Source organism: Nansenia antarctica (genome assembly GCF_963989245.1).
Source record: "Nansenia antarctica genome assembly, chromosome: 10".
In the NCBI taxonomy this organism is placed as follows: Eukaryota; Metazoa; Chordata; class Actinopteri; order Argentiniformes; family Microstomatidae; genus Nansenia; species Nansenia antarctica.
In genome coordinates this window covers 32138285-32208804 of record NC_137680.1, presented here as the reverse complement: position 1 = coordinate 32208804, position 70520 = coordinate 32138285, and the positions used below count along the sequence as shown (strand labels likewise).

General features: G+C 44.3%; 2 protein-coding genes across 2 annotated transcripts in view; one reads left to right on the top strand and one right to left on the bottom strand.

The window, feature by feature from the left end:
- Nucleotides 1-5656, top strand: part of LOC308166881 (dynein axonemal heavy chain 11) — a gene marked incomplete at both ends in the record, with an annotated part of 92959 nt that extends 87303 nt beyond the window's left edge. The window contains 8 exons of the mRNA XM_080541205.1: nucleotides 560-751; nucleotides 1817-1936; nucleotides 3247-3489; nucleotides 3744-3926; nucleotides 4083-4198; nucleotides 4541-4653; nucleotides 5099-5239; nucleotides 5409-5656. Of these exons, the coding sequence (XP_080397331.1) occupies nucleotides 560-751; nucleotides 1817-1936; nucleotides 3247-3489; nucleotides 3744-3926; nucleotides 4083-4198; nucleotides 4541-4653; nucleotides 5099-5239; nucleotides 5409-5656 (1356 nt within the window). The remainder of the gene's footprint in view (nucleotides 1-559; nucleotides 752-1816; nucleotides 1937-3246; nucleotides 3490-3743; nucleotides 3927-4082; nucleotides 4199-4540; nucleotides 4654-5098; nucleotides 5240-5408) is intronic.
- A 5818-nt stretch (nucleotides 5657-11474) lies between these two features.
- On the bottom strand, nucleotides 11475-50451 carry rapgef5b (Rap guanine nucleotide exchange factor (GEF) 5b; the record flags this gene model as incomplete). The annotated part of the gene is given in 19 exon segments (XM_080540312.1): nucleotides 11475-11593; nucleotides 12114-12168; nucleotides 13069-13133; nucleotides 13295-13382; nucleotides 13636-13686; nucleotides 13834-13924; nucleotides 14254-14432; nucleotides 14609-14731; nucleotides 17664-17761; nucleotides 20801-20950; nucleotides 21797-21875; nucleotides 22108-22138; nucleotides 24336-24433; nucleotides 24530-24652; nucleotides 24654-24682; nucleotides 25125-25214; nucleotides 41477-41583; nucleotides 42539-42675; nucleotides 50263-50451. Coding segments are annotated over 19 exon segments (1902 nt in total).
- Nucleotides 50452-70520: the final 20069 nt, after the last annotated feature.

The following is a 70520-nucleotide window of genomic DNA, read 5'->3' as shown; positions in this document are numbered from 1 at the left end:
GATATAACATGATTCTTGACTCACAGGCTCATGGCTGTTCTAGTGTTAACACAGAGGATCGTTGGATAAAAAGAGGAGAACTGCTCTGAACTCTGTTTGGAGTTGACCTCCTGACTGTCTCTTGTTTCCCTTTTAAAACATTTGTGACGTTAGAATTATACGGTTCTATCTCCATTTTTGTCAAAATTGAGTTTTTTACATAATCTGATTCATTAGGTGTTTATTAATGCCTGTGTGGTGTTATTTTTAAAATGTTGGATATTTTGAGTTAATAATTCATAAAATACAAAGGTTCCATCTCACAAAACATAATGGAATGTAAAAACTTTGACGCTCAATATCTCTGAACTGCCCTAAACGGAGATAGAACCTTATAATTCTAAGCTCACGATTTATCTTTATTGTATTTTATCTTTACCTTTTCTTTTTACTGTTCCCCTGCTTTTATATTCATTATAAGCTTGTATATGTTTTTATGTTTGAGCTGCATTTCTTGTATGAAAGGTGCTCTATGAATAAAGCTTTACTTACTTACTTACTTCCTCTTGTGTCTGGTCAGGACACTCTGGAGATGAGCTGCCGGGAGCAGGAGTTCAACGGCCTGTTCTTCTCTCTGTGTTACTTCCACGCCTGCGTCACCGAGCGCCGCAAGTTCGGTCCACAAGGCTGGAACGGCAGCTACCCCTTCAACACGGGAGATCTCACCATCTCCGTCAACGTGCTCTACAACTACTTGGAGGCCAACACCAAAGTATGTCCTATTCACGTTCATCTCCACCGTCTTCATTCTAGATGTGAAGCCTTTGAATGATGGCTTTGGTCAACTTAAATCAGTCAACGGTATTAACAACACTGTAAGCTTTCAAACTCTCAGTTGTCAAGGGAAGTCTAGTAGAAGTTTAGTAGAAGCAGATCCTACGTCTACGCCCTCCTGCGCTGAAGTCCTTTGTTCCGCACATAATCATGAAACATGTTCATTCCTATCGTATTTCCACATCTCCACTCCTATGACCACTAACACCACAACCTATAATTTAGCTTTATCTCCCAAACACAAAGGATCCATTCTTATCCTGGTTATGTGCCGCTCAGAACTAAGGTAGGTTGTTTCTCTTAGCGCTCCTATTACGCCGGTCTATTACGCCGGTCGCAACCAATTATATCCGCCTGAGTATTCTGCCCACCCAAAAAAACGAATGTCCTTCATTATGTTAACCAAACAGTAACCTGTATGTGCGTATACAGAGGATTCATTAGGAGGGCAATGAAGCGTTTTGCTAAATGTAATTACATGCAGCCAATGTGACAGTTCACAACACTGCATAAGTGATCACTGCAATTAGAGCTGATGAAGGAAGCAATTTGCAAAACAATACAGGTACAAATGATTGTGAACCCTCCATCTTTTGTCATTTGTTATGAATCCCAGGTTCTTTTCTTCCTCCCTCACCCTCACGGATCACCGATAATCCCCTAGTGAGGGAGAGACCGTTGTGTCATAGACAGTGTGAACGTGCGTTACGAAACATCACTTTGTTCAGTTAAGATTGTGATTGCTATCCCGCTGAGAATAGATGATTCCAATCCATTGAAAATAATATTGTTATTGTGTGAAGTGTCACTACCTATCTATTGATGCACTGCATATTAAATGATTATGACTATTTTAAAGCAAGCCCAGTTATCTAATGGCGTTCTATTGTTGAGAGTAGGGAGGGTCAACTTGACTCGTGTCATGAGATATTACCAGAGGTCTGGTGTTGTAAGACGGTGTAAGTGTCTACATACCTACAGTTATACGCTGCCTCCCCTCTAGGTGCCGTGGGAGGACCTGTGCTACCTCTTTGGGGAGATCATGTACGGGGGCCACATCACTGATGACTGGGATAGACGGCTGTGCAGGACCTACCTGCAGGAGTACCTGCATCCCAACATGGTAAAGCCTTTTTAAAATGTGATGTGCTGCCACCAACAGTGGTGAGGTAATGACCATTTAGAGAAAAAAATGCAGTCTGTAGAAAATGATGTTAAAACTGTGATGATATAAAAATAGTGAAAATACCACCGCTCATCCGTTATCAGACTTAGCTGAGGTGCTGGAGCTGAAGAGTATCAAATAGAGTGGGAAAAAGCAGCATCCGCACACTCAACTCTGTGCAAAAATCATTCTTTTATTGCAAGCTTTCGGTCATAGACTAAGGTCATCATCATAGACTAAGGTCATCATCATAGACTAAGGTCATCATCATAGACTAAGGTCTATGACCGAAAGCTTCGTCTATGACCAAAAGCTCGCGATAAAATAATGATTTTTGCACAGATCTGAGTGTGCGGATGCTGCTTTTTTCCCTCTATAACACTGTGATGATGACCATAAATTCGAAAGCTCCATTACTGAAAAATCCCAAAGGAGACACAGTACCGTACCAAAGGTATAGGGTGCCCTCTTGGGATGTATGGATTCATTGTAATCATATCTTTCTTTGTCAATCATAATCCTCATTTGAAAGTTCCATTGTCACAGAAAAAAGTACAATGTGTAAAAGACATACTTGTTAATGGCTTTTTTTATTAATCAGTAACTAGTAACCTTTTTCCCCCCAAGATGAACAATCCTTGCAGTCTGCTGGTAAGACTACATCAAACTGTTGAATGATGAGTCAGGGACGTTGTCTGGTAGTCTGGTTGGGCATTCTGCAATGAGAGAGACAAAATGTCTCTGGTTTGGAATTCCTCTCCACTCACACGGTGTGATTACACCTCTGCACATTTACCTTTAACAGTCAGGTGTGCAGCCAGGCTGCCCTCCCAGCGCTATTAGGCCCCAGGACTAGCAGCCATCAATCAATGTGTTTGGCTGTATGCTCCGCAGCATTCGTCTCACCCAGCACCTGCTGTCCCTCATATTGATTACCACCCAAGTACATGGCTTTAACAACACAGCAGTGTGAGAGCAGCTAGAGCTTCATTCATGGGACGATGGTGAGATAGATCACAACAACATGCATCAGGACTTGTTTTCAACACCGGAAATAATAGTGTTCCAAATTCTGTGTCTGCAATCAAATCGAATCCCACCTGTATTTAAATTGCAAATCGTTTGAAGGATAAAATAATGTCCTGTTTTGTTCAACTTCTTTGTGAGGCACTGTTACATGACACACTGTTCTATGACATGTGTCCAGTTTAGATCAACCAGCTATGTGCTAAGCTATGTGCTATGTGCTTCTTGGTGTTTCTCTCCAGTTTGAAGGAGAGCTGTCTCTGTGCCCGGGGTTCCTGGCTCCTCCGTTCCTGGACTACAGTGGTTACCACGGTTACGTCCAGGACAAGCTCCCCTCAGAGAACCCCACGCTGTATGGCCTGCATGCCAACGCTGAGCTGGAGGTCCTCACTGCTACCTCAGACTCCCTCTTCAGGACACTACTGGAACTGCAACCCCAAAACTCCTCAGTGGGAGAGGGAGCGTCCCAGAGCACAGAGGAGAAGGTATATATACTGTAGTATTACTATAGTGCTTCATTATTACAGAGGAGAAGGTATATATACTGTAGTATTACTATAGTACTTCATTATTACAGAGGAGAAGGTATAGAGAAATAAAGTAGGCACAATAGTAATACTTCATTTTGTTGTGACATCCAGGATATTTTTTCCAACCAAAATTCAACAAGTGTAAATATTTGAGAACTGTCTATATTGCAGAGGCTGGTTTTCTAAGCGAGGTTTTCAACGTTCCCCAGGTCAAAGGTGTACTTGATGACATGTTGGAGCAGCTTCCTGAGGCATACAGCATGGCAGAGGTGATGGCTGTGAGCGACCAGCGCAGCCCCTTCGTCCTGGTGTGTCTGCAGGAGTGTGAGCAGATGAACCTGCTGCTAGCAGAGATAAGACGCTCCCTGAAAGAGCTGGACCTTGGCCTGAAGGTAGGGTAAAACGTGTTTGAAAAAGGTATATACTTTTTATCAATAAAGCACATTGTAAACGGTTGTTGTTATTAACATATTAGATAGATAAAAGCACAGCGAGGGTGAGGGCAGACATGTGGAGATGTTATGGTGTTGATGCCTGTGTCGTCTCAGGGAGAGCTGACCATCTCCTCAGACATGGAGACGCTGCAGTCAGCGCTGTTCTTCCAAACTGTTCCAGACTCCTGGACCAGACTGGCTTATCCCTCTACCTACACACTCTCACAATGGTAACTAAAACAACACAAAATGAGGGGCATATTATGTTAAAACATCATCTTTATTGTGTTAAAAAATAAAGGATGCTGGTGGCCTGGGGTGGTCCAGCGGTCTAGCACCGCGGCCTACAGTGCACACATATGCCCATGTCGGCATGGGTTTGAATCCGGACCATGCCCTGCTGACATGCCCTCTCTCTTTACTTTCCTGTCTGTCTTCACTACATCTGTCCAATAAAATGAAAAATATGAGCGTGACTGCCCCACTCAGAAAAATAACTAAAACTAAAGTTTGCTGAGAAGTATTTATCTGAACAGCATATGAACGATGTGGTTCCTCCCTCCGCCTGGCAGGTTCACAGACCTCCTGTGTCGCTGTTGTGAGCTGGACACCTGGACACAGGACCTGGTTCTCCCTGCCGTGGTCTGGCTCCCTGGGCTCTTCAACCCCCAGGCCTTCCTCACCGGTGAGCCTCTCTCCCCCTCTCAGAGATCACGTACAACGCATCATTAAACTGTGTTTACAAAAATGTGACACAGTCTGATCATTTGGTCCGCATGTCGGCAATCAATCAAAATTCCTTTTGAAACAATGTTTCAAAATTCCTTTTGAAACAATGTCTCAACGTTGTTGAGAATCACAACACAGACTCACTAGTTAAGCCAAAATACTGCAACAAAATGGATTCGGTGAGTAATCCTCACTGCTACCTAGTTCACTAGAACACTACTTTACATTGTTAGCAGGCTCACAAAACAAGCTGTGTTCGTTGACTAGCGAGGTGTCATTGATTTTCAACAACGTGGAAATGTATTCACATTTTTCAAAAGAAAAGTCTGATCATTACATCAGATCCCGACATGAGGACCTAAGCTTTAGAACGTGTCACAAATATCCATTATTTTTGTCAGCTGTCATGCAGAGCATCGCACGGAAGAACCAGTGGCCCTTGGACAAGGTGACTCTGACGGTGGACGTGACCAAGAAGACTAGAGACGACTACGGCCATCCGCCTCGGGAGGGAGCCTACATCCACGGACTCTACATGGAGGGTAAAGAGTGGTCACTGGTTTTCTCACAATGCACTGCGCTCAGAGGAATCCCCTGTGACGTTGTCAAGTGAAAGACAAAGAGACTATGCTTTTATATAAGGGGAAGGGGAAGGGGTCTGAGGGGAGGTCCGTCTGACACGTTTCTGTCTGCCCTCCTCCCTCTGCCCAGGCGCCCGCTGGGACGTCCAGAGCGGCGTGGTCTCCGAGTCCGTCCTGAGGGAGCTGAGCCCGGCCATGCCGGTCCTGTACGTGCGGGCGGTGCCGGCGGAGCAGCAGGAGCTGAAGGACACCTACGAGTGTCCGCTGTACCGGACCAAGCAGCGCGGGCCCACCTACGTCTGGACCCTCCACCTGAAGGCCAAGCAGCCCCCCGCCAAGTGGGTCCTGGCCGGGGTGGCGCTGCTGCTGTCTGTGTGAGAGAGACGCCAGGGTGCGGAGCGGCTGTGGCACAGGAGGTAGAGATTGGCGGTTCGAGCCCCGGCTGGCAACATGTCGAAGTGTCCTTGGGCAAGACCCCCAAACCGCCAAACCCCACATCGCTCCCAGTGAGCGGGCCGGCGCCTTGCATGGTAGCTTGCCTACATTCGTGTGTGAATGTGTGTGTGAATGGGTGAATGAGAGGCCGTTGTAAAGCGCTTTTGATAAAGGCGCTATATAAGTGCAGTCCATTGGTAGGAAGTGTAATTATGTCCAATTCGATCGCCCATACAGTGTACAAGAAATGCATTTTTTTGCAACAGATTACAAGAGATGTTTCGGATCTCTGCAACTCCTTTTTAAACCTCTCGTTTTGGGCCTGGATGGTTAATGTATTGTTTGTAAAAGAATATGATCTAAATCACTTTCTTCTTACCTCATTCAGCCACAGAATCCCTAGTTTATCCGTGCCAATATTTTGAAGCAGAAGAACTTTCACTTTCACTTTCCCATTGTCGTTTGGCTTGTGGAGCCCATGGCTTGGAATCCCCCCCCACACACACCAATTGCACAGACTGCAGGAACCCATTATCGCTCGTAAGCACTGCTTTTCCAACTGTAGGTTGAAATTATCAAAACGGATCACATCTCTTTAAGTGTATCAGGGAACAGAATGCATACAGTATTCCAGAGTTTATTTGTTGAATCATGGATCATACATGTTTCTATTAGAACATTCATGTGCTCTATGATTAGACTTTTTATAGCTTGTATAACAGGTTTATATGGAGATATTTAAATATTGCTGTGCCATATATCATCCAGTATTTTGAAAGAGATTCTACATCACACATACTGTATTTTTCTCTCAGCTTGAATTGTAATTGCTCTCAGTATTACACAATTAAAATGGCAGTGTTCATATCATGAATTAAATAAATTATGTTAACAAGTCTTAATTCCCTTGGTGAACTTATGTGTGTGACTGTGTAGAACTTGTCTCCTGAGACTGTTTACTGTTTACAGAGGTTGGTGTGTGTGTGTATGTGTGTGTGTGTGTGTGTGTGTGCGTGTGTGTGTGTGTGTGTGTGTGTGTAGAACTTGTCCCCTGAGACTGTTTACTGTTTACAGAGGTTGGTGTGTGTATATGTGTGTGTGTGTGTGTGTGTGTGTGTGTGTGTGTGTGTGTGTGTGTGTGTGTGTAGAACTTGTCCCCTGAGACTGTTTACTGTTTACAGAGGTTGGTGTGTGTGTGTGTGTGTGTGTGTGTGTGTGTGTGTGTGTGTGTGTGTGTGTGTGTGTGTGTGTGTGTGTGACTGTGTAGAACTTGTCCCCTGAGACTGTTTACTCGTGGAATGATTTGTCGGGAGCTTATGTCTCCATTTTGACCATGTAATTCTGGATGGGGAGCATATTTTATTGGAAGGTCAAGATTAAAAAAGCTCTCTGGTTGCCCTCTACTAACTGAATGATACACAATGCCGTCTGGAAGAGTCCCAGCCGGAATTCCCAGGAGATGATGTGCATGGTGATGTGCATGGCTGCTATTGACTTTTAAATGAGGTGCATTTGACATTGACCTTTTGTATGGCAGAGACAGAATACTAACAGACTGGTGTAATTCATTCTGCCCTGGGAGAGGAACCCATTCAGCTGCTCCTGATAGCTCTGTGTGAGGAGCGCATTAGACCACCCATGCTTTATCTCTCTATGCACTGTCCATGTTAGTGTCTGAATAACTTGTATGGACAAAATAAAAACATACACATCTTAAGCCTAACCCAAAATAGTCACACAATTATGCAGAGAGTATATCTGAAGTTGACTGCTGTAAAACGGTAGATTAATTTGATAGCTAAAAATCTGATTAACCAAATATGCTAAGTCCAGGGTAGTATGTGTTTAGAATGAGATGTATTCCTGTGGTATAATGTGAGTGGTGGTGATTGATATCTTTGGAGCTCTCCTGTCAAAGTTATGATTAAATATTGCAGAGGGTTCAGAGTCAAGGTTGTGATAGTCTACTAACAGGAATATACTCTTTAATCTACACTGAGAAGCCTATAGCTCCACAAAGATTAAATTGGTATGCAATAATGATAATTAACTTTGTCTATGCTGATCTAATTAGGTTCTGTACTGATTACCTGTATAGATTCTCCATAGTGTTGTTCACACTTTTTCTATTCAATTTTCTATCATTTAAATGTCACATCCTCTGGGTATTTAGTCATTGCTTGCCTGCGACATTACAGTGACTATGGTGCCATCTGTTGGTTCGTTTTCATAGTGACAAAGTGACAAAGACAGGAACTCCTATTTTTAAATCATACACCTGTGTAAATAGTACTTTGTGAAATGCGTGCCTTTCATGAGATGACATGCTTATCCAAAATCGCTACAGTGTTCTCCAGTTCCTTTAAGAATAAGAGTCACAGTCTCTCACCAGCAAATAGCATGTTGTGTTGTTCTTAATGTTCTTAATTTCTTCCTGGAGCCAAAGTGGCGTCTCCATTGTCAGTGACAGCAGCAGATGGGAGAGTGATTCTGTGGTATTGTACCTCCAGCAGGATAAGTGAAGCCCCTCCGCTAGCTTGGTCCTCCTCTGCCGGCTCTTCCTCTCATTAGCACGCCACAGCAGCTAGCCAGTGATTAGCTGACAGGGAAATGATACAGTGCTGTGTGTGTTTGGGAGGAAATGGCAGGGTGACAGAGGCACACAGCAGGAGGTGCTGCCACAGAGAGGCATGGTAAAGGCCAACCAGAGCACCTGGTTAACAAGACCAACGAGGGCATCTAGCGCACCCCTCATTTGGGGAACTGAATAAAGAATTTGTTTACTTTTTAAAAATGATTCTAAGAAAATAAGATGGTACAATTTCAGTGATCATTTGTATTTGCTAAATTTGATATACGGTATACCTAATGTAGTTTTGATAGCTTTGATGGCTTCAAAGTAAGTCCCATGGCGTGACACTACAGTAGGTGACAGTGGAAGTTATTGTCTAAAGTAGCCGTATTGTAAACAATATGTAGAGGACAGAGGCAGAAGGGAAAATAGAGGAAAGCAGTCATATTCTAACTAGATTAGATCCCACCCTCTGGAACTCTCTCCCCACAGCGATCCGCAACGCCCCTACCCTGGACACCTTTAAATCAGCCCTCAAAACCCACCTGTTCTCTAAGGCCTTTGGCCTCTAGTCTAGTTTTGTCACTCTCGTTGTCTTTGCTTCTTTGTTTTGTTTTTCTGTTCTGTCTGTCTATGAAATCTGTAAAGCGTCCTTGGGTCTGAGAAAGGCGCTTTATAAATCCAAGATATTATTATTAGATTAACCCCAATGACAAGAACAATCCCAGTTGTGGTGAGAGGGGTAGAAGTGTAGAACATCATAACGGTGCATTTAGATGGTGGCAGGATAGAGGTAGTGCAATCTAAATAAACTCAACACACATGTTCATTCTCTAAAAGAAAACATTTTCAGTTTATTATTTGCTTTACACGTTCTGAAATAATTCCCAAAATGAATATATAAAGGAGGGAGTGTGAAGAGCATTGTGTTTGTGGCTTTGTATTGCTTTGTTGGACTTTTTGAAATGTGTTTTCTTTCCTTTTCTAGAAGGTCAGTTGGACATGAACAAGATTCTACAGAGAAACAGGTATTTACATGCACATCTGACTCGGTCGGCAGTCAATCCATGGTTGTGCCATGTCATGCAGACCCCCTAACCTGGCAGAGACCCCCTAACCTGGCAGATACCCCAGAACCTGTATAACCCCAGAACCTGGCAGATACCCCAGAACCTGTATAACCCCATAACCTGGCAGAGACCCCCACAGCATTCATAACCTGGCAGAGACCCCCACAGCATTCATGGATCTGAATTATCTTCAGCCAAAGAGTAAATAAATTAGTGTGTAATAAATAAGTCTCCATGTCCAACCAGCAAATGCACAACATCTACAGTATACAGTATATACCTACATGATCTGCCTCAGTCAACCAGACTACTGTCATTCACAGATCAACTGAATCCACTGAATACAAACTAGTGTTTCCTTTTAAAGCAGAGATTGGATGATGGAGGTGGTTCTAAATAATCTACATCTTTGTCATGGTCTACTGTCAAAACCAAAACAACAGTTCACAAATGCAGTAGTATTCCTACAGTAAGAATACAGTATTCCTAAGGATACAGCCTGATGCAATGAGTACTGCACACGTCACTAAGGCCCATGTAGGAAGTCAAACCTGATGGTAAATACACATGTAAATACAATGTAAATGCATATGTATATAACATGTAAATACACATGTAAATACAACATGTAAATAACATGTAAATACAACATGTAAATAACATGTAAATACACATGTAAATACAACATGTAAATACACATGTAAATACACATGTAAATACACATGTAAATAACATATAAATACACATGTAAATACAACATGTAAATACACATGTAAATACACATGTAAATACACATGTAAATAACATGTAAATACACATGTAAATAACATATAAATACACATGTAAATACAACATGTAAATACACATGTAAATACACATGTAAATACACATGTAAATACACATGTAAATAACATGTAAATACACATGTAAATAACATGTAAATACACATGTAAATAACATGTAAATAACATGTAAATACACATGTAAATACACATGTAAATAACATGTAAATACACTTGTTAATACAACATGTAAATAACATATAAATACAACATGTAAATACACATGTAAATACACATGTAAATAACATGTAAATACACATGTTAATACAACATGTAAATACACATGTAAATAACGTGTAAATACAACATGTAAATAACATGTAAATAACATGTAAATAACATGTAAATACGGAGCTTCAGTGTTGGACAGCCATCTCTATTAGAAAATACATTTCTAAATTTCTAAACTAGAAAATAAATAGGCTTTTCAACTTGACAGTCATCTATTTCTCTACATGTTGAAAGCCAAACGTTATACGGAACTATTGCTCTCTTAAAATGACAAATACAGACATGTACACACAATGTTCTCCTTGTTTTACTTGTTTGATTGTCCATAGCTAAAACAACCTAGGTGGCTACACTACTCCCATCCAGAAGTCTGGAAGAGACAGAATAGCAGTAATAGTGCCTCATTTCAATGCTCTTTCTACAGTATTTGGCACTGGTGTGCAATAATAATTATGTCACTAAAACTCTCTCTCTCACACACACTCACACACACACACACACCCACACACACACACACACACACACACACACACACACACACACACACACACACACACACACACACACACACACACACACACACACACACACACACACTATAGTAAAACGATCCAGGAATAGAAAGTATAAGTAGCAAACATAATAAGGGTAAATACATGGTTTTTCCATGACATTGTTCACTATTCAACCAACAAGAGAATAGCACTATTCATTGATGCATTACGGAAAAGTCAGATCCAACAGTAACGTCTGTTAATACTAAAAGGTAAACAGTAACACAATATGTGACACGCAGTGATGCTGTAGCTTTGGGAATCTCTTCTCAACAGTTTTTCTTTGCACTTAATAACACACATAACTTCTCAACTTGTCCTGGAATATTTGGATTGGGTCTGTGTGTTTGTCATAGTCCTACTGTATCCATAAAGAATTGAAGTGGACTGATTTGTTTTTAGCGGAGATGCTCTTTGGTTATCTCTGATCTAGCATCACTTTCCCTTGTGGTGATGGACGTCCCGCTGCTCCTCGGGCATCTGAACATCTCTCTACACACGTGGCTCCAGCCTGTGTGAAAGCTCAAACAGACTCTGCTGATTGTCAATGACGTGCAGGTAATCCACACAGGCCCGCAACTGTGGGCTGCTTTTCTGGGTAATGCCGTTTCCTGGAAGAAACAGAGAACACGCTTGTTTACCTGAATAAGCACTATCCATAACAGGCCATAACGATTAGGCCTACTGCAGTGTCTTCATTACCGGTTAGTGGATGACTGCCCCCTGCAGGAGAGGGGGGCGGGGGGGTGGGGGGCAACGTGTATGTCGTAACAGAAATGTAGATTATTACATCTAATAGAATATTGTTATACTGTACAGCACACAGTGTGTAGAACCGTAACATTGTTTGATACAGCACAGTAACTGGAGAGAAAACCCCCCTGGGGTGCTGGTCAGTGAGCTGTATGTGCAGTACATCATGGTGGCCAAAGACATTATGAGCCAGTTTCACAGACAAGGCTTAAGCTTAATCCTAGACAAAAAAGCATCTTCAATGGAGATTTTAGATTGAAAGTGTGATTTAGGCCAGGACTAGGCTTAAGCCTTGTCTGTGAAACCACCCCTAAAAGGTACAGGAGCAACACGTTCTAGTGAACCTGTTGTTCAATCAGAGAGACTGTAGCCACCCACCCATCGGATCTTCCTGACAGTGTCGGATGAGACGCACCGTGTCTGCTATCATGTGCTGAGAGAGAAGAGAGAACATTTGGACTCAGGAACAGAGATTACAAATGACAAATGTGACACATTCTAATGCTCTGGTCCTCATGTCGGGATCCGATGTAATGATCTGACTTTTCTTTCGAAATACATTTCTGCTTTGTTGAAAATCAATGACAACTAACACAGCTTGTTGTGTGAGCCTTCTAACAAGGTAAAGTAGTGTTGTAGTTAACTAGGTAACAATGTAAAGTAGTGTTGTAGTTAACTAGGTAACAATGTAAAGTAGTGTTGTAGTTAACTAGGTAACAATGTAAAGTACTGTTGTAGTTAACTAGGTAACAATGTAAAGTAGTGTTGTAGTTAATTAGGTAACAATGTAAAGTAGTGTTGTAGTTTACTAGGTAACAATGTAAAGTAGTGTTGTAGTTAACTAGGTAACAATGTAAAGTAGTGTTGTAGTTAACTAGGTAACAATGTAAAGTAGTGTTGTAGTTAATTAGGTAACAATGTAAAGTAGTGTTGTAGTTAACTAGGTAACAATGTCAAGTAGTGTTGTAGTTAACTAGGTAACAATGTAAAGTAGTGTTCTAGTTAACTAGGTAACAATGTAAAGTAGTGTTCTAGTTAACTAGGTAACAATGTAAAGTAGTGTTCTAGTTAACTAGGTAACAATGTAAAGTAGTGTTCTAGTTAACTAGGTGGCAGTGGGGATTACTCACCCAATCCATTGCGTTGCAGTATTTTGGCTTGACTAGCAGGTTTGTGTTAAAAGAAAAGTCTGAACATTTTGATTGGTTGCCGACATGTGGACTAAATGATCCGACTGACTCACAAATGATCACATATCCACTGGAGGCCACCGTGTGGAAACAGAAGGTACTGCACATTAATGTGTTCATCACAGTCCATTGTGTATACTTACAAGCTTTTCAAAATTGACCAGGTTATCGTGAAATGTTCTGTTGCCCTCGTGAATGAACGTGATATCTAGGAAAAAGGAGCCATATATTAGCATTACAACAACATTTTGCCATTTTAACTTACTACATTATTGTTGTATTCCTCCGTGACAAGGTGCTTTAGGATTCATTACAGGGGCAGAGGGAGAGGTGATGATGATAGACTGTAGCCTTTTTCTCTGAGCCAACCTTTCAATAGCAGAGGGAGAAAAGGGATCTTAGGCGGTTTCATCTTCTTGAAAGCGTCTCTGTAGGCTTTGTGGTTATAAGAAGGATCCTGTGAATACATGTTAAGACTTGAGTGTGACGTGGGTCTACAGGGAGAAGTGTGCAGAGCAGGTCGCCTAAAAAAAACACAACCATCTGTAACCATCCCCAGAGACCCAAGGCTAGCAATGCTAATCAAGCCTGATGCTTTTATTAGCTCACCTGAGGAAACACATTTAGAATGGCGCCAACCAAAGCAATATTCAAAGTGTATTCAACAATTAACTGGTCCAACACACGGACAACAAGGAAAACATACTTACTGTCATCATCTCCAGCTCTGAAAAGAGTTTCTTGAATTTCCCTGGAACCTTCTGTTTGAAAGAAAAACAGTTTCCTGATCTGACGCAATAAGAAGCACAGCTGCTTTGATGAGCTATAGCCTTTACCGCTCCATCAGACACACACACACACACACACACACACACACACACACACACACACACAGAGACTCTCCTTACCTCCCATGTCTGGTTGAGTCGACTGACTGCTGCGGTGTTCAGGCCCATAATGATGGCGAAGAAGGAGTTGAGGTCCCTCTGTGCTTTACAGCTATGGGAGGGAAACGATGGACACATGCTGTGACCTCAAGCTGCATACAAAGATACTTGTACAGTACAACACACACAGTCATAGGTGTTATTCCTTCGTCCACCACAAGAGGGGGCAGCACGCCAATGTAAAGTTGATGGTTTCATAAAGGTTTCATCTCTAGTGCAGAGGGTCAGGTACAGGGCAGCTACCGTATAGTGAAATGGATCAGCTGGCTCTGTAACAGAAACTTGGACAACAGCACCATCCTCTTTCGTCTATATGTTCACAGTACTCATACTGTCATGGTGATTGCTGCTTTGTGGTCAAAGAGGAGAGGGACATCTTACTGTGCAGCAGTCTTGATGAACTTCTTGATGAGTTGGACACGTTTGCAGAGAGTGGGGCACAGCAGCACCTCGGTCATCACCCACAGCTGGACCTCGTTGCAGCGCTGCAGCAGCAACTCCAGCGCCACCGTGTGGCCGCTGCCGGCATGGCGGCTGAATGTGAAATACACCAGCTCTTGCTGTGAAGAGCAAAGAGACATCTGTTTGTGTTATTTGGAAGTTAAATCCCCTCACAGATGTTATCTAGAACTAATTAGTAGTAATTAATTAGAAGTAACTAAGAACTAATAAGTAAATCAAGCTCAGAGATTATACAAATCAGTGATAGCGAAAATATGCAAAACCCGAGGCCCACCTCGTGTATTGAGTTGAATATACTCCAGTCAAAGTTGGTGAGAGCGACTGCCACATCCCACGTGTTCATGCTTAAAATGTGAGCCGACCTCTGTTGTTTCTCTGCATTGTCTGTGAAAGGGTTCTGGTGAGAGAAACATTATAGAATAAGATAATGATAAGATCTTTATGGGTATGTATTTACTTATATCAATCTCAGATAAGATAATTAAAATGGGACTTCCTTTTTCCGAACTATGAAGTTACATTGTGGTTTAGGAGCTGCAGCAGTACTCTTTAATTGTATATTCTAAGGGCACATGGTTGTATTTTCTATATATAAACTCCTCAAAAAATGTTGGAAACGTTATTTCGGTCGATTGTTCCTCCCCTTTAACTCATTGACTGCCAAAGACGCCAATTGGCGTCTTATAGAATAGTAACGTTGACTGCCAAAGACGCCAATTGGCGTCTTATAGATTTTTTTTTTCTTTTTTCGCGGGGATCGCGTTATTGACATGTTCTACACCTAGTGAGTGAATTTCAGACTTGGGTGTCATGTATTTCGGTCCCAGATGGGGGCAGTAGTTCGATAAAAGCCTGGAGAAGGAAGTGGCTTGCTGTGGGTTGTAGTAATGGCGAAACGGATCAGGGTATGTGCCAAACGCGGCGCGGAGCATTGCGGTGCGGAGCATTGCGGCCATCGCGCTACTCTTCAAACAGTTCAGAGTCGGATGATACAGAAAAAGTGCAGAAAAAAATAAAAATAAAATAAGTTCTGCAGAAAAAGCTCGTTTTCTCTGTTTATTGGTCAAAATCAGGTGTTTTTGCTGAAACCACCCTATGTTCTACGGCCGATTTCTAAACACTCAAAGAGGCTAGAAACAAACTTTCTTTTTCTGATGAAAGAAGAGAGTCTAAAGTTTTGGTAGATATGTTCAATGTTTATGTAGTCCGAAAAGTCAATATTTGGTGGGTCTTCAAAGTTCAGCGAAAATGCCCCAAAAGTCTGGCAGTGTGGAGCTCTCCGCTCTGAACATGGCTGGCAGTCAATAATACCAATTGGTGTTGTATTTTATATGGTTGGAAAGCCTGATTATTCACCTTTACACCGAGGTACAACTTGTAAGGATCATGAATTTGTGGAATGAGCAACACAGCTAACCGTGTGGGTAGTGGCCCAAAAGAATGTGCTAAAATCCCCTTCAATATTCTTCTGTTGGGCTCCCCGCTCCGCCATCAGACCTCTGCAGCTCATCCAGAACGCTGCTTCCCGTCTGGTGTTTTAACTCCCCAAATGTTCTCATGACACCCCCCTCCTTCGCACCCTTCACTGGCTCCCAATAGCAGCTCGCATCAGATTCAAGACCATGGGCGTCACCACCATATATTTGGGGGGGGACGTGTCCCCCCCACCTTTGAAACAAGGTCGTTTGGACCCCCCACATTTGCCATCAAAAATATGTTGCATGACTGGTCAGCGTTATTTTCATTGCTTCACAATCAAATCCGTTCCACTTTATGAGTAGGGGATTGCCCATATCCAGAAATCCACTCCTTGTTTTACTTCTGTTTTTAACACGGCAGCAGCAGTATCAGACACGCACGCAGATTCAAAACATTCAGACTGAGGCAAGACGATATTTAGATCATCCACCAAGATGGATATAATGTGGGGGGGACCCGTGGACATGTCTGCACCCTACAGACAAACAGTTCTCTTACTCAAATCACTAAGTCTCATATCCATCACTCCTACACACTCCTACATCACTAAGTCTCATATCCATCACTCCTACATAGATAGACGCATAGATGAGTTTTTCTTTGATAAGGCCCTATTACCTTCTCTGACCTCAGCCGAGTACTCTGATACAACCATTTCAGATCATTTCAGATCATTTCAGATCTTTTCAGATAATTTCAGATCTTTTCAGATAATTTCAGATCATGCCCCTATAGACTATGAAATTACTTTAAAATCTAAGCCCAAAGAAGCTTGCTCCTGGAGACGAAACACTACTTTGAAAACCTAACCCTACACTCTCTGAGGCTCTGGAGACTATTTTACCTTGCCCTCATTTTTGGGATCCCTGAGGAGGATGTGGTCTTAACCAAAAAAACGAATTCATGTTGTGTCCTTTGCCTCGATGATTGCCCGCAGGAGGATAGTTTTGCACAGGAAGGCAGAGTGACAGAGTCTCCCCCATCCACCACGTCATGGCTGGGATGGTCTGTCCTTTTTACATTTGGAGAAAATTAAATGTAAGGATCCTCTAATACATTTTTCACACACTGGCCAACATTAACTATATGCAGATGGACTGCGGTCATCATTGTCCCTTGAGTGAGGTTACATAGTATGGGAGTCAGTTTCCTGTAGGTGTGGTACTGTAGGTGTGGTACTGTAGGTGTGGTACTCTGTGGTACTGTGGTACTCTTGTTGGTACTCTTGTTGGTTGGTACTCTTGTTGGTTGGTACTCCTGTTGGTTGGTACTCTTGTTGGTTGCAGGGATCTTTTCATTTGTGTAGGTGACATGGAACTCATCGGTCTGGTTATGGAAAACTTGGTGTTTTGTCAGCCCCATCTTATCAACACACTTCAGCGGTCCCTGGCTGCATCATTTTTATTTATTTATTTTCTGTACTGTCTGGGTTCCTTTCAAGAGTGTTGTTTGTCATTATTATTCTTATTATTATTTATTGAATTTTTAAATTATATATATTTTTTATTTTTGTTTTATTTAAACAAACAAAAACAAATATTATTTGAATTCATTTATTATGTATTTACTTTTGCTTTTTAAATTGTTTTTATTGTTCAAAGGGGCGGGTGAAGGAGAGCGGATTGTGTGTAATAAACAATTTTAAAAAGGATTAAAACCTCAGGTTCATGTCAGAATATACATGAAGTATTAGGACAACAACATCTTGATAAGCTTAATGATTAGATAGGTATGCTTTTATAGTGTTATAACCTTCAACGGTCTGAGAACAGTATATCATCTATTACATTCTTAATTTTCTGTACATACATTGGAACATTGGGATTCATTCAACTCATTGTGATTCCTACCGTGATTTCACTCAGGTCCTTCCTGCACACATGCAGTCTCCCCACTGCTGTCAGCGAGTCAGAGTAGACCTTGTCCTGGGGCTGGAGGACCAGCTTCTCTGAAGAGAGAAACATCACACACAGAGATTAAAGCCATTAGAAATATGTCAGCCAGCCTGTCACCTGCTATCTACTGGAGATAAGCCCTCTGTGCTGCGTTCTGCTCTACCCCAGTGACTCATTTCTGTTGCTGATAATAGAGAACGTTTGACTTTGACATGCAGGACTGCAGTGTTCCTTTTCACTCACTTTCCCAATCTGCAGAATTTCACTTATTCATATAACCCCCGAGAATAGAATGTTTGGTCATTGGGAAAACATTCAGGTCAATGGATGACTGGTATCAGTAGAAGCACTAGCTCAGCCAGTCATGTGCTTTCAGAGCTGTATGTACTGTGTGTACTGTGTGTACTGTGTGTACTGTGTGTACTGTATGTACTGTGTGTACTGTATGTACTGTATGTACTGTATGTACTGTATGTACTGTGTGTACTGTATGTACTGTGTGTACTGTATGTACTGTATGTACTGTATGTACTGTGTGTACTGTATGTACTGTATGTACTGTGTGTACTGTGTGTACTGTGTGTACTGTGTGTACTGTGTGTACTGTGTGTACTGTATGTACTGTATGTACTGTATGTACTGTGTGTACTGTATGTACTGTATGTACTGTGTGTACTGTATGTACTGTGTGTACTGTGTGTACTGTGTGTACTGTGTGTACTGTATGTACTGTATGTACTGTATGTACTGTATGTACTGTGTGTACTGTGTGTACTGTATGTACTGTATGTACTGTGTGTACTGTGTGTACTGTATGTACTGTATGTACTGTGTGTACTGTGTGTACTGTATGTACTGTATGTACTGTGTGTACTGTATGTACTGTGTGTACTGTATGTACTGTGTGTACTGTGTGTACTGTGTGTACTGTATGTACTGTGTGTACTGTATGTACTGTGTGTACTGTATGTACTGTATGTACTGTATGTACTGTATGTACTGTGTGTACTGTATGTACTGTATGTACTGTGTGTACTGTGTGTACTGTGTACTGTATGTACTGTATGTACTGTATGTACTGTATGTACTGTGTGTACTGTATGTACTGTGTGTACTGTATGTACTGTATGTACTGTGTGTACTGTATGTACTGTATGTACTGTATGTACTGTATGTACTGTATGTACTGTATGTACTGTGTGTACTGTATGTACTGTATGTACTGTATGTACTGTATGTACTGTATGTACTGTATGTACTGTATGTACTGTGTGTACTGTATGTACTGTGTGTACTGTATGTACTGTATGTACTGTATGTACTGTATGTACTGTGGAGGAAGACAAGAAGACAGCAGAGTGAATGACCAGACCCCTCTGTGCTCTGGTGTAACAGAGTTAGAAATGCTGTGTATGAATTTCTACAACATAGTTCTGTTTTATTGTTTTAGAGCCACCTGGTGGGTTGAGCATCTAACTGCAGATTTTCTCTTCCCGTTCTTGCCTCAGCAGAACATATATCATGTTCTGAGGTGGGTGCGTGAGAAATTGTCAGAACGAATAATTATATGGTTAATGGTTTAGAATGGATTTGTAAATTAAGCAATATCACAGGAGAGGGAGTGCTGTTATACTGAATATCAGCACGGCTGTGATTGGGTCGTAGGTACGAGGCGGCAGGCCGAGTAGAAGACAATCACAGCCGTGCTGATATTCAGTATAACAGCACGACCTCGAGTGTGATATTGCTTTTATACAACAGTTCTACAGCGCAATTTATTAGTTAACAGTAATAAGTGACAACAGATTATGATTTGTTTGTTTATTTAATCATTTATTTTGTCTCCGTCAACAAAAAGTAGTTCCGCAACTGGACTGTTGCCTAGTTACCTGAACACAAACATCTGCAGGCTAGCTACTTTGTATTAACGGTCATTTCGGAGAGATACATATAGTTAAAAGTCCCAGTGCACTCATGGAATGCCTCTTGTCCAATCAAATTACTTGGTCGGAACTAACTGTTGTATAATAAGAGATAATATGTATTAACGCACAATTACTATATTATTTGAAAGTTAGCAGCAGTATTTGTTCCGTTTGAGTGATATTTTTGTGATAAACCTAAGCTAGCTACCGTACAGAGCTGCCAAGTCTCACACAATCGCCGTGAGACTCACGCATTTCAACCAGTTCTCACACTCTCACTCCGCACCTCAATTTCTCACGGCGAGAAATAACAATTGTTTTACGGGACTTTTATTTTTTTAATTCCTTGAAAGAAAGCTACCGGACATGAGTTTCGTGGCATCTTTCTGCACGCGCGTTAACTTGAGTCTGCAATCGAAGCGGCAGGCGAGCGCTGATGGAAGAACCTGTGTTCACGCGAGCTGCAAGAACATAGCAAGCAGTGTTGCCAGATTAGGCTACTTTTGGTCACACTGGACGGGTGGATTCGGCAGCTTTTAGACCGGTTGGGCTGGACATTGTCAATTCCGTCTGGCAACCGTGGTAGCAAAATATGTGCATACATTACAACATCGTATCTGGTAGCCTACTGGACTGGGTTGCACCAATTTGGCATAAGGCATTGCTAAATGCAGGCATTTAGTAGTTACTAAACCCCTAGTAAGCTGTTACTAGCTAGTTTCAAACTAGTTGTTTACTAATTTCAGTTGCACCACGCCAATCTTTTGCCAATCTTAGCTAGTAAATACTCAGTTTTGGTAACTGTTTTTTGTTTCTCTACTGTAACATAACCAGGTACATTAATAATAATAATAATAATTCATAATAATTACAATTTACAATACCAATACAACAATTGGGGGTCCCTCAAAAAAAATGTGTTAAGATTTCATAAATATAATATATTGTCTAGTTTGCGTCCTTTGGATGCCGTAGCGAGACCTAGCCCTCTGCACTCACTTTCTTTATTTCTCTTCTGTATTTTATGGCAATTATATCACAGTTACATGAACCCTCATGACTGTTTAGTGATTCTCATACCAGTAAAAAGACAGAGAAGAGCAAAGTCCTGTGTGGCCATGGCATTCTTCCTACAACATCCACCATAAGGATACACTTGGTGTTTACCTCCAGGGTAGGTGACAGCCACCAGGACCAGGCTCTCCTGAGGGACCTCCATCCTCTCTGCCACGGTCTGCAGCAGCTCCCCTGCCACCACCCCAGACTGGGTCCTCACACTCAGGTACGAGTCCATGGTCACATATACATGGCACAGCACTGAGAGACAAAGACATGTCGGAATCACTGGCATCTGCATTAGCATTAGGGGTAGAGATGTCATTATCATTAGCATTAGGGGTAGAGATGTCATTATCATTAGGGGTAGAGATGTCATTAGCATTAGGGGTAGAGATGTCATTAGCATTAGCATTAGGGGTAGAGATGTCATTATCTGGATCTGGATCTGTTCAACCTACAAAATGATCTGTCTGTATCTGTATTTGGATAGAAGACCTGAAGTGGCCGTGGTTTATACCAGAAGTCAGGTTAAATCCTTACATTAATTCTAATACAACATTATATTGGCATTATCATTAATTATGAAATATATTTCCACATTCTCATACTGGGCATTTTTATCTGAACCGGTTTGAAGAAACATAATGGCTGACACACAGACATGTCAATCATGGCTTTTTTTTCGGAATAATAACTTCAGGTAGCATCTGCATCTCATTATTTGTGCTTTTCTGAATAATGTATTTGCATTTGGGTACATCCCTAATAGGCATCATATCTGTTTTATGATTTCACCAGTCAGAGAAGCAACAGAAACAACAGATTGTACCACAGTGGAAAGGTTCAGTCGTCATACTGTCTGAGGAGCATCTGGGGATGATTGTTTTATGGACAACGTAGTTCGAGCTGTTCTATTAGAACATGCAAATGCTTCTGGGAAGTATTGGGAATTCATTGTTCAAAAACTCTATTCTATTGTTGAGTGTTTACTGCGTTACCTTAAATGGCTTGAAATGTACTGTACCGTATGTAAATGCTCACAGACTCTAGAAACAACGTAGGGTATGAAGAATGTGTGAAGGAAGAGATGTTTTTACGACTCACCTTCCTGGGTCTCCCTTTGTGTTCCTCTGGGCTGGAGCCCGTTTTCTTTAAAGCTCAATTGGTGGAAAAGGGCTTTGCTCTAAATGGAGGAAATACATGGAATTCAGAGCCCATTCATATAGAATGAGAACATGCTACCTTTGGAACAGGACTGAAGCTCTGACTTACACAGGAAATGAGAGAACAATTGTCTTAAAGCCACATTAGGCACATTCAAATAATTCCTTAAAAAAAAAGACCTTGTCAAAAGGTCTAAGTACATAATTTACTGGACAATAGCCCTTTGTGTAGGGCAGGGTTGTGTTTCTTACCTTTCTGTGAGGAGAATACTCATCCACCGTACTGGGGAGAGAGACACAAATCAAACAATGAAAAACACCACCAGTGAAACAAGCAAAAAGCCATACACTGTACCTTTAATAAGTTCCAGAGCTAGTTCATTTGCCATTAGGCCTCCAATACGATTATGGACTGTACTGTAACTGTATCCAAACAATAACACCGTTCACACCCTTCATTGTCAAGGTGAAATGAAAACATTTTTGTTCCTCTGTACCGTCATGTTCATGATTAAATGTGTGTGTCACGGCGAGATTAGAGTGCCCTGTTAGACATTAGATCGTCCCATTTGATCCCTTCAATTAATCACACTGTTTCTCATCAGCTTGGACGGCTTTATGTGATGGATAGCTAGGACCGCATCCCCCTCCCTCAGCCCTCACTGAGCTCTGCATCTTAATCGACCCCCCGGGTAAAGAGCCTTCCCTGAGGGAGCCCCTCTCTGGCCAGACAGATATTCATTTGCTAATAAAAAGCCTGATTTCCACTGTCACCTTAAAGCAGAAGTGATGATCTAATCCATTCTCTCCCCAAAACACTGTGAATGACAATGAGTGGTAGACAATAGTGCTGCACGAGAGAGGGGGAGGGAGGGAGAGAGAGACAGAGAGACAGAGAGAGAGAGAGAGAGAGAGAGAGAGAGAGAGAGAGAGAGAGAGAGAGAGAGAGAGAGAGTACATTTCTGGTCCCCTTTGTTATATAAAAAGGTTTTTAAAAAAAAGTATGACCGTTCGGTCACTAAGGGTTTGTGGGGGTTGATGGGAGCAAAAAGGCTACTGTAGGTTAATAGCCTCTGAGTCTTCTTGCTGTATAAAAAAAGCTACATTCAGCTTCCCCTGCCAGCAGACTTCCTGCTACGGAGCAGTCAGTCTGGGCCTCCTTCAACACGACTGAGGGGCTCATCAATAGCAGGGCCCGTCTGGTTCTGACACCCACGCAGAGCCTACTCTGCAGAGGGAGTGGGTTAGGGTTAGGGGGTGTAGTGGAAGTGTCTGCTGCCATGGGTGTGAACATGAATAAAGCAGACACAGATAATGGCAGCAGTGTCAGGTGGAATTATCTGCAATGGTCCTTAACGGGGGCGGCAGGTCGAAACCCCCCCCACCCCGGGAGCTGCCTCTGACTGGAGGGTGTGAGTCAAGAGGGAGGGGGGAGGAGTGCAGAGGAGGGGAGAGGAGGGGATGATGAAGGCGGAAGTGTTTGAGGCTGATTTCACAGAAGGTAGTGAGATGTTTACACTCTGAGGTCTAAATGGTATGCAGTGCTTATCTTTATTAACCCATTATTATTAATAATAATATTATTATTATCATCATTGGTATTATTATTATCATTGGTATTATTATCATCATTGTTATTATTATTATTATTATTATTATCATTGTTGTTATTATTATTATTATTATTATTATTATTATTATCATCATCATCATTGTTATTATTATTATTATTATTATTGTTATTATTATTATTATTATTATTATTATTATTATTATTATTATTATTATTATTATAGCAACCACATCTAGTTGACAGCAGAATCTCTTTCACCAGAGAGAACTAGCCAAGATGGTAGGCATGCTAACTCAGTACTTTATGATAGAGCTGAGAGGAGCATTAACATGTGTGCAATGAACAATACATCCTGTATGCTGGGTATTCTTAGACTGTGTGTATTGGTCAGCCAGCAGAGAATTCTCAATGTCTTTAGCCATAACAGAATGGTAGATGTCAGACAGGCCTCTGTCAAAACTAGTCAACAGATTCTGCCCTTCTGTCTCTAAACCATAATATACAGTTGTTGATGAATCCAGTGACCTTCACAATTCACCACAATCCATCCCAGAACACAGCAATTACTATGACTTACTACTATTCATGTATGAATGGATCCATTTATTTCTAACGCAACAGAAAAAAACTGCTCATCTACAGTACAAGATGTTCCCATTAGAAGAATGTTGGGAATCATGGCACAGAAAAGGTCTCTGTGCGCCCGTAGGCTAGTTATAGTAATCTATATTCAGCCCTACATTTAAAGTCGCTCTTTGAATACATGATCATGTTTCCTGTTTACCCCATGCTCAAAATCCAGACAAGATAAATAACATTATATATAGAAACTCTTCATATCTTATACATTATTCTACATCCTATTTCTCATTTAACACAATGGAATTAAGTCACAGAAGTCACCCACTGTCTGCAGTGTAGCCGTAAGAGTTTCTGTAACTCTTCCAGATCCTTCTCCAGGGCTGGATACTCATAGAGGTCATCCAATACGTAGCGATACAGCGTCTGAAAGAGAACCATCTAGATTATCTCTCTGTCCTTTATCAGGACATCATTGCTACATGTGTCCGCCATGCTATCCCCCCCCCTGCCTCATTTTACCTTCATGAAGAGTTTAACTTGCTCGTCTTCCCGCAGGAAGTCTCTGTAGTGCGTGGTCCACTGTGACACCAGGTGCAGGACTTTGCGCTTCCTGTCTAGCCGCACCTCCTTCCCTTCCTCTTTTGCCCGGTATCTTCTTGGACAATAGGTGGACTTCAGGAGTTAAGGAAACAACACAACCACACAGAGAGAGAGAGAGAGAGAGAGAGAGAGAGAGAGAGAGAGAGAGAGAGAGAGAGAGAGAGAGAGAGAGAGAGAGAGAGAGAAAGAAAGAGAGAGCGAGAGAGAAAGAGAGAGAGAGAGGTCTCCAACCCATGGTTTGGATATGTTGACATAAGGCAAAGCTGTGCAGCTGCTGAGGGCTGCAGGATGAACTGAGCCTCGGGGTGAGGCAGAGGATGAGAAGTGCAGAAGGACTGTTTTAGCTCAAAACCACTGATAAAAACAGACAGAAAAAGTCTATCAAAACAGACATGTCAATTCATAGAATAAACTGTCCCTAACGCTAGCCTCTGTGGTCTCCCCCTTAGTGCTGCTCTGCTCCTCTGTAAGTGGGTTGTGCGGTGTGGTTGTACTGTAGGTCAAGAGGTGACACAGGAAGGATATTGTCCCAGTAGAGCCTGACACAGGTCACCGGTTGACATGAACACCAGATAGGTCAGCAGGAAGTCATCCAGGAGCGTCTCTGTAAAACAAGAAACACAACGTTTAGAGTAGAAGAAGAAATAATGTACTACATCAGCAGAATTGAACACACACACTTGGAATATAATTGCGCAGAATATCATTGATTCATGTGTTTGCGCTCTTAATGATGCATGGGACCGTTCATAAGAATGCCCTATATATACACTATCAAGTAGAAATCAGAGGATTCAATAGACCAAACCAGAGACCATACAAAGAATCGTACGTCTGAAAAGCAATTTCCACCTTCTCGATTACATTGTTTTAGAATGCTTCTCTTATCATATCTAGCCCCTCCCACAGCCTGCTACCATGGCAACCACATTCATCATACCACATACTGTAGCTTCTTTATGGTGCCAGTGGAAGAAACACTTGTTTAATGGTGACCTTCCTCGAAGGATATGGTGGTCGCTTTTAATTTCTTAGTCTGTATTTTAAGTGATTAAGTAATATCACTGTGTAAAACATACTACCAACTCTGACTGTCAGAATGAGCATTAGCCTGGCAGGCCTGTGGATGGTGTTGTTTGAAACACATTAGGAGAAACTCTGTTGCCTTCATGAAGACGCCTGCTAGACTGTTTCACTTTGATGATATCAATAATGCAAAGCACATTTGCTTAAGAATATTATCATTAAGGCAAAAGGATTTTAATTAGATAAGGCCTCGCCTGATAAATGTAAGAAGTTCCATCAATTACCGAAATATCCTGCTTGTGCAATTTGAACATGACTCCACGCCTGCCCATGCATTATACAATGTGCACGTCTTGGTCTAGCACATCTAACAACATGAATCACAAGAGCAGCACGCTGGTTTATCCACAACATTTGCTGTTTCCCAACCAAACATTGTAAGTGTCAGTTTGATTGGGATTTCTGTCTTTTTATATGATTGGGGTTGTTTTAGTACCATTTTATGAGTGCAGGTACTGAATCTTTTAGTCCAGTTTAATTAACTGCAAGACATCTTTAACACACAGAAGACATCTTTCTGTGCTGAAGGATGCCCGTGAACAAAGACGCACAGAGGAAGTGCGATGCTGTCATTAGGAGGCTCAGTATGAGTGACCTCCTTCCTGATGGGCCTGACCCCAGTTTGACTCACCATCATTCCAAGTCGCTCAGGTAATGACTCACGAGGTACCAATGATGATGGTTCATGTGTTATTCTCTTCCTGTGCTCTTTAGTTCACATGTAATGTATCCTTAAGTGTTCTCTGCTGCAGGTCGTATAGATAAGGCCATATGCTGTCAACATGCCAGTTGACTCTCTCTAACCTTCAGTGCAGTCAATGTTTCCAATCTAATTATTTTTCAAACACAGAGGCAATCTGCCATTGCCGTAATGTGTTTATAAGCATCATAGTCGGTCAGTGTGTCCTTGCAGGCAAAATCTCAAGGTGACAGGAAATCTCACTCCTAGATATGCTTTGATTTCATTACAGTAGAGTAATGAGTATGAGTTTCTCTTTACAGCGGCTTGACAATGATCTAATAAACAAGCAATTCCAGACAATGTAGAAGTAGCATCTCAGTTCAGTGCATTTTGCATGTCGCTGTATTACAGAGCAGTGAAGGTAAACAGTTCAACCATGAAAACACCGTTTGCAATTGAGTGGAACTTTAGGACGCATCTTGAGAGGACTGAACTGGCTTTGATCTATACAATCTATCAACTATTTGTGACAGGGTCTGGTTGAAGGTCCTCAAGTAGGACATGATATTTCCAGATTATGAAGTTTGCAGTTTATTTTGTGTTTACTGCTATGTCTCTAGAGCACCGCTGAAAAGATGATTAAATCGAAATGCCTTCCAGAGACTTTGGGCAGGTTGACATTTTTCTGTCATGCTGAGCCTCTCCTGATCATGCCATTTATGTAAGTCACTGAGATAGTGAGAGAGAGAGAGAGAGAGAGAGAGAGAGAGAGAGAGAGAGAGAGAGAGAGAGAGAGAGAGAGAGAGAGAGAGAGAGAGAGAGAGTGAGAGAGAGAGAGAGAGAGAGAGAGAGAGAGAGACAGAGAGAGAGAGAGAGAGAGAGAGAGAGAGAGACAGAGAGACAGAGAGAGAGAGAGAGAGAGAGAGAGAGAGAGACAGAGAGAGAGAGAGAGAGAGAGAGAGAGACAGAGAGACAGAGAGAGAGAGAGAGAGAGAGAGATAGTGAGAGAGAGAGAGAGAGAGAGAGACAGAGAGAGAGAGAGAGAGAGAGAGAGAGAGAGAGATAGTGAGAGAGAGAGAGAGAGAGAGAGAGAGAGAGAAAGAGAGAGAGAGAGAGAAAGAGAAGGAGAAAGAGAGAAAGAGTGGTTCAAGAGAAGACGCCGGGCCAGAGTAAAGCCCGACAAATCCTATTAGTGACAACCTCTTCCCCAGCTCTATGTAAGTGTGTCTCACACCCAGCATTGTAAATTCCCCCCTTTAATTTCACACTTACTTCCCAGGGCTTTGTATGCGTTCTGCTCCACAGAGCCTCATATCATTATGTTAATCCACAGTGTGCAGCTGGAGACACATCACTCACTGCTTTATGAGTAGCAAGTTAGCAACAGACATTCAACATACACATACAAGTATGGTACAACACAGACTGACAGTGACAACCCCATGAATGTAACACTAATATGCACATATACCGGTACACACACACTCGCGCACACTTGAACACACATACACGCACGCAAATGCACATGCACACACACGCACACGCACACACAAACACACACACACACACACACACACACACACACACACACACAGCACCATCCCCTTGCTCCACTGCAACTATATTAAATCTCTAGTGTCTGTTCTTTTCAGATAACCCTGACCAAGACCCGTCTTAGGGTTACCATACATTAGCCTCTGAGCTGAAGTAGTTTGTGAGTTAAAAAACAGAATTCATATTTTATTATCAGAAGACCTTGAGGCTTACTCACCTAGCAATTTCCGCTTTTCAATACAGTAACATTTTGAATTTACTGTATGAACAATTCTTCACTGGCAAGGATTACATCCAAAGAGTTTTGCCATTTTTGCACAAACTGCACTGTGGCAAACTCATATTTGGCACCAGCTCATACAGCTCATACAGCAATATCTAGAACTGGAAATAGAAATTCAAGTCATATACCGTATGTATCTCAAAGTCTTCCTGTTCATCCCTGTACAAATCCAAGGACATAAGGACAGGTATATACTGTATACACTGAAGATTGTAGTTGGAAACCACCTCAACAGTACACAGAGGAACATAGCATAGTACAGAGCTGAGATCATTCACTAGTAAATCCAATTTCCTGTTTTCTGTAGAAAGACTACTGTACCCACACTGCCTGAGGTAATGGCTCTGGGCATATTATTATTATTATTATTTTTTTTTTTAATACAGTACAGTAGATACAGTAGAGATTTAGAAAGGTAGGATGGGTGAGAGAGAGAGGAGGGATGACATGCAGGATATGTCCCCGGCCGGAATCAAACCGGGGACCCTGCGGTTACATGGTCAACGCTTAACCCGCTACGCCACCTAAGCGCCCTGGCTCTGGGCATATTCTAATGGGTTTAATGAATGAACCCCAGCCAGTTAGTCTCCTTGTCATTGATCTGTCCTTTCTTACTCAGCACAACACCAAGTACACTACAAAACACCCCTGTTACTGGGCCTGGACCAGAGGTGTGGGACATGGTCCATGTCTTTCACTTCATAAAGGTGGGATATAGAGGTAGAACAAGGTGGATATAGAGGTAGAACAAGATGGATATAGAGATAGAATGAATGAATGAATGAATGAATGAATGGTCTTTATTGTCATTGCTACAGTACAGGTACCAAACAACGAAATTTAGGAGGGGTGGCTCCCCTGGTGTTAGGAAAGAAAAAAAAACACTTTAAAAAAAAAAAACAAGAAGGGAAGGAGCTGGTTTACATAAATAAAGGCTATGTACACTATCCACTATACTATACTGTACAGATAGACGACTAGGGTTGTCATATTGCACATAGTGTTATTGCACATTTATTTAAAGTGTCGCAGTTTGCAGGCTTGAAATGTACATATTTGTGCCTCAGCACTACACCTGATTTTTTCAGTCCAGCAGCTGCCATCAATCCGTCCAGACTGTCCAGGGCCCAGAACCTAGGTCTTTGCTGTGTTCAAGGCCTGGACGGCCCTGTGGTAGAAGCTGTTCTTCAGTCTGTTTGTCCTTGCGGCCATGGTCCTGAACCGCCTTTTCGAGGGCAGCCGGGTAAAGTGTTCGTACCCAGGGTAGGTTGGGTCCCTGGAGATCTTGGAGGCCTTCCTGAGACAGTGTGTGTTGTACAGCTCTTCCAGAGAGGGGAGGGGGGCGCCGGTGATCTTCTGGGCTGTTCTCACGACTCTCTGTAGCGCATTTCTCTCCGCGGTTGTGCAGCTGGAGAACCAGTTGCAGATGCCGTAGGTGAGGATGCTCTCCACTGCGCCGCGGTAGAAGGTCACCAGTATCTCCTGCTTGCTGTGTTCCTTCCTGAGGACTCTCAGGATGTATAGTCGCTGTTGTGCCTTCTTGATGGTGGCTTTTGTGTTGTCCTTCCAGGTCAGGTCATCCTGCATGTGCACCCCCAGGAATCGGAGGGTTGAGACTCTCTCCACGCTCTCTCCGTCGATGAGCAGGGGCTGGATCTCGGACTTTTTCCTCCTGAAGTCTACGATGATTTCCTGGGTCTTTGACTTGTTCAGCAGCAGGTTGTTAACCTTGCACAGCTTGCTCAGTTGCTCTACCTCATCCCTGTACGCCGTCTCGCCCCCCCCCGAGATGCATCCCACGGTGGTGTCGTCTGCAAACTTTACGATGGAGTTGCTGGGGTGGACGGGGGTGAAGTCGTAGGTGTAGAGGTTGTAGAGGATGGGGCTTAGCACGCAGCCCTGGGGGGACCCAGTGCTGAGTCTGAGGGCTGTGGAGGTGTGGGGGCCCACCCGCACCCTCTGGGGGCGGTCGGTCAGGAAGTCCTTGATCCATGCACATATAGAGTGTGATAGACCCAGGTCTAGTAGTTTGGTCACTAGCCTATCTGGAAGGATGGTGTTGAAGGCGGAGCTGAAGTCCACAAAGAGCAGTCTCGCGTAGCTGTTTCCCCTCTCCAGGTGGGATAGAGTGGCGTGGAGAGTCGTCGCGATGGCGTCCTCTGTGGACCTGTGGGCTCTGTAGGCGAACTGGAATGGATCCAGGTTGGGCGGGAGGCGTGTGAGTATGTGGGCCCGGACTAGTTTCTCGAAGCACTTCATGATGATTGGTGTGAGTGCCACCGGGCGGTAGTCGTTTAGGCAGCTCACCGTGCTTTTCTTCGGGACTGGGATGATAGTTGAGGTTTTCAGGCAGGGTGGGATGGTGGCCTGGGACAGGGACTGGTTGAAGATGTTGGTGAAAACCCCGGCCAGCTGGTCGGCGCAGTCCCTCAGCACCCGTCCCAGGATGCCATCCGGCCCCGAGGCTTTCCTGGGGTCCACCGCCTTCAGCACGCGTCTCACTTCATGCTCTGTGAGGGTGAGGCTGCTGAGAGCTGGAGAGAGTGGTGTTTGTGTTGTGGTTACCTCCGTTCGCCCCTTGTCGAACCGGGCGTAGAAGGTGTTCAGCTTTCCCGCCAGCAGGGGGTCGTCCTCTGCGGCTGTGAGCCTGTTGGCTCTGAAGTTTGTCATGTGCTGAACCCCCTGCCACATCTGCCTGGAGTCGTTGCTCAGGAAGCATTCCTCAATCTTCTCTCTGTGGTCTGCCTTGGCCTCTTTGATGCCGCGCTTTAGGTTAGCCCTGGTGGTGCTGTACAGCGGTGTGCTCTTCCCTGCGAAGAAGGCGTTGTCCCTCTCGTTGATCAGTTTTTGGACCTTCCCAGTCATCCATGGCTTCGTGTTGGGGTAGACCCGGACCCGTTTGTCCACGGTGACTGAGTTGGTGCAGTTCACTATGTGGTTCAGAACCGACGACGTGAACTGTTCCAGGTCCTCATGCTCATATTCCTGCCATGGGGTGTCATTTAGGCAGATCTGCAGTGGAGCGGACCCTTCTGGCCAGGTTCTGACAGTCTTAGTGGTGATGGGAGCACTTTTCCCCATGGTAGTGTATGCTGGGATCAGGAGGATTGACACATGGTCAGACATGCCTAGATGAGCTAGCGGTCTAGCCTTGTAAGTACGTTTGATGTTGGTGTATACCTTGTCCAGTGTTTTTTCTCCTCTTGTTGCACATTTAACATGCTGATAGAACTTGGGTAGTACTGCCTTCAGGTCGACATGATTGAAGTCTCCTGCCACAATGTGAATTGCCTGTGGATCTGTGCTTTGTTGACCACTGATGACGTCATATAGCCGCGCCAATGCTAAGCTACCGTCTGCATTTGGTGCAATATAAACGCTTGTAATATACACTGCATTGAATTCTCTCGGTAGGTAAGTGGGTCGGCATTTAACAGTCAAGTATTCCAGGTTTGGGGAACAGTGGCTACTTACAGTTTTCGTGTTTAAGCACCAGCTATCCTTCGTAGATATTATGATGCCGCCTCCGCGAGTCTTACCGCTGAGTAGCGTGCGGTCTGCGCGGTGTAAGGTCCGTCCTTCCAAGCTAATCGCGGAGTCCAAGATAGTTTCATTTAGCCAGAACAAGATGGATATAGAGATAGAACAAGATGGATATAGAGATAGAACAAGATGGATATAGAGGTAGAACAAGATGGATATAGAGATAGAAGAAGGTGGGAGAGGTAGAAGAAGGTGGGAGAGGGGCTTTGCCGTTGTTCACGTACTGTAAATGAAAACCTGTACATGGAAATCATATGAGACTGAACCTCAATTCTATTAATAAACTCTTCCTACACAGTTTGATGCATCTGGACAGAGAGAGAGCTACAGTATATAGTATGGGTTTGTCATTGTATGAATGTGGTATTCCTATTACTCTGGATTACGTCAAGAACACAATAGCCCATCAAAGCTCATCTGACAACATTTACTTTCCAATTACAAGGGATCCCAGAATGGAACGAATTGATTCAGTCAATACATTGATTGAACACAACATCAACTCATCAATCAAGCATTCTTGAAATGGATCAATTCAGCTTCCCGAAACCAGCATGTTCATTTTGCCAGGCATGTGCAGTAGTCAGCACTGACTACCCTGCCGAGAGCAACGACATTAAATCTTCATGATGACTTCCTATCATATACAGCAACGTATGCATAATGCAATAATCTAGGCTACTATAATGCAATAAAGTATCACCAGTGCATGCCTTACTAATGGAGAATCAGGGAGCCTGTTCACTTCCAGACCTCAAACCATAATATGAATCCGGCCAAATACTGTGTCTCTGGCAGAATTCAAATCCAATCAGATTAGTTATAAATGTCATCTCTGTAAACACATGCTCTTGTAGGGTTTTGTAGCGAGAATACTGGGGCCTCATTTATAAAAAAAGTACTTGAACGTCATCTTTGACTTTCACGTAAGCACATTTTTCTAAACGGACGTAAGCATTATTTATAAAACGGGCTGAGATGGTTTAAAATTGCGTACGTGCTTCCTTCTATAAATACCAACGCAGGTAAAATGAATGCAGGTGAATGAGGCTTGTATTAACGCCCTGTGATAGCGCCTCAATTATAGCGGCTGAATTAAGCCAAGTGCTATAATATAGGGTAGTCTGGAAGCGGGAGAGGGCAGAGAAGGGTGGCTTCTCGGTAAGTTGCATTTGTAACGTTTGATCATGACAACTAACCAGGCAAATGCTTATACTCTACTCAAGTTGTAAAAGAAAATCAGGGGAGGTGGTGGATTTTATCATATGAGGCCAATTTTAGCATCCCCTCAGCGTCAATGACTTCAGTGTCAGTAACTTGGTAAAAATGTCATTGCATGTGTGCGCACCTTGAAATAGCAGTAATACCACGTTCATTGATAAAAACATACAGTATGGAAAGAGGGGATGGCCGTTTTAGAAGAGGGACGATTTTGACTGTTTTTATTTCAGTCATCACCCCTCAACTCATGGCTGCTCACTCCCTTTGCTCACTCCCAGACACCGGAGAAAATCCAGTATAATTGAGCGCGTGGCCGGGCAAGGTCCGTTGTGGAACACACTAGGCATGTTGAAGGGGAGATAGACAGCTCCGGAGGGATATAAAGAAATACTGAAATACAATCATAAACATCAGTTCCTTTTAAATCTTGAATTATACTCATTTTCTCGGCTGATAACAACATCGTTAATTTTATTACGAGTCACGTTCACCTCGCATTAATTACAGTAGGCAGTGCGGCTCACATGCCTGTAATAACTCCGCATAACCAGTAGGTAATGTGCGTACGCAAGGTGAATACACGAGCTACGATCGTTTCCATGGTCAAATTGACTCACGTTGAAATTGTATAAATCACTACGTTGACGTGGTTTTCTACGTACAACACGGGTAAGATCAACATTTGATCTAAGCACTTTCTATAAATGAGGCCCCTGTACTTGTAAAAAATTGCTTGTTTATAAAGCTCTCACTGGCACAGCACCAGAATATCTGAAATACCTTTTGCTAGCATATCAGCCCAATAGAGCTCTCAGGTCTTCTGCTAGCATATCAGCCCAATAGAGTGTTATGTATGTGGGACTGCGCCTTTAAGAGGCACATGAAGTTAGTGGGGTAACCCCGGTTGAAACGTGTTGTTGGAGGGCAAGCAGAGCGATGTGTGAAGAGAATAAAGTGTTGACTGTTATCCAAGGTGCGGACAGTTATTGATCATAACATTGGCGACGAGGATTATGGATTCTCTACTCTCACCTCTTCCCCCGTTCCTCGCCCTGCCTGTCGATCCACCGGTCCCGTGGATTCGCTGGTGTGAGTCCTTCGAGACATTCATAGTAGCCGCCGGGTTGGCCGGTGCTAGTGACCAACGAAGAAAAGCCCTGCTGATTCACTCACTGGGCAGCGAGGGACAGCGGATTTTTCGGACTCTCGGACCCGCTCCGAGATACGCGGACTGTGTGACACTGCTCAATGGACATTTTGCTGCTCCACAGAATGTAATGCTCCGGCGGATAATGTTTCGCCAACGTCGGCAGCAGACGGGTGAGTCTATCCACCATTACGTGGCTGATCTGAGGGGACTAGCCAGCCTCTGTAAATTCAGGGTGCTGGAAGACGAGCTGATACGGGATCAGCTGGCTGAACACACTAATAACTCAAAGCTCAGAGACAAGTTGTTAATGATGCCAGACGACCTAACTTTAGCTAAAGCTGTGGATTTAGCATTCCAACTCGAGTCAGCAGCAGCCTTGAAGTCACAGCTAGCGCCCACCTCCAGCTCTTTTCCCCCCAGACCCATGCTACTAACTCAAATGGTGGCGCCCACGGAGCCTTCCGAGTCCGGTTTCCGAGAGGACGGCCTCGATGTGAACTTTGCTGCACGCCAGGGTACGACAACACGCCGGGCCTGTGGTAATTGTGGCTCATCATCACACCAAAGCCGAGCCCCAAACGGCCCTGCCAAGGGGCAGCAGTGTCAGCGCTGTGGCAGGCAGAACCATTTTGCCCGGGTCTGCCCTCTACCCCCACAACAGACTGTCCACGGCCACAAGGTACACCGGGACGGCCCACACAGACGACCATCCATTCAGTGACTGCCACCCCCCGACCGGCTAAGTGGTGCACTGTTGAGCTGGATGGGGTTCGCCTCCCACTGCTGGTGGATACGGGGGCCTCCAGGTCGCTCATGAACGCTGCCACGGTACGGCGGCTCTTTCCACTCCGAACGCTCACTGCCAACGCTGAGGACCTATATGACTATGGGCACTCCAAAATAGACATGGTGGGCACAATCGCCTTCACTGTGCGTTACGGGACTAAGGCCCTCCCCTCATTCACCTTTCAGGTGTCTCACCAGGGCTCTAACCTCATGGGTTTTGATTTGTTTTGCGAGCTGGGTTTCACCCTCATGGACAATGTTGGATCCGCCATCTTGTCTGTTGGCTCGCCGTGGGAACAACGCTGGCCTGCTCTATTCAGCGGTTTGGGCTGCCTCACCGCCTTCAACCACCAGCCCCTCCTCAAGCCCGAGGTGCATCCGGTGATACAGCCCATACGCCCCCTGCCCCTCGCCCTACGCGACGACGTCACCGCCAAGCTCCAGAAACTCTCGGATGCGGGCATCATCGAGCGTGTCGATGCCTCCCCCTGGATTTCGAACCTGGTGGTGGTAAAGAAAAAGTCAGGGGGACTGCGTCCGTGCATCGATCTCAGGTCAGTCAACAAGGCAGTGATCCCGGACAGGTACCCGCTGCCCACGGTGGAGGAGCTGGCTGCACATTTCTACGGCTCCTCTGTGTTCTCGAAACTCGACCTTCGCCAAGGCTACCTACAGGTTCCGCTGCACCCCGACAGCCGCAACCTGACAGCTTTCGTGACGCATGGCGGGGTGTTCCGCTACACCCGCATGCCCTTCGGTCTCAGCTCAGGCCCCAGCTGTTTCCAGAAGATCATGACCACCATCTTCGCCGGCATCCCGGGTGTGGTCGTCTTCCTGGACGACATAGTGGTCCATGGTGCGACACCGGACGTCCATGACGAGCGCCTGGCGAGGGTGTTGGACGTCCTCGCCAGCCACAACCTCACGCTAAATGGGGAAAAGTGCACCTTCGCCACTCCGGTCATCGAGTTCGTGGGGTTCCGCCTGACCGCCGACGGACTCAGCCCGCTACACTCTAACGTAGAGGCTGTGCTGCGCCTGCCGGAGCCGTCCTGCCCAGCTCAGCTGGCTTCTTTTCTTGGGATGACGGCCTACTACCTGCGTTTCCTTCCCCGATACTCCATGACCACCTCCCCACTGTGTGAACTATTGAAACAGGACGCGGTCTGGGAGTGGACCCCGGCCTGCTCTGCTGCTATTCACCAACTGAAGAAGCAGCTGACCTCGCCGCCGGTGCTGGCATTCTTTGACCTGGCGAGCCCCACACTCGTGACGTGTGATGCATCCAACACGGCGATCGGGGCGGTGCTGTCCCAGATCCAGGGGGGCACGGAACGCCCGGTGGCATTCGCCTCTCGGTCCCTCAACACAGCTGAACAAAAGTACTCGGTGGGGGAGCGGGAGGCGCTAGCCTGCGTCTGGGCGTGCGAGCGGTGGCATATGTATGTGTACGGGCGACACTTTACATTGCGAACTGACCACCAGGCTCTCACGGCCCTGCTCGCTACTTCAGGTTCGGGCCACAAGCCGCTGAGGATCTACCGCTGGTCGGAGAGGCTTCAACCATATGACTTCACCACACTGTTTACCCCCGGCAGGGAAAATGTAGTGGCTGACCTGCTCTCCCGAGCCACCCCCGTCCCAGCACTCGGCGGCCCCAACCCCGGCCCGTTGCCCAACAAGGGCTCAGACGAGATGGAGTCAGAGCTCGTGCTCATGCTTCACGCCCCACTCCAGGCCACGGTTTCCCTGGAGGACCTTCAGCGCGCGTCGACAGAGGACCCCACGCTCTCCCATCTCCGCACTTACATCCGGGAGGGTTGGCCCACGAAAGTGCCGGAGGAGCTGGCGCCTTTTCATCGGGTCAGGAATGAACTGACCTGCTGGAACGGTGTCTGTGTGGCCCGGGGGCTCCGCACGTTCATCCCCAGCGACCTCAGGGCGCGCGTCCTCGCCATGGCGCACGAGGGCCACCTGGGCATTGTAAAGGTGAAGCAGCGCTGCAGGGATTTGGTGTGGTGGCCGGGCATAGACTGTGATATCGAGATGATGGTGAAGGAGTGCACGGCCTGCCTGGTCAGTGGGAAGACGGGCCCGCCACCCTCACCACCCCTACAGCCCTTGCAGTGGCCACCCACGCCTTGGGAGCACATCCAGCTGGACATATGTGGCGAACTTCATGGCGTCCCACACCACCAACGTTTCCTCCTAGTGGCCTACGACCTCCACTCAAAGTGGCCAGAGGTGGTCGCCACGGGGTCCGTAACAGCTCGGGTGGTCACTGACTTCCTCTCCTCTCTGTTTGCTCGGTGGGGCAATCCAAACGCCATCACAACTGATAATGGCCCGCAGTTTGTCTCAGCGGAGTTTGCCGTCTTCGTGGAGGAAAGGGGGATCAAACACATACGTACGGCGTTCTACCACCCGGAGGCAAATGGGGGGGTCGAGCGTTTTAACCAGACTCTGAAGAATGGGGTCAGAGCACACCTGGCAGAGGGCCTGCCGTTCTCAGCCGCGCTGCTCCGCACCCTGCTTCACTACAGAGCAACGCCGCACTCAACTACCGGCAGCTCCCCAGCCCTCCTGATGATGGGCCGTGAGCTGCAGCTTCCTCTGAATCGGCTGCGGGCCCCAGCGTTCGCCACGCCAGCAGCAGCACCCTGCCAGAGCGCCAGGGTCGCTGACGCACAGTGGCGGATGAAGCAGCGGTTCGATAGGAGACGGAGGGTGAGAACACCTCCCTTCACAGAGGGGGACTGGGTCAGGATTCGCCGCCCTAACCGGGACCACAAGCTGCTCTCGTTCTGGTCTGCGCCGATGAAGGTCACCGCTCAGCTGGGGCCAGCCTTGTTTCGCCTGGACGACGGATCACGGTGGCACGCAAGCCGGCTTCGGAAGGTGGCATCGCCTCCCATCATAGACCAAGAACAACCGCAGGGTCCAGCTGAGTTCCCACCTGAACTGGTGGAGGCCGGGGTTCGCCCAGGCTCGTCCGGCCCGTGCCCGGGTCAGACCAGCACACCTGAGAGACTATACCGTGGACTGGTGAACCCAAGGGTAAGGTTTAGTGCATAGCCTGTTCAGTGGCAAAATAACCCACATGGCTATGCTGGTGACTGGCAGTCTACCCAGTTCATCAAGGTTAAAAAAAAGAAAAAAAAGTTTAATAATGTTGTGTTATTCATTGTGTTCTTCTGGTTCCTGTGTGGGGGGGTAAATGTTATGTATGTGGGACTGCGCCTTTAAGAGGCACAGGAAGTTAGTGGGGTAACCCCGGTTGAAACGTGTTGTTGGAGGGCAAGCAGAGCGATGTGTGAAGAGAATAAAGTGTTGACTGTTATCCAAGGTGCGGACAGTTATTGATCATAACATAGAGCTCTCAGCTCTTTTGCTAGCATATCAGCCCAATAGAGCTCTCAGGTCTTTTGCTAGCATATCAGCCCAATAGAGCTCTCAGGTCTTTTGCTAGCATATCAGCCCAATAGAGCTCTCAGGTCTTTTGCTAGCATATCAGCCCAATAGAGCTCTCAGGTCTTCTGCTAGCATATCAGCCCAATAGAGCTCTCAGGTCTTTTGCTAGCATATCAGCCCAATAGAGCTCTCGGGTCTTCTGACGCTGGTCTTCTCTGTGTACCACATGTACAAAAGAAGAGATTTGGTGAGGCTGCATTCTCATTTTATGCACCCAAATTGTGGAATGCAGCCAGTTTTTAGAGATGCAACCTCAGCAAATATGTTCAAGACTATACATCTTTTTAATATTGCCTTTAAATTAACTACCTCCCAGAGGAGCTCCCTGCAGGGGTAGAGGATCCACACAGGGAGCTGGACAGTCACAGCCATAGGGTTCATGTTCTGTATACCATCACATGTTCCCGTTCCTCAAACACGCCTGTGGTGATCATTTCAAAGTGCCCATCTTGCAGAAACATCGTTATGCATTCTTCATGCTGGGTTAGGGTATACAAGTAGCTTATAGATGTTATCTAACACCGACCACGAGGTCCTCAGATCACGTAGTGTACATGTTAACATCAACATACACACTCAAACACCCCGACGTACACGCAAACATTATTCTTTGCATCCAAACACTGCACTACAATGGTCACATGGCTGCCTGCTTTCTCATCCACACCCACACACAGCAGGGTGTCCTTCCTGGGGGGGCAGCAGCTGGTCTGGTCTTGGTCAAGGCTTTACAGCAGAAACCTGGTGCTGCTGAGTGGGCCGACGCTGTGTTCTCACTGGACCTCAGCCCTCTGGATGTTCTGGTAGAGGAGAGCAGCGAGGGGAGACACCCCAGTCACAACCTCAGTAGCAGCAATACCAGTATAACCGTATAACCGTAGTACTGTAGTACTGTAGTACCAGTAGAACTGTAGTATTGTAGTACCAGTAGTAATGTAGCAGTAGCAGCAGTACCGGTAGTATTGTATAATAATAATAATAATACATTTTATTTATGGGCGCCTTTCAAGGCTCTCAAGGACACCTTACCAGACGTAGTTAAAACCACATGTCAAAACATTAAAACCAACAAAGCAAAGTGAGATAAGAACAGCAAAGTCGGATATAACAACAAACTAAATACAGCAGATCAAACCAAGTAAATAAATGTAGCAGTGCTGCAGAGTTCAGACAGACAGAGAGAGCAGAGAGAGCTCAGCCCAATGGACTCTGAGAATCATCAGACCAGAGATCAATGCAGTCCTGCTATGTGACCCTATCTGACTCTCACCCTGCCCCAGCACAGGACACTGGAGGGGGTGGAAGTGCTTCAATATACTATCCAGGAGCTGATCCTCAATGATCTGTCCACTCCGCCTGCCACTACCACCACCCTCAGGGAAATTATCTTCACTGAGGGGATTGATTTGATTTAGATTTGACACTGGACAAATCAAAGGAATTGACAAAGAACACTGTAAACCAATAGAAATCTTTCATTTGAAAGATGTTGATTTGCAAAATTCTAAATCGAAAATAAATATTTACCGTCATCAACTCCGAAGTCTTTGACAGCTTGTTATTGTTGAAACCACCTATTACTTTAATCAACAATTCGATTTAATTGACAATTAAGTAAGTGTCCCTAAGAGTTTCCTCATACATAGTACACTGTGCTTCTTGCATTGCGTCTTTAATCATAGACACATCTCTAGAGAAATTGATGAGATCAATACAACGACCCTACTGACTTCCTCATCAGAATGAACGGTCTCTAGTCTGAGGGGAGCGAGCACACAGCCTGATGGGAGATCATCTGTGACTGCATCCATCTCCCACATCCCAGGAGCATTCTGCTTTCTCTCTCTCTCTCCCCCCCCCCCCCTCACACACTATTTCTCTCTGCAATTTCCCATTATCTATCACAATTTCTCTCTGCCTGCCATCTCTCTCTCTCTCTCTCTCTCTCTCTCTCTCTCTCTCTCTCTCTCTCTCTCTCTCTCTCTCTCTCTCTCTCTCTCTCTCTCTCTCTGCCATTTCTTATTTCTCTCTCTCATCATCATATCTACCTTCATCTATCCATGCTCAGTAAGAGGCAATCTCTTCTCTCCTGGCAGCAGTACGGCATGTTCCTCTGCCTCCTAGAAGGAGGGGGAATGTGTTGATTTGTTGTGGCAGTGAGACAGGCCTGTACCTTAGGGAGGGAGAATTACCCCCCCCCTCTGACCTGGAACATGAGAAATCCCTATCTCTGTCTGCTTGTGAAAACAAACAGGCACAAACTTAGAGCTACTCCAGGGATGACGACATCTTATTAGCCCAAGTCCCAATGTCCAGGGGGAGCTAGTGTACCAGCACATCAGACAGGAGAGAGGAGAGGAGAGGGGAGGAGAGGGGAGGAGAGGATAGGGGAGGAGAGGAGAGGAGAGGAGAGGAGAGAAGAGGGGAGGAGAGAAGAGGAGAGGAGAGGAGAGAAGAGGGGAGGAGAGAAGAGGAGAGGAGAGGAGTGGAGTGGAGAGGAGACGGGAGGAGAGGAGAGGGGAGGAGAGGAGAGGATAGGGGAGGAGAGGAGAGGAGAGGAGAGGAGTGGATGGGACACATTCTTATTAACGATACTGTATTATAAATGAACCTCCTCCACATAAACAAACCAGGCTCCTCTCCCAATGATCGTATCTCTCGTCTGGCTCTCAGCCACGCTCATCCATCATTCTTAAACACTCCTGGACTCTTCAGACACATCATTTTAACGCACCGACTACCGTACAAGACAAAATATCTCAAACAATAACAGATTCTCACAAGGAAAACATTTGCAGTGATTTGGGACGCCCCCCTTACCCCCTATCAGCCTGATAGAGCTCTCAGGTCTTCTGACGCTGGTTTTCTCTGTGTACCACATGTACAAAAGAAGAATTGTGGAATGCACTGCCAGTTTACATTAGGGATGCAACCTCAGCACATATGTTCAAATCAAGTCTAAAAACCCATCTTTTTAATATTGCCTTTAAATGACTAAATAATTAAATGATGATTATATAATGATTGGAGCACTTTGAGCTGCAACGTTGGCAGGAAAAGCGCTATACAAATAAAGTTATTATTACGCACCTGGCTTCTTGCCCTGTGCGGTGGTCCCCTGGTCGTGGTGGTCTGGCCTCAGCTCGTTCAGCAGGTGTTCCAGAACCTTCTCTGGCGTCCCCGACATCACCACGTACCTGTCAGCAGACACAACAGAGTCACTGGACGAGTCCTCCTCCTCTTCCTCCTCCTCCGCGGAGGACAGGGAGGAGCGGCTACGGCGGCTGCTCCTCCGCTCCTTCTCCTTGCTCTCCTCGCTCTCCTCCTCGTCGATGTAGCGGAAGTACGGGACGTCGAAGGTGGGCACCGCTGTCGGCCCCTCCGCCCGGCCGCCGCTGTTATTGTCACCGCTGCTGCTGCTGCTCTCCAAGGAGCCTTCCTCCTCCTCCTCCTCCTCCTCGTCCTCCTCCTGCTCCACCAGAGCGGCGGGCAGCAGCAGTCGCAGGTCCAGGGGCTGTGGGGCTCGTCGAGTTCCCATCCTCACGACGGGGCGTCCCCCTGGTGCCCTCACGCCGGCCGGCACGGTCGCCGTGGTTACTGCTGCATCAGGCCCCCCCCATCCCTCCTTACCCACCCATCCGTCCGTCCATCCACCGGCAGCTAGTTAGAGCCCAGGAGGTTCCTACTTCCGTATGTCTACCCTGGGAGCAGCACCAGACAGTCTCCTGGTCTCTGCAGCCCCAGACAGAGCTCTGCACGCCCAGCCTCTCTGCTTACACACCAGCCAGCTAGCCAGAGGAGCTCCCTCTCTTACAATCCCACAAGCTCCTTCTCACAAACACGCACGCACACATGCGCGCACACACACACACACACACACACACACACACTCAGTCCATCTGGCTGTGCAGGGAGCTGCAGTCTATGCATGCGTGTGTGTTTAGATGTGTGCATGTGAGCATGTGTGTGTGTGCGTGTTTAGATGTGTGTCCGTGTGAGTGTGTGTGTGTGAGAGATAGAGGTGGAGAATGACTGGAGAAAGAGAGAGAGAGAGAGAGAGAGAGAGAGAGAGAGAGAGAGTGAGAAAGAGAGTGAGTGAGACTGAGAGAGTGAGAGTAAGAGAGAGGGAGGGAGAGGAATGGAGAAGCTTACCTCCTGTCCCTCTCCTCTGCCCTCCCTCCTCCCTCCCTCGCTGATGCAGAGAGGGCTGGCCGCTCTGACGCCACCCTCCGGAGGACCAGCACGTCGTGACCCCTCTCCCTCACACACACCGCCTCGTCACTGTGGGACTGGAGAGAGGGAAGCACAGAGAGGGAGAGGGAGGAGGGGGGAGTAAGTCGGAGGGAAGGAGAAAGCCAGGGAAGGAGGGAGAGGGAGGGAAAGAGGGAGGCAGGGAGGGAGGGAGGGGGAGGGAAAGAGGGAGGGAGGGAGTGGGAGGGAAGGAGGGAGAGGGAGGGAAAGAGGGAGGGAAAGAGGGAGGGAGGGAGGGAGGTGTGTTATCACCAAGGAGATTCCGTGCCTTTTCTTCTCCTCACACACATCAGCAGTGATTTCCATGACAATGCCAAATCCAACCCTGGGACTGAAACATCCAGATACACTGTCAGTATTATTTATCTTCTTTTTTTTTAATCAGCAAATCCATTCAGGGATTTACATATATATAAAAGAAAAACCTCATACATATTTTAATTAATGTATTGGTGCTGTCTGGGATTTGATGATTTATTAATTTATTAATTTGCATCCAGCAACACTTAAAAACACCAAAGGGCCGTGGTGTCAGTGTGCTGGATTTTGTAGGGTGAAAACAGCAGGGTTTTTAATGGTTTTAGTGCCTGATTCACATGGGTGACCCAATGGCACCTCTGTGTGTGTGTGTGTGTGTGTGTGTGTGTGTGTGTGTGTGTGTGTGTGTGTGTGTGTGTGTGTGTTATAGTGTCCTAACAAAGGCATAGGGACTGGTGGAGAACAACAGTCACACTGCTGCAGCCATGTCACTTAATCACCAGAGTGTATCAATCTATCCTATAGATATCCAGCCCTCATAGATAGCCCTCAGGCACAGAGGACAAACACTAAACTGGTCATCTCTGTCTCTCTCTCTCTCTCTTTCTCTTTCTCTTTCTCTCTCTCTCTCTCTCTCTCTCTCTCTCTCTCTCTCTCTCTCTCTCTCTCTCTCTCTCTCTCTCTCTCTCTCTCTCTCTCTCTCTCTCTCTCTCTCTCCCTTTCTCCACCCACACGGAGAACAAAGTCGCTTATGCCTTTTCCCCATCGACTCGACTCTAGATCACGGGTGAAAGCCATTTAACCCACTAAGTCATCCCAAACAATGACCACCACGACAACATCGACATGATGGTCCTCCTTCTCATTGTACATCCTGTAATATACAGTAGCAGAACACAGAACACAATATACAGTAGCCAAGACATTTGACACAAGGACAGCATTGTGAATCTGAAATGCAGTAATCATGCAACCATTATGCAGGCTTGTACTGTGGCTTCTCAATGGAAATGTAATAAGCTGCTGAAATGTCTGTATAAGTACGGCGCTAACTTGATATCAACTGGACTGAACTATTTATCATTCAGCCAAACTGCTTTTGACTCTGTAGTTCTAATCCTAATTTGCTGCATTTTGCTCACCTTATTAGTCCCTCATATCTTGGTGACAATGATTGAACTATGTGTGCACCTTGCCACGTATAACTCGTCTTAACATGCTTATTGGGATCTGTTTTGTTATATCCATTACTTTAGGGAGCCATGCTCTCAGTGGATAGAATAGCTTGTCTGTTCTAGACTAGGCTAGTTAGTGAGTTGATGCACCGGTGGTTTTTCAAAATACCCTTTGTTTGGGAAAGAGCACCTAGGAGGGGATTGTCTATGTTTTTTGTTGTCTTCATTAGGTGTTAATTTGCTTGTTATACCTTTTATTTTTTATTTCTATTTCCCCTTTGTTTTTGTTTTTTTATTTTTTCATTTTCATTTTCATTTTCCTTTTATCTCTGGCTATCTTACCTGTGTATTCGCGAGGACCGCACAGCCTTACAGTGTTCTATGCTATTTCCTACACTGCCTTCATGTCATTCCATACAACCCCAAATTAAACAATGACTTCCATATCCATTAACTCTGGCAATTTGAGGGACCATTCAGTTAGATTGATCTCCTGGAATGTTAAATCTATGAATGGGCCAGTTAAACGTTCTAAGATTTTTTTCTCACCTTAAAAATGTGAAGGCCGATATCATGTTTCTACAGGAAACCCATTTAAAAACAGCGGATCAGATTAGACTACACAAACCCTGGATCAGTAGGTGTTTCATTCAAATTTCAATACAAGAGCCAGAGGGGTAGCAAAATTGGTGAACACAAGGATGTGGCACTCCCACATGTGCCATACATATATATGGTGTACTATAATTAATTACCCAGAAAATAACATATGAAAGGGGTTATTGAAATGAAATGTCCTCAAAGTTATATATGGAATGGGTAAATGAAAAAGAAACATGTCATGTCTGTTGAAATGTCATTTGTTTCTGTCTATGTTCTATACGAATTCCATTGGCAATGTATGGGTTAATGTGGGGAAGACACACTTTTGGAGGCACCTGTCCACACTGACGGAGGAGAAATTGAGGGATTGATCCGGGGAAATCAAGTTAGTTTATCCACGGAGATCACAGAGACTCTTTTTATCACCGTTGTCTGTGGATTACCTGGTCATCGCAAGGGTCGACCAAACCAGTTCTACTCCACGCTCATCGCTGTTCCACATCCCTGCAGACACAGGTCTCTGGCACTAAGACACACCTCCAGGAAATGGACAGAACAATCTCCTTCTTGTTCCTCAGAGAAGGAATGTTCTGTATCCCTACTGGAGAAGTACAGTTAGCACTGAAATGAGATGATGATGATGATGATGATGATGATGACAGTTGATTGGTAATAGAACCAGTGAGTCTACTTCTCTATTGTATTTATTGATTTATTTCAGTTTTATGTAACCTTTATTTAACCTGGGAGGGTCCCTTGCGATTAAAATCTCTTTTTCGAGGGAGAACCTGGCCAAGATAGCACACCAGTACAAATTGACAAAATTGGACGATAAAACATTTGACCGTTCCCTTGCATCAATTTGAAATTCTGTCAACATGTCAGTCGTCATTTGACCCTGCAGAATCTCTTTGTATCTATTAACTAATGTAATGGATGTCTATTGAATGTTGGAGAGTGCTGTGTCTGGTCTGGTGGGTTTTCAGTGGCTCTTAATGAGGAATGCCTGGTGATGCTCACAGGCTACTTCCTCAGCACACACACTCCACACCCATCCCTCAGACTCGCCTCTGTCCGTGCAATTAGGCAGCCAGACAGGCTAGAAGTGGCTGCAGTTTTCTGCTCTAATTGCCTATTGCACTGAGGCATCCTGGGACCTTCAGCAGCACATCAGGGCTTCCTGACACACTTAAACTGATCTGCACGCATGGTCACACACACACACACACACACAGACACACACACACAGACACACACGCACACGCACACAGACAGACACACGCACGTGCACACAGATAGACACACACGCACACAGACACGCGCACACAGACACACACGCACAGACACACACACACGCACACAGACACACACACACACACACACAGACACACACGCACACAGACAGACACACACGCACACAGACACACACGCACACAGACACACACGCACACACACACACACACACACACAGACACACACGCACACAGACAGACACACACACATACAGACACACACACGCGCACACACACACACGCACACGCAGACAGACACACACACACACACACACACACACACACTGGAATGTCCATCATTGAGCAGAGCAATTTTCCCAGCAAAAGACATTACACAGGGCTTATTTTGATTTGGTCAAACAGGACCTTTCATGGTAATGTGCCATGGGCCTCCTAGAGTCCTGAGATTCAGACCTCTGAGTCTTTGCCAACTGAAATTTAACAGAATAGAACATCATAACAACACATCATCTTATCCACACACACACACACACACACACACACACACACACACACACACACAAACTGTCTTGTGACAGGCTAAAGTGTGTTTCCTGGAACCAAACGCCACACTTTTAGTTGTGTGTGTGTGTGTGTGTGTGTGTGTGTGTGTGTTTGCTGATTCATTGTGCCTAAGCACCTACTACCTCTGGAGTCTCCCAGTCATTCATCAAACTAATGTTCATTTGTTTGTCTGTTTTTATTGCCTTGCTCATATTGTGTAATGGCCATCTGGGGATGAACTAAGGAGAGGTATTATCTTTCTACAGTGTGTACTGTACAGTACTGTTTGTCTTAGAAGCCTGAACATGCATGAAGTGCCTTGAATGTAAGTGAGAAAAGCGATGACAACGACAGCCCTCTGGATAGACAATACTTCTATAGACAGTACTTCTACTTCTTTCACCTGTTTACTAACAAGATCCATTTATTCTTGGCGCCACCTTAACCAGTCATTGTCACCAGGTCGTTACCCTAAGCTACATCCAATCTCTGCTTTATCACTGCTATTGAATAGTCTTAGTTTAAACACATGTTAAAGCCAATCACAAATTAGCTGCTTGAGAATAATAATAATAATAATAATAATAATAATAATAATAATAATAATAATAATAATAATGACTTTTTAGCGCTTTTCTAGACACTCAAAGACGCTTTACAAACTGAAAAGATCGAGTAGAAACCAAAAATAAATAAAGGAAAGTATAGGGGCCTAATTAAGGTAGTGCTGGGGACACATGGGAAGGGGAGGGGGAGAGGGTTAACTGGTGAAGGCAAGCTTGAAGAGGTGGGTTTTGAGGGCCTGTTTAAATGTTGGGAGGGTGTTGGCTTGTCTGATATGGTTGGGGAGGGTGTTCCAGAGGGACGGGGCTGCGGCAGAAAAGGCCCCATCACCCCAGGTCCGGAGCTTGGTCCTGGTGGTCTTGAGGGTGGTTTGGTCGTCAAACCTGAGGCAACGGGAGGGGGTGTGGAGGGGAACGAGGTCGGTAAGGTAGGAGGGGGCCAGTTTGTTGATGGCTTTGTAAGTGGTGAGTAGGAGAAGAGACGTGGCCGACCTCATCGTCGGCTCCGTGTGTTTCCCTTCCTGCCAGCTGTATCAGAACAGCTCACCAACAATGGCAGGAAGAGCTGATGCAAGTACCACAGGCCAGACCTGGCCCCTCACTCTGGCCACCACACCAAGACATTGTGTGGTTTTAGACATTGTGTGGTTTTAGGGTGGATTTTGAACGCACAAGGACTCTGACCTTTTCTCTGGACCAGGCCCTGTCCTTAATCCCCACAGTGAACTTTACCTCTCAGGACTTACAGGCTTTAGATATGATCTTGTGCAGTATATAGGTTGTTGTTTCAGTAAATGTCACATTCTCAGTGGTCAATAGCACTGTGTCGAGCTGGTGTCCTGAATAGGGTGGTGTCATGATAAGTTTCTTTGTTTCTCAAACCTTTTTTGTCCTTTCTCGTATGCTCTCGTTTGCTCACGTCTCCGTCTACTGTAGTGGAAAGGAGGACGTTACAAAATCAACCTAGTTCGTTATCTTCATGAAAGCATCCAGGTATTGGATCACCCAAAGTGATGCAGTTCCTAGAAATCCTCAGGGATATTTCAGCATAGGCTCTACTTACATTGAATTGTATACATAGGTGTTGAGTGTTGTAGGAAGGAAGCCTGTGAGCTAATGGCTGTAGATACATGGCTATGTTATGCAATAGCTGAACCAAATGTCTTTCAGAGCTTCGTGTACTTCTTTTAGAGAATAGTGAAACTGGTCTGAACGCATTTCAAATCTTAATGGAGCACATTTTGTATAAAGTCTTCTCCTTTTGAGTAGTGTTGCATTTTATAACTTTCTAGTCTAGTCTGTAATGTTCGTAGTTTTTAATGTCTTTTTCAGGGGAGCTGTGGACTTACGTATTGCTACTTTTAGCCTTAATGCTACTTCTAACACCGTTTTCATCTACGGCATTTACTGTACTATATATACTGAAGCAAATGTGGTTGCTAATGCTAAGCACTTTTCATTTGAGCCTGCCAGAACAAATCCATTTAAACACGTCTATGCTCTCCACACACTACTCTTCCAGGAAACACAAATTGAGATATGTGCAGATGTGTATTTATGTTACATCATCTTCTAGCCAATGGACTCACTTTAGAAGTTCAGCACTGAAGCAGAACTTACTTCTGGATAACAACCAGATACATTCGTGTTACGTTACTTTTGTGAACACATTTCTGAACACATTTCTGACCTTCTTCTCCCCCATTTTCTCTGACGCACGCTCGTCTTTGAGAGAGATTAAACCCGATACAGAGGATCCCTCCTGTCCATGTCTGCGTACGCCTGTGCCTGAGCCTGTGCTCTGTCAGGACTGACACCTTCAAGTGTTCCATACCGTACGTGTTTGAGCTGCCTCAGCCTCGCACAGAGAACGCAGACGACCTTTATAAATCAGCACGGTGCCTCTAGAAGCCAGCGGAGAGACAGAGAGAACGTTTACAGGCTGGGGGGTCAGCAGTTCTGTTTGACTGGACATGACCCATACACAGGACTGACGGACAGCGTTTACTCTACAGTATTTATGTTGGGAGGAATCCAGTGGTACTTGTAGGTCACCCTCCACACTTCACACAGGAACACTGTGTCCCAGGCACTCTCTCCCTCATTAAAAGCATACATTTTTACTCTAAAGGAGTCCATTTGGGGTTTTTCGGTGGACACTTGTGACCTCAGAGGCCAACCTGTCCCCAGCGCAGCACAGCAGCTGCAGAGGCAGGATCAATAATTCATTCAAGGGAAAAGGCCAAGCCTGCCTTTTGACCTATCAGAGAAAGACCTGAGCACAGTTCAATGTTCTATGGGAGATCCACACACACAGTGGCCCATCACTACAGCATACATTACGGTACAGTATGTCCTAGAGCTAGACTTGCTATCTTATACTATATGTGGGTGTAAGAGAAAATATGACTAATTGGGTTGGATATACAAATGTGATACACAATCAGAGTCTGAAATAGAGCCTTGTTGATGTGCACCCTGGGATAAGGCCACAGACAACCATTACGTCTTGTGCAGCAAGGAAGCATCAAAGAAGACTACAAATGACCTCATTCAAATGGTTTCTTACGTTCTCTCTTACCTTCAAACATATTTTTGCAAACGTTTCAGACTATGTATAACGTTCGTCTGATGAATACTGTGCATAATCTGCCCAGAGTTTGTAATAGCAAACAATGGAATATCATGATTCAATCAATCAAGTGTGGCCAACCTTATATCACCTATATACGTATATGGTATATGTATATATCACCTATATATATGCGATTTAGCTGACGCTTTTATCCAAGGCGACTACCATTGCAGTGAGTGCATACATTTTTATCGTTATATATGGTCCCACTGGGAATCGAACCCACAACCTCAGCATTGTAAGCACCATGCTCTACAAATTATTATTTTCTTTTTTTACAGCATAATATTCCATTTAGCTGATGCTTTTATTCAAAAAGTCACTTACATTGCAGTGAGTGTATACATTCTTCAGTATATATGGTCCCAGCGTGAACCGAACCCACAACCCAAGCGTTGTTAGCTCCGCGCTGTACTGATTGAGCCACAGAGGACCACACACCACACACCACATCAAGAGATGCTCTCAATCGACTATTGCTTTTACTGCATATCACATACGATCACATAGACTATCACATGGACTATCACATAGCCCGCCACTAACACACCCTGCTCAGGGCACAGTATGATGTGTGTACGTCCGGCCATCTCACCTCGGCTGTCTTCTCTGGGGCCCTGCTGCTGTTGTGGCTGTGGAGGAAGCGGCAGCCGTCCTTGGCCAGCCTGTGGACCACCTCCAGCCTGGACCGGTCCTCCTTGTTGTCGTGTACGGCACAAACGCCCCCCGGCTGCAGCGCAGGGGACACGGAGAACATGTACCGCAGGCCGCAGTCCCACGACATGGCCAGAGAAGGACCAGCAGCCTTTAGGCTGTACGACCAGGACACCGCTCCCTGCACTCCACTTCTACAGGACACTGACGATGTGTGTGTGAGCAGGCAGGCAGCTCGATGAGGAGAGTGTGTGTGTGTGTGTGTGTGTGTGTGTGCACAGGTGAGTTACAGCCTCCTCTCTCTCACTGAGCCAAAGTGAATGCCTGTTGCAGTACACCTCCAGCGGGCTCTGTCTTTGGGCTACACAGATAGCTCCGGCGTGAGAGCAAGGACTCCAGGTGTCCCTGTGTGTTTAGCTCCAGATAAAGAGTGAGAGGCTGCACTCCCTTGCTCCCTCCTTCCCTTCCCTTCCCTTCCCTTCCCTTCCACCGCTGGGGAGGGGAGTGAGCCGGGAACATGGAGGGATCAGGAAACATCTGGCAGTGCGACGCCAGCCCTGCAGAGGAAGTTTCACAATCTCCTGAAAGCAGGGGAAAGAGAGAGCCGGGCCAGGCTGGTAAGCACAGGGAGGTCAGACAGGCTGGGGGCCCAAGGGGGCCTAGGAACCCCCTGAGAATACACAGAGAGGCAGAAACTCAGTTTTCCCTCCAGCCATCCTCCCTGTTCTGTTATTGAATAGGTGGAATAGAGAGTTTTGAGTGCACAAGGTGACATTCAATGTCCTTTTAGCAAATACTGTGCTCATAATTTATAATAATTTAATTTTAATAATTTTGCCATTTAGCAGACGCTTTTATCCAAAGCGACTTACAATTACGAATTACAGGGACATTCCCCCTGGAGTAACTGAGGGCTAAGTGCCTTACCCAAGGGCACACTAGTAGTGGTGTGGCTTCAGGCGGGATTTGAACTCACAACCTTCCGATCCCAAGTCCAACTCACTATCCACTAGCTAGACCACCACTACCCCTCATACTGTTCCTGATCAGGATAGATGTGATAGGGGTCATGTGTGTTAAGCCATTTTCACACATAGTTCCCTGTAAATGACATGGAATCCCGCCAGTGATTTTCGCTGTTCACACCTGAGCAGAATGCCCTAAGGTTCCCGTGTTGTGCCTTTCAAACATGTCAATGGCATTCCCGGGTTTGCACGAGCTACTTGAATCACGCGTTCAACCGGATGCAGAACTGGAACGTAGTAGACTTCCACATTTAATTAATGTTGCACTACTAGACGATATTGGCAACACTGTCTGTTGGTTCTGTTGTGTTTTTGTACTCTGTTAAACGGACTCAGTTTTCGCTGTGGGTTCGCAAACCAGGTCACGGCTGTTGTTTTGGTTTGGTAATGACGTAGCCTATATTCCTGACTCTGAGTTTTACAGATAGTGAAGGCATTATAGCAGGGATAGATGGTTTTGTTGCTGCTCCATGTGAGTTTTTGTCATCGTTGCACTAAAGATCAGCTTCTGAAAAAGCTGATGTCGTATAGGTATAATGACATAAGGATGTTTTCAATCATAGGAAACCATTTTTCTACAGAACACCATTTCCTCTGTAATGCACTTCGTTCAGTTGAATATGTTATTTTCCTGACTGAAAACATAATTAAAGGATGGCTTCCCTCAGCGGTCCTATCCTCAGTAATCCACTTTCATCATAATAGAGATTCCCTAAAGAAGGCCAGGCAGTTACCTACTGTATTATGCATTTGTCATAACAGTCTATTGTTTGGGCTCAGCATTTAGTTTTTCTCTCTGTTGCACAATCAGAGAAAACCTTGCATACTTCCTTCAAAGATCTTGCAAACACATTTTGAAAGATGAACATAAATAATGTACATTTTTCATTTTTCAAATGATGTATCATACATTTTCACAGGCATGTAATGGGTGGGAACAATAGCTGGTAAACTCCACTACCAAATCAGTGGGGTTGTCAGCTAACCCCCAGAAACAAACTTGCTGGGCTGATATGTTTACATTTCTAATAATAATAATAATAATAATAATAATAATAATAATAATAATAATAATTAATTAATATAATCATTAATAAAGATTCATGATGGCTTCAGTTCCAGTCGACAGAGAAAACAAAATGGCAATATTTATAAGGAAACAATAAGGCAAGATACAACTGACAATACAATAATAGAATAGTAAAGAAATAAGAATGTTGTGTCCATGTGTATGCATTTATCATTATAGTCCATAATGCATCTAGTGGGACTTTGGTGTTCCTGAACTGATGTCCCACTAGATGAATGATGGACTATATGATGGTCATTTAATGAATACCATTTTTTCCATTGCCATTTTGTTTTCTCTTGCTGCTGCAATGTCGACTGAAACTGAAGTCATAAGAATGTTACTCTCTTGTACTTGTATAATGGGATGTAATAAACATTTGGCACACATGGCAATACAAAATCATGAATCTTTAGTTATTATTATTATTATTATTATTATTTAGCAATTTAAACATCAACCCTGCAAGTTTGTTTCCTGAGTGTTAGCTGACAACCCCACTGACAGATGACAGGTAGATAATGACAAGTAGTGTAATGGGGGAGGAGTTAACCAGCTATTGTTCCCACTCATTACCTGCCTGTGAAAAGTGTCTGGGAAAACTTTCTCAGTTTGTTGATTTGGGGGGTATCAACATTCAAATATGCATACCTTTTTCAACTTGTTTCAGATTTCAATGTATGACACATCATTTGAAATCGTACAATCTGGCCTTTCATAATCTGGAAAACCTTGCCCTACTTGCGGACAAAGGCTCTGATGTTTATCACATATGTTGTTGCTTTTTGTCCCAACCGAGCACTCAATTATTCCCTGGTACCAGCATTGCCTATTATTGCCCTAAATAATCCCACCACCAACATACTGTACAAGCCAGAGACAGATGTGAATTACTGTTCAGGTGCTCTCTCATTCCACAGCCTAAACTATTTCAGAGATTGTCCCTTATTCATACCCCTAGCCCACCACCATACAAACAGATTCAACTGTTGACAAGACATGGCCACAGCTAGTGGAGGCCATGGAGAGACGAATGCACCATGATGAGTGAACATAGGTTGGTGAAGTAGCTGCAACACTGCATCCCCATATTGATTCACAAAACACTGTTGGATACCAACATCTCCCAATAACCTTTCCCATGCTCTCCTCCTGCTTCCTCTTAATCTTACAGAATGGAAATTCAGCGTTACAGTATTTCTTAAAACAAAGCCCCAGTTGACTATCCTTTCTTCCTGTGCCTAGATGCACCTCCAGTATTTACATGATGGACTCTCAGATTCTTGACTTGTCATCATGTCAGACATTTATTGCTCAAATGAAGCTAGTCTGGAGCCTAGGTCATTATAGACTGACACGCACATACTGTATGTGCAAGACCAGGGCAAAACAAGGCCATTACTTCTTTGTATGAGCGGTTTATCTATCACTCTTATCTCTTTTTCCACTGTCAGCAAAGTGCTGCTTGACTGGGTCTTAGCAAAGCCCTTCAACTCTGCTGGTGAAACAGCTGAGGCAGCCAAAAGCTAAATGAGAAATGTCCCTCTTCCTCTGAGTATGGGAAGGAGCTGCCTGCTCCACCACAGTGTGAGGTAGAGTCCCGTCAGGAAGGAGCTGCCTGCTCCTCCTCAGTGTGAGGTAGAGTCCCGTCAGGACAGCTGCCTGCTCCTCCTCAGTGTGAGGTAGAGTCCCGTCAGGACAGCTGCCTGCTCCTCCTCAGTGTGAGGTAGAGTCCCGTCAGCTGCCTGCTCCTCCTCAGTGTGAGGTAGAGTCCCGTCAGGAAGGAGCTGCCTGCTCCTCCTCAGTGTGAGGTAGAGTCCCGTCAGCTGCCTGCTCCTCCGCAGTGTGAGGTAGAGTCCCGTCAGGAAGGAGCTGCCTGCTCCTCCTCAGTGTGAGGTAGAGTCCCGTCAGCTGCCTGCTCCACCACAGTGTGAGGTAGAGTCCCGTCAGGACAGCTGCCTGCTCCTCCTCAGTGTGAGGTAGAGTCCTGTCAGGAAGGAGCTGCCTGCTCCTCCTCAGTGTGAGGTAGAGTCCCGTCAGAAGGAGCTGCCTGCTCCTCCTCAGTGTGAGGTAGAGTCCCGTCAGGAAGGAGCTGCCTGCTCCTCCTCAGTGTGAGGTAGAGTCCCGTCAGGACAACTGCCTGCTCCTCCACAGTGTGAGGTAGAGTCCCGTCAGGACAGCTGCCTGCTCCTCCTCAGTGTGAGGTAGAGTCCCGTCAGCTGCCTGCTCCTCCTCAGTGTGAGGTAGAGTCCCGTCAGGACAGCTGCCTGCTCCTCCTCAGTGTGAGGTAGAGTCCCGTCAGGAAGGAGCTGCCTGCTCCTCCTCAGTGTGAGGTAGAGTCCCGTCAGAAAGGAGCTGCCTGCTCCTCCTCAGTGTGAGGTAGAGTCCCGTCAGGAGCTGCCTGCGCCTCCACAGTGTGAGGTAGAGTCCCGTCAGGACAGCTGCCTGCTCCTCCACAGTGTGAGGTAGAGTCCCGTCAGGACAGCTGCCTGCTCCTCCTCAGTGTGAGGTAGAGTCCCGTCAGGTCAGCTGCCTGCTCCTCCTCAGTGTGAGGTAGAGTCCCGTCAGAAGGAGCTGCCTGCTCCTCCTCAGTGTGAGGTAGAGTCCCGTCAGGACAGCTGCCTGCTCCACCACAGTGTGAGGTAGAGTCCCGTCAGGATAAGCCTTTGTTCTTTCACAGCCATGAGACATTGGCAGGTGTCCTCCTGTTATCTCTCTCTCCCTGAGAAGCCACAACTTCCACAAAAAAGCCTTTTCTACCACAACTAACCACTATAGTGCATGGCACAATTATCTATATTCTCTTTACTTCAAGAAAAAAAAGCACTGGCTCGATACTAGAGTAGTGTTTACCATCTCCATTTATGGGCGGAGTTAACGGTAGCGCATTGATTGTGTATTACAGTTTTTCTCATTTGCTTAAACACATTTGTGACAGGATCTTTTTTTCATTTTTTATTTTTTCCCCCCAGATTATTAAAATGCAGATTGTAAGCATTCAAATGACGTGTCATACATTGAAAATAGTTGAAGAAGATATGCTTATTTGAATGTTTGTACCCCTCATACCAAATATTGGAGAAACTTTCTCTGTGGATAAAGTCCTTGATGGCAGCAGTCTTGTCAACAAACAGACATTTTGTGCACATGGCTATTTATGTGGGTCGGGAGTACCGAACTGGACATGCCCCCTCAAAAATAGTACCCCCACGCAAGTTTGCTAGCAAACTGTAGGTAATTAGTGAATGTAAAACTATTGGTTATGATATTGAGTGAGTTCTTCATCACTTACATTTTTGTCAAATGCAAAGAACCCGGAAGACACATTTTTCACAACAAGACTTGTTTTGCTCGATAGAGATTCCCGACATGTGGACCTTTTCACCAAGCCGTGACACATCCATTATACAATCTGAGCTCTGTCAACGGACCTTGTGCTTTTGTCCTTTGAAAATCTCCAGTGCGCAAAAGTATAGCCCCAACCTTAGCCGCCGGTCTCTGGACTCACCGTCCCAAGTGCCTCACAAATGGCTCATACTTTGAAAAACGAATTGCTAATGAGGTAGACTATTAGACTATAATGAGGTAGACTATTAGACTATAATGAGGTAGACTGTTAGGCTAGGGTTCACAATATTTATTTGTCAAATGATGTGTTGCAATGTTACTTTGCACTGGTCCCAAGTGGCTCGCCAGTTCGCATATTGAGACAATGTCCAGGCAAAATATTCCAGCAAGTCAAAGCATGTCTACAAGTGGATAACTAACAACTTTAAACTGACTTTCCTACTGTCACCATCCGTCTTGTTTACTTGCACTCCCCTTTCACTGACAAACAGCAGCTGTCTTTGGTGGTCATTGCATATATCCCTGAGTATTGCATATTTGAATCAATTTGGGTGGGGCACGTCCGATGAATTAGCCTACACCACAGAGATACAGCAAGTTATATCTGTTTCAAATCATAGGTTAACATAACATAACAGTTACATAATTTTCACAATTTCTGATTTGCTGGCTCAATGGGTTAGGGTTAGGTTAGGGTTAGGCCCCTGGCTGGGAGGTTTCACTGGGCCTTGCCAGGCCAGCGGGCACGTCGTATAGTCAAGCCTGGTATAGTCAAGCCTGGTATAGTCAATCCTGGTATAGTCAAGCCTGGTATTGTCAAGCCTGGTATAGTCAAGCCTGGTATAGTCAAGCCTGGTATAGTCAAGCCTGGTATTGTCAAGCCTGGTATAGTCAAGCCTGGTATAGTCAAGCCTGGTATAGTCAAGCCTGGTATAGTCAAGCCTGGTATAGTCAAGCCGGGTATAGTCAAGCCTGGTATTGTCAAGCCGGGTATAGTAAAAGCACCTGCAGAGAGATGTGGGAGGAATACATCTGCAAACGTTATTAGAGTTGCCTAGATGAGCGTCGAGGGCCCAAGGAGATGAATATATATTTTGATTTTATGTTTCATGTTCAAGTTGCAATAGTAAAAGTAGTAAAGACTCCTTAGACTGCTACAGGAGTAGTCTTGGGCACTTCTTAATTTACCAGTGTTCGCAAGTGGTTTTATGGCGGCTTTTAAACATCTTCACCTAGTTCTTGCACCCCCAAGTCAAAAAAGTCAAAATATGTGTACTTCTCTATCTGTTCTAGGCAGATCAGCTCCTCCTGAAGAGGGCAATTCCTCAGTGGTTATAGGACAATAAGGGCCAATCCCAATTCACCCCTACGGCTTCGTTTTGCGCGTTCACGTTTAGGGTAGGGGTGTCCCAATTCATATTTCATCTAGGGGTAAGGGGGAGGGCTAACTACGGCTTCGTTTCGAGCGATTTCAGGACCAGACTAGCTTCGAAGCCATACTCCTTGATTTCAGCATGCATTGCGAATCATCTACAGAAAAGTTATGTCGCTCTATTCAATGCGGAAATGTCATTACTTTCTCTGTAATTACTTATTAATAAAGATTTGAAAAAGTATAATAACCATCTTATTATCTTAGTTTAATGTCATTACAATGCATTATAGACCTTTTCTTTATAACAAGCATAAAAAAAAATCGCTTTTATGTCGAGGTGCTGTGTCTAACGTTACAGGCTGATTTGTGGACAGTCGCGCATATGACATATTTCCAGTGGCGGGCGGTGCATTTCACACCTAGGCCTTCAGTGATGTCCTACCTGAATTATTCCACCTCTTAATACCATCATTATGACACGCCATGGCTCTAGAAACTATACATTTAGACAGAAACGCAGTCTAACCGGGCGTTGCCATTGTTATTATAGCGGCACCTAGTCTGGGTGTATTCAATTCATTGCATGAAAACGAAAGCGTCAGTTATTTCCCGAACTTTGCGGTCTGTCGATCTCGATAGGAGAACCGTATCGAGGTTCCATTTAAGGCCGGTTATCTTCCTCGTGTTCATACGGTCACGGGGGTGTGTCGTTTTCCATGGTAGCAGCCCGGGAAGTGGTTAAAAGATCGCATTGAAGCCCCACTTACTCACACAGCTGAGCCAGTGCACCGCACCACACCTCGATACACACCGCACCACACCGCACCACACCTCGATAACAAAATCGAAGAAAACTTAAACAAACCACGTGACCTTTGGAAGCTACTTAATAGCCAACTAGGTTGCAGTCAAAAACTCAAAACCAGGTCTACAAACATCAGCATAAAATCTGGAGATTCTCTCCTTACAGACAAGCTGGATGTGGTTAAGTGCTTAAACACTTTCTTTACAACCATAGCCACTAAATTAGTTAACAATCTACCACCCCACTCAGGGCGTTATGGTGTAGAGCACATCCGTGCGTTCTACAATAAACTGGGTGTACGCAAAGATGATTTTAAACTCTCCATGGTGTCAAACGATGAGGTGTTTAAAAAGCTGGGCGCTCTACACTCAGAAAAGGCCACGGGCCATGACAATATTCCAGCCAGATTTCTAAAAGACTCAGCTGCCTCCATTACCCCAATCATCACCCACATAATAAACCTCTCCATCAAACAGGGACACGTCCCCCTTGACTTTAAAATAGCAAGGGTAACCCCACTGTATAAAAAAGGAAGCAAATTAGACCCAGGCAACTACCGACCTGTTTCTATTCTTAATTCCATCTCGAAACTTATGGAAAAAATAGTTTATGAACAGGTTGATAGGTACCTTACCGAAAAAAATCTGATGTATGAATTTCAATCAGGATTCAGAACATCCCATTCCACTGACACATGCCTTCTCTATTTGAACGACCACATCAACCATGAGGTGGACTCGGGCAAGTACTGCGGCATGGTCATGCTGGACCTCCAGAAGGCCTTCGACACAGTAGATCACCACATATTGTTAGATAAACTGAAAGCAATTGGGTTCGATAGAACATCGGTGAGCTGGATGCAATCCTACTTAGAGGGGAGGGAACAGGTGGTTAGTGTGAACGGAACACTGTCCCCCCCCCTCCCAGTGACCTGCGGCGTTCCTCAAGGAAGCATATTGGGACCTTTACTGTTCCTAATATATGTGAATGACATGTCATCAGCATGTGATAGCAATTTGTTCCTGTTCGCGGATGACTCGGCTCTGCTGGTCTCTGACAGGGACATATTGCAGGTGGAAAAAGCGCTAAGCACTGAACTGAGTAGAATCTGCATCTGGCTAGCTGACAATAAACTATCAATACACCTAGGTAAAACTGAAACCATCCTATACGGATCCCCATCTAAACTCAGAAAGGCTGAAAATTTTAAAATAAAAGTGGGTAACATTAATATCACAAGAAAAGAGGATATTACATACCTGGGCTCCATCTTAGAGGCAAATCTTTCCGGAGATAAAATGGCAGCAAAAGTAATCAAAAAAGTGAACCATAGAACTAGATTCTTGTACAGGATATCCTCACTTGTCAGTAAAAACACACTGAGGACCCTATCAGGAGCTCTCATTCAATGTCACTTCGACTATGCCGTAACATCATGGTACTATAGAACCACAAAGGCCCATAAAACAAGACTCCAGACAGCCCAAAATAAACTGGTTAGGCTTCTGCTAGGCCTCAACCCTAGGACACATCTAACCGCTGCTCATTTTTTGAGCCTTGATTGGCTACGAGTAGTTGACAGAGTGCAGCAGCTTGCACTGGGCCTGGTCTTCAAGATACGCTACACCACAAAGACACCCAAGTACCTGTCAACATACTTCCAAAAAGTGAACAACGTCCACACATACAACACCAGAGGAAGCTCCACGAACCACGTTCAACCGCGTTGCACCACAAACAAGGGGTTAAACTCGTTTGCAAACTATGCAGTAAAAATATGGAACGCCCTTCCTATAATCTTAAAGGAGTGCAAAACACTGCCCACCTTCAAAACCACTCTCAAAAACATTTACAGGAGGCTGCAATCCGTAACTGGACCCTCTAAATCAAAAATCAGATTAAAAGACCCGAACTACCCACTGTACATACTTTGTGTTTTGTCCCCCGCCCCCACCTGTGGTGTATGTCCCCACCTGTCCTACCCGCTGTACATACCTTATGTTTTGTTGTATTGTTCTTCCCATGATGGATGTATGTTTATCTTGTAGATAGTAATAGTTATTTGTCTGTATTATCTTGTAGATAGTACTAGTTTTTTTTTGTCTGTCTTACATGTAACGATGAATTGAGAATCAAGGACCCCAATTGAAATAAGCCAGTGGCTTTCTTGGGTTTTTATCCTTTTAGGTGACCTTGTATGTAATATGTACTTTCATGTACCTACTTCTGCAAATCTTCTAATAAAGTTTTCAATCAATCAATCAAAACACCACACACTCTATCTACGAACCCCAGGGTCGCTCCGTATATCTACATCTCTTGCAGAAAACATTAAATGCTTTGTACTCACCAAAACAACTGATTATTTGAACACAAAATCCATCCTCCTTTCTTTCCTCAAGAAGACTTCAATGGCTTGTAGAACAACAGCTTCCATCTACACAAATTAGCGAGATCAAGTTCAGTGTGTTAGCTCCGCCTCCCAATAGTTTGTATCCAATCAAAAGACGTGCAGGTGCTGATCAGGTGCTCCGCCATCCAGAAGGCCCCTTCGTCGGATTTGCTTGGATTTGCTCGCCAACTCGAGATCTGACCACGGTACGCCACAGCTCTTTTCTCGCTCACTTTAAATTACAATCTGTACTCGCGCCACTGTTGAATCTGCAGGCGGGCAGATTTCTTGGTACCCTGGCAACACATTATGGCTGAAATTGATTGGATAAAAGCTAAAGGCCAGCCCTCCAATGAAGCAGCGCAACCAAGAGGAAAGCTATGAAATGAAGAGAATAGACTACGGGAATAATTTAATACATATTTGTAGAAAAAATATATACAAATTAAATGTATATTCTGATGATGTTTAGGCCAGCAGAGAAGGCCTTGCTGGCCCTGACGGACCACCACTGCATATTTCCATGTCTAATGTCTGATGTACTAATGTCATTTTTATGCATTATAGACCGTTTCTTTACAACAAGCATAACAAAAAAATCACTGTTATGCCTGATCACTTCCATTAGACTACTAAAGCAGAACACCGGAGCACTCATATCTGCGCGTTTGTCACAGGGTTCCGTCAGTCCAATGGAATCGTCAAGCACAGCCTTCCCCATAGAAATACATCGGTGCTCGATTAACATTTCAGAGATGTAAGAGTGTCAGGTGCACTATGAATACAAATGCACCCAATACATCATATACAGTACAGGCCAAAAGTTTGGACACACCTCATTCAATGCGTTTCCTTTATTTTCATGACTATTTACATTGTAGATTCTCACTGAAGGCATCAAAACTATGAATGAACACATATGGAATTATGTACTTAACAAAAAAGAAATAACTCTAAATATGTCTTATATTTTAGATTCCTCAAAGTAGCCACCCTTTGCTTTTTTGATAGCGCTGCAAACCCTTGGTGTTCTCTCAATGAGCTTCATGAGGTAGTCACCTGAAATGGTTTTCACTTCACAGGTCTGCCTTGTCAGGGTTCATTAGTGGAATTTCTTGCCTTATTAATGGGGTTGGGACCATCAGTTGTGTTGTGCAGAAGTCAGGTTGATAAACAGCTGACAGCCCTATTGGACAACTGTTAGAATTCATATTATGGCAAGAACCAATCAGCTAAGTAAAGAGAAACGAGTGGCCATCATTACTTTAAGAATTGAATGTCAGTCAGTCCGGAAAATTGCAAAAACTTTGAATGTGTCCCCAAGTGCAGTCGCAAAAACCATCAAGCGCTACAACGTAACTGGCTCACATGAGGACCGCCCCAGGAAAGGATAAGTTCATCCTAGTCACCAGCCTCAGAAATCGCAGGTTAACAGCAGCTCAGATTAGAGACCAGATGAATGCCACACAGAGTTCTAGCAGCAGACACATCTCTAGAACAACTGTTAAGAGGAGACTGCGCGAATCAGGCCTTCATGGTCAAATAGCTGCTAGGAAACCACTGCTAAGGAGAGGCAACAAGCAGAAGAGATTTGTTTGGGCCAAGAAACACAAGGAATGGACATTAGACCAGTGGAAATCTGTGCTTTGGTCTGATGAGTCCAAATTTGAGATCTTTGGTTCCAACCGCTGTGTCTTTGTGCGACGCAGAAAAGGTGAACGGATGGATTCTACATGCCTGGTTCCCACCGTGTAGCATGGAGGAGGAGGTGTGATGGTGTGGGGGTGCTTTGCTGGTGACACTGTTGGGGATTTATTCAAAATTGAAGGCATACTGAACCAGCATGGCTACCACAGCATCTTGCAGCGACATGCCATCCCATCCGGTTTGCGTTTAGTTGGACCATCATTTATTTTTCAACAGGACAATGACCCCAAACACACATCCAGGCTGTGTAAGGGCTATTTGACCAAGAAGGAGAGTGATGGAGTGCTGCGCCAGATGACCTGGGGCCGTATTACAGAAACTTCCTATCTTAAGTCCTAAGTTAAGATAGGAAAGTAGAAGATAGGATTTATCTCAATTTGGTATTACAGAAGCGAATCCTAACTAACTTTAGGAATCCTATCTTATTTACTTCATCCTATCTTATCTCATCCTAAATATTAAATCCAACGTCGGTTATCAACGTTTATGTCTGTTACCTAGCAACAAATGGTACTTCCATCTCGCGCAGCTCCTTTGTAAGGTAGCCTATACTTTGTAACGTATTGTAACGTTCCTCCCTATATTGTAAACAATAATATCTTATCTTATAATTATCTTATAATGGATCAGAAACAACAACGGGCAATAAACTTCAAGACATTATTATTATTATTATTATTATTATTATTATTCAAACTTCCTAAACATTTTGATACATATTATGTCTGTGTACATTAAAAACTGTAGTCGTCATCACAAGTTAGAAAATGATATTGGGCCCCCAAATCAGTTTACAACTTGTTGTAATTATATTACGATGTTTCTGTCAGTAAAGGTATGCAAGCAATGCAGGGTGCGTTCGTACATTCGCTCAGAGCGCGGAGCGCACACTGGGTTCAACCTCCCGTAATTTGATTGGACAAGAGGCATTCCATGAGTGCTGATCAGATTTCCAGGGCGAATTTACGAACGCAGCCGTAATATAGCTAGCGAACAGAAAACGGAAAGAAACGTCAGATCAGATATATAAACGGGTTATTTTGATGAACTGGACACATTTTGGGAATATATATGGTTACTTTCTCGCCTGAAAACATATTAAAACTTCATAAAATGACATGTTAACACTTGTAGAGGCAAAAGTACAGATTTTAGCCAATGGAGGTTTAAAATTGAGGATTTAAATTGCCCGCTGCTAGCCGGTGCGAAATGCATTCTGGGAAAAAGTGCTAAGCATCTCTGGGAACTCCTTCAAGACTGTTGGAAAAGCATTTCAGGTGAAGCTCATCAAGAGAATGCCAAGAGTGTGCAAAGCAGTAATCAGAGCAAAGTGTGGCTACTTTGAAGAAACTAGAATATAAGACATGTTTTCAGTTATTTCACACTTTTTTGTTAAGTACATAATTCCACATGTGTTCATTCATAGTTTTGATGCCTTCAGTGAGAATCTACAACAGGGGTCGGCAATTAAGTTTGGCTTCGGGCCCAAAACAAATTAGCCACTAGATAGCGGACCCGAACCTAATCAAAGGCTAATTTAAGTAATTGATTGTTTAAAAATGTGACACGTTCTAATGCTTTGACTTTTCTTTCGAGAGATGTACACATCGCTAGTCAACTAACACAGCTTGTTTTGTGAGCCTGCTAACAATGTAAAGTAGTGTTCTGATAGGTTTGAATAATGTTTTCATAAATGTTTAATGTTGTGAATATGTTTGTTGAAGAGTACATTTTGAAGAGTACATGAACTCTATACATTTCTGTTCTATTCTGAGAATTCAACTGTGTGCTTCTTAAGCACAACTATACAAGGCCCCTTTCCACTCCTTATCTTCTATCCCAGCCTGGGTAGTTTCCCTTCCTGACATTGTGTTGTCAGAGGGGCCCTGTCGTAAATCTGATTTTGCTAAACGCTGTACTTGTCCATGAAACCCCCTCCTCCTATCCATTTGTGTTACATGTGTGTCTTTCTGTTAAGAATAAAAGACCTGCTCGAGGGAGAAAAGATTAGTCTGAATCCGGAGTCTCTACGGGAGACTTCGCATTCATTCTCCTTGCAAGAAAATAATAATCATGATGAATTCCGTGTCTCTTTGTTGTTTAAAGTCTACTACGGTCTGTTTGAACTAGCGATGGGTTAGCATGGCCTGCTTTACAACCAGGCTGACCAGAATATAGCATTTAACCCTATTAGAACCGAACATGTTCTTAACTAGGTAGCAGTCCAATCCATTACGTTGCAGTATTTTGGCTTGACTAGCGAGTTTGTGTTGTGATTCTCAACAACGTTGAAACGTAGTTTCACCCTTTTCCATATTTTTGAATAATAAATGTGTGGACTGACGATGTAGCGCAGCATAACGTATTCGAATAATTATTTAACATACTTTTATTCTGATAATTATTCCCCCCTCCTCCTAGACGGATTGGATTGGTTGTTTGCGTGTCGGGTGAAGTTAGCTAAACATTTAACCTGCTAGCTAGCAAGAGAAACGTAATGTCACTCTCCAAAGGTCTAAAGAGGAAAGTTGAGGTGAAAACAGGGCATTTAAAGAGGAATGGACAGCGAACTATACGTTCATCCTACCTGGTTTTATCAATGCAAAGCCGTTGTGAGACTCAAATTTTCCGTGCTCACAATGTTCCCTTTCTATACATGCGAGTCGTCCTTTTCGTCAATGAATGTGATAAAGACGCACGAGAGGAATCGATTGATGCATAAAAACCTTGAGAACTGCCGGATTAAAGTGACGTCCATATCACCAGATATCAAGCAAATACTGACCGATGGGAGATGCCACTTTTCACATTAAGTGAGTACCAAGCCTGTTGTTATTGTATTTAATAACCTAATTGTATTTTGTATATTTTGAATGAATGGCTCATTGTAATTATTATGCCTAATAGCGTGTTTGCTCTGTCGTTTCAGGAGCATAGGCCTACCACCACCATCGCATGATCAAGCGGATTCTGTTTTTCTTTTCTTTCTTTTTTTTGACGATTTTGTTGTCAATGTTTTTCAGAAAATTAAACAGAATTTGCTTAGTTACTGTTCATATGTGTGTTGCAGTCACATATACGTAAACATCACGTTTGAATGATTTACTGAGCTGGTGTTATTTTTTTCAAACCACACACCGCATGTCGGCTATTTCAGCACTACGCGTTGTCCACCTGCCTATGATTCACTATGAGGGGTTCAGCGTCAGTGCGCTTCGGTGCACCCCGCTGCCTGATTTTATGTCCCTGTGTCATTCACTCTCAACATGGATAAAAGTACAATAAGCATTATTCAGGTGGAGGTAGATCCTCTATTCGGACAGTATAGGCGCGGTGTGGGACTGTCGGTCCGATATTGTAAAAAAAAAAAAAAAAAAAAAAAAAAAAAGAGTGGATTCTCAAAATAATCTGCTGGGCCAAATATTATTGGTGATGGGCCAGCAATGGCCCGCGGGCCCCCTATTGCCGACCCCTGATCTACAAAGTAAATAGTCATGAAAATAAAGGAAACGCATTGAATGAGAAGGTGTGTCCAAACTTTTGGCCTGTACTGTACCTAGATGTAGAGGAGAGGAGGCAGATCTTCTATCAGTTGAGTAGGAAGAGAGGTGATTTAGGGAGCGTTCGTAAACGCATTCATACATGGCAGTGGCGGCTGGCCGATAGAGGGCCCTGGGGCGCCGCCCCCACCTTCACTTCCTAGTTCCCCACCTTCACTTCCTAGTTGCGATTTGTAAAAGTTTAAAAAATAAATAAACATTGTTTATTCACAAAATGCGGCTGATATTCTGTCGGCGCCTATCAGCATTCATTAAAAATCCTCCAATACAATAAACATTTGATCTGTGTGTGTGTGTAAAATTCACTGTTAAAATACATAGGGGGAGGAGTCGGGTCGCCGATCGAATGCAAGTCTATGCCAGGCCAAATACTTTTCGCTAACACGTGAGCTGTAGCAGCGCTCCAATTGGCTGTGTCTATTTCTCGTCCGGGGCGCAAAAAGTTGCGTCCTGAATATCCGGTTGTATTGCAGACAATGCATTATGCTGAGGACTTCCGACTTCCGGTTTTCCGGACTTCCGGGCTTCCGGAGTATTTTAAATGAACATTCGTAATGTCTCTCTGATGTTCATGGTCAATTAAATCAGCCTATTTTGTGCAACTAATAATGTTCCCGCTAATGGGTTAACCGAGCAGCCTCGCACCTAACGTGCAAGCACCTAGCTTCGAACTATTCATAGCAATATGCGCGGGGCAAAAATAATCTATTGCCTCTAAAATCACCACGAACAGAACGGCGGAGGTACGGGTAAACAGGGCTCATGTTGGTGTCCTCAAAGGTAAGAGCTGTTTTTCTTTAACTCAACTGATAGCATTACCTTGCTGTAGTTGTTTACCGAATGCTCCATCTGACTGTCACACTGTGATTGTACTTGTGTAAACAGTTAATGAGTAACGTTAGCCGGTTTTGTGCGTGTCCTCTCATAGGCCTACTTCAGTGGTGTAGTCTAGTTTTTTCTAGCGGGTATACTGTGATTTTTCCCTCCCAGCCTCATATCGTTCATAAACATACATCTGCGCTCCCTGTCTAACGTTATATATATATATATATATATATATATATATAACATGACATGTTATAAGGCTGATCTGTGCATGTGAATTTCATGAATGAAAGTGAAAGTTCTGTCACAAAACGCTGTTACGTATCCTCACACATGTTTAAGTGGGTATTGCGTGGGTAAAGTGAAATTACGTCTTTGTTTTGAGCGCCAGTGCGCGTTTTATGCGCGTGCACGCGGGAAAAAAATTGTGTACGCGGAAAAAAAATTGCGCGCGCTGCGAAAGAGGACCCCCCCGCCACTAATGTGAAAAATCCTGGAGGAAACACTGCTGTGCCCCACCCAAAATGTTTAGCACCAGCCGCCACTGATACATGGGCAGATCACGTCATATTACAACTAGTTAGTATCTGGCCCGAATTATCACCCTATTTCAACTAAGAAAAATCTTAAGGAAAAAGACTTTGCCATTGAGAGTCACAAAACTCATTTTGATAATTTGTTCAGCTTGAGAGAGTCACTATCAGGGTCCGTTCGTGCTGCTCTCTTTCAAGCTGCACAAATTATCAAAATTAGTTTTGCTAATGTAATCAACATTATCGGTAAATTCAAGTAGGAGCAGTGGTGTGCCGTCAGGGCCAGCAAGGCCTTCTCTGCTGGCCTAAACATCATCAGAATATACATTTTATTTTAATATATTTTTTCCACAAATCTGTATTAATGATTCCCCATAGTCTATTCTCTTCATTTCATAGCTTTCCTCTTGGTTGCGCTGCTTCCAGTCTCCGATTGAGATTTGGAGGGCTGGCCTTTATGTTAGAGCTTTTATCCAATCAAAATGTGTTGCTAGGGGGCTCCAAAATCTGCCCAGCCTGCACGCTAAACGGTGCCGCGGATTCGACCTGTAACTTAACGTTGGAACGAGAAAACCTGTGGCGTTCCTAGTAAACCTACGTAGATGCGAGCAAAAGCAACAACGGCGCCTGCTGTAAGGCTCAATGATGTCAGCACCCAGCACGTCTTTTGATTGGATACGCACTATTGATACGCACTATTGATACGCACTATTGATATTCACTATTGAGATGCGTACATGCCGGTAGATGTGAAACTTTTGAAAGTGCGCAGGGAAACGGAGCGCCACAACGAAAGCTTTCGTTGACTGATCGATAATACTGATCGATTGTGTCCTGTTTTTGGGTAAACAATAACTTTCATTTAGGGGACACGATAAAAGCGCCGAGTCCACAAACAGGAAACTACGTTGAGCTTCTTTCTTTTCTGGCTGAAAACAACCCAGATTTACATTACCACCTGTCCACAAACAAAGTGTTTACTGGGACGTCAGGCAAAATACAAAACGACCTGATTTTTGCTATTGCTGAAGTGGGAGAAGAGATCAAAATGGAGATTAAAAAGGCACCCTTTGTCGCTATTATGGTGGACGAGACGACAGACGTGGGTAATGTAGCGATCTTAAAGATGTTAGTTTAACACTCTTCATTGTAAATGCGGATTTATTGATTAAAAATGCTTCGGAAATATTAATATAACTCTGTTGTACTTGTCTGACTATGTTAAGGTGATGCAACGCCCGGTTATACTGTGTTTCTGTCTAGTTTCTAGAGCCATGGCGTCATAACGATGGTATTAAGAGGTAGAATAATTCAGGTAGGAATGTGTCGGACATCACTGAAGGCCTAGGTGTGAAATGCACCGCCCGCTCAGGTTGTGCAAAAATGCTGTGCATGTTATATCACTATTCTACATGTAAGGCGATCAACTTCTCCAGAATTGATTTAATTGAGTCGTCACTTACAAGCGAGTTTGTTTAATCTCAACAAGACCTCCTTGATATAACTTCTTAAGATAAAATGATCCAATCAAATATTAGGCACCACTACTGAACTGTTCATTAAGAGAAAATTTATTCAAGCACATCAGCAAGCAATAATAGTTCATTTCCATGGAAAAGGGGTCCCATCTAGTTTCACCTCCGCAGGCAAGTATCAGCTAGCCGTCAATAGGTTAACTGCTTCACCAGACAAGAACCCAGTTTCGCCTTGATACATAGACTTTATACATTTTGATTTAACATTTGGGGCTGGGCTGTCCCTCCTCCCCCTATCTGGTAGTTTTTTAATTGTCAGCATAAAATCTGTTGCAGCTGTGACCATTTGATTTGTAGCAAGTGTTTTAGTTAGTTATGTGGCCTCAACTCCTCTCTGTGTGGGTGCGAGTGTACTGTGTGTTATCTTCTTCTTCTGGCCCCCCGGCCGTTAGTCATGGTGATCCACCTGTGTGAGCACTGAGCAGCCTAGTCTTGCGCAACGTTAGACACACACACATTCTGTTAAGTATTAAGAAATCAGTAGCCTAAGCATATGCACACAGTTATATTTTTAGGATGAACAGACATTTTTATACAGTTAATTCTACATGCGTTCTAAAGCACTAATTGGCCAGTTATTTGATCTTCAAACCCATTCCCTCATGACTAGGTCAGTGTGACCTTTATCAGAATAGCTTGTGAAAACATAACTGTTGAAGTTACACAGTCCCATGACTTGGGATTCGATTAACAAGTTAAAATATAGTATAGAAGAATAGACTTATCATTAATCATTAGTTCTGAAAGTATAACATCAGTACAGGAAAATAGAATATCATAACAGCAGGTGTAAAATGGTTGTTAGCACATAGGTAAAAATAAGTAATTTACAGGCGGTTTGAATCATAAAACTTTCTTTTAGTCAGGAGCTTGTCTTCTTCTTGTCGCTCAAAAACAGAACCTCTCTTTTGGCTTCGCGTGACCTTCTAATTGTTCTCAACTGACCTCAGTCACATATTATTTAAATGAGCACATAGTACATGATTTATCACTTCTAGTTATTTTAATACAAATTCCCAACATACACTGTAAAAAGTGTAACAAAGTCGTTCATCGAATACAATAATTGTTATTTAAAACAGTAGACAATTATTGATTTGATTAGGAAACTGCTTCTTTTTAATTTATTTTTATTTGAGATTACAGTTGATTTGTACAGAAGAACGGATATCTGTTTACATTCGCGCATGCTCACAGCACCAACTGACAGTTGCCTTTCTGGAGCAGCTGGCAGAAGAAAACGGTTTGGAAATAAACGTAAGTAGCAAAGTACATAGGAATTCTGATAACTACCTTTATAGCTAAATGTAATTGCCAGCAGAAAGACAGTTTATTCTTTAGCAGATAATAAAACCCTGGCGTTTCCCAATGAATGTTAGCTGCATGTTGAACTGAATAAGTAGCTAGCACTAGCACTAATGAATTGTGTAAGAAATGAATATAACTACTTGGGTGTTGTTTCTGAAAACACTTGGGTCAGAATTGACACAACTAACTGCGTGGTGTAATGTTAAGAATGCGAAAGACAGGAATTTTAAGCAACTAATGTTAACATGTAGCCCAATGCTAGCGACCTGTTGGCTTTATAGATGACAATTCATAGTTTGCATGTGTCGTCACGGCATAAGGGGAACGCCCACCTGGCGGGCAAAACAAATCTTTCTTCCGCTGCCTGCCTGCTATTTTATCAGGTTTATACCAAGTAATTAGTTGTTTGACAAAATGCTGGATAGTTGCTGTGCAATCGGGTGCACTAACCGACGAGGATACAACCCTGGGTTGTTCTTCTACAGAATTCCGTCAGAAAAAGAAAACCCAGAGAGGAGAAGATTGTGGATTTGTGCTATGTGTCTCAGTCCCTGAGGCGGGCAAACCATCAAAGTACACACGTCTCTGCAGCGAACATTTCAAAGATAAGCTCAAGTAAACACTGATTATTTTAATTATTTACGTACTTTAGCCACTTTACTCTATTATACTGAGCCAACTACCACTATTGCACATATGTGTGGTGGCCTGGGAAAA